The sequence below is a fragment of the Diadema setosum genome, chromosome 1, assembly GCF_964275005.1.
Source record: "Diadema setosum chromosome 1, eeDiaSeto1, whole genome shotgun sequence".
NCBI lineage: Eukaryota > Metazoa > Echinodermata > Echinoidea > Diadematoida > Diadematidae > Diadema > Diadema setosum.
In genome coordinates, this window is record NC_092685.1 from 22,665,598 (window position 1) to 22,727,380 (window position 61,783).

Consider the following 61,783-nt stretch of genomic DNA (forward strand, 5'->3'; position numbering starts at 1 on the left):
TTGCCTCCAGTCAGCCTTCCTTTGCAGAGGCAACGTGCATCCCATGTCATAGGGATTTAGTTTATCATCATGTATGTTTCAAATGTATTGCTCCCATAGACTGGAACAAAATGATTTAGAATATATTTATATAATTATATATTGATGGTACATTTCACTGCTCGCGCTTACACTGCGTCATTGATTATCCATCGATATTGTTCATATTGTATGATGATAATGTGTGCTGGATTCATTTGGGTAGACTTCTTATCGAAATTGGGCAGGTGTTATGATATTTTGAAAGTAGTGACAACATTGAGCTCATGTTACCTTTTGGCAGCACCATACGATCCCGCAGTCTGCCCCCAGTTCACTCAAGCCTCATGTCCTTCAGTGCTGTCTGATGATGGCGCCGTTATTCAGTACATACCTAAACCCGTAAAGCCAGACGCATACACGTTACCTCAGCTGCCACCAGGAGTAAAATTCCCTGAAAACCTGAAGAGATACATCTGCACAAAGCCAGGTACGTCCTTACATCTCTACTTGAATAAACTTAAAGGATAAGTCCACATTCATATACATGTGGATTGAGTGAATGCAGCAATTTTAGTAGAACACATCAGTAAAAGTTTGGGAAAAATCGGACAATTCGTTCAAAAGTTATGAAATTATTTCAAATTTACCGCGCAGTCACTGCTGGATAAGAAGATTATTACAGTGTATGATGTCACATGCGTGACAACTGAATATGCTTTTGATTCCTCTAGTTAATTGTAGTTGGTAAAGTGAAATGGCGAAAAAAACCAGAAAATCCAGTAGGTCTATACATTAAGTTGAAAAAAAAACGTAACCCTTGAAAATGAAAGGAATAACATAATGTTTACACATTTTTATCTACTGCACTCGCGTATCTCATGTGGAAACAGCTTGTCTGTCTGACCCGTGTCTTCACCAGTCACCGTGTACGGAAACCGACGATGGTTTCAATTGCACGTGTCTCGATGGTTGGCAAGGTACACGGTGTGAAAAAGGTGAGAAACAGAATTCATGTACAATACAGGGTATCTTTGTTTGTATCTATTACATATCTTCTAGTTGCCTTTTCGTTCTCAAAATGATATCAATAATGAGGTAGATTCCATGCACTGATAGATAAATTTCACTAGCATGGATTTCATCAAATCATCCCGAAGCGTGAATGATAAAGATGGGTAATGTAATCTACGCTTCATTATTTTAATTGTTATCAGACTGTGTTCATTCGCGTGGGTAACCAACATGGTTGGGGATGTCGCTTTTCTTTTTATGTCTGTGTCAAGTTACTGTAACTTCAGTTTAAAGGATTTTGTTGGGCTTCTTGATCATCCAATATTAGCGGCTTTCATCGAAACTGTCAGAATCCTTGGAGGAAACAGCAGCGAAGGGAGAATCGCCTTTGCCCCTCGTTTCAGCCCAGACACATTTAGATTTATGCACCACAATGGGTGGACAGCAAATGCATCTCGTCTGGTCTGCCAGTACCTCGGATTCCAGGGAGCTTACAGAGCAGTTAATGGAAACTTCTATGGCGAGTCGCCACAGGATTCGTACACCAAAGTGGGTGTGGTCAGTTGCCCAACGAATGCCACCAATATCACTGACTGCTGGATGGAAGAAGAGACAGATGATGGCGTAGATGCCACTATTGGTATAGTGTGTTGCTCAGGTGAGATAGTTCACCACCTGCATTATAATGTTAGCGTGTATGTATGCATGTATGTATGCATGTTCATTTACTTCTGGGTGTAATGTTTTTGAGGAAAGACTAAGTAAACAACAACCATACCCACACCAACACACACATAAACACGCACGCACACACACACACACATACACAAACAAACAAACAATCATAAAAACACATTAATATAGAACCTATGTATAAATGAATATTATAATAAATGCATGTATGTGTGTGTACATACATTTATATTAATACAATTTTATACATATATATTTTGGACATGTATATTCTTTGATGAACTGAATTAAGTGCACGCAATGTTATTTCTGTCATTTGATCCATTTTTTTCTCTTAGCGAGTCCCAGCATGTCTCCAGGAAGTCCTCTTGGTCTCGAAAGCGGCGCCATTCAAGACTCCAGCATCACCGCGTCATCCTGTTACGATGGCGGCCTTTGCACCCAACACGCTCGTCTCAACGGACCCACCTCGTGGAGTACTAGCGTCCTAAACACAAATCAGTGGTTACAGGTTCAGCTGGATTCGAACTACCTGGTGTCAGGTATCATCACGCAGGGCAGAGCGACAGCAAACCAATATGTGACGTCATATAAAGTGTCGTCCAGCGTAGACAACGCAGATTGGACAGAATATATGGATCCTTTCACAGGCGGCGCCAAGGTGAGTTTGATGCCTTTGGAACCATGCAGCGTGTTCATGGCGGCGATGGTAGGAATGTGACACAAATTAGAAAGTAAATGTAACCAGACAATGCCAGACGTTCAATGTGTAAGAAAGAATCATCAAAAAGGGAAATTTATTTTGAATGAAATAAAGTCCATAAGCATGAACAAATTTCTTCCGATCCCATTATGTGGAAATTGGACTCTTTTATTCTGAAAAATTATCATAAAAATGTTCTACTGATATTGTGATCCATGGAGATAAAGTTAAGTCTTGTACAATATTCAAAGCTTAAATGAGAAGGGATGATGAAGTTATTTCAACAAACCAGAACGGTCTCTATGGTGTTATCATTAAATTACCCTATCTTTCTAAACTGTTGATTTTGTTTTCAGTGCTTTTGAAGAGTAATAATGACAGGACTTTGGTTATGATGATGATGATGATTATTGAGTATACCATAATAACAACAATAATAATAATAATAAGAAGAAGAAGTTTGATAATTACAAATTCATATTGCGCAGTTTCTACAGACATACTTCAAAGGCATGAATAGTATACTGTAGTCGAACCAAGAGAAAGAGAAAGAGAGAGAGAGAGAGAGAGAGAAAACCTAATTATAGCGTATGTATTGAAAATATGAACTGGAAATCTGGCAATTATGTGGAAATAAAGCATTGAAAGACCTGGTGTAAAACAGAAATTAAATTGCAACTAACAAGAGAAATCTGAAAAGCCGACACAAAATGAGTTACAACAAATGTGGATATGGAAAGCTTTCCTCGAACAGTCCAACTGCGAGTATTTCTATCTACTGTTCTACTGGAGGTCCTGAAATGTCATTCAGACAATATTTGAAGAACTTGCTTCCAAAAGGCGCTAAATCCATCATTTTTTAATGGATTTGGCGCCTTTTGGGAGCAAGCTCTTCATTTATCATGTTCGTAGTCATGGTAGTTGGATAAGTTCACTCTTCACTTTCCCATTGAAACATTGACATGTATTGGTGCAAAGTTAAATGGTTAAGCGGATAATCACAATATATTCATGCACTGTGTAGGAAAACCTGAAACATTAGCAATGGTTTGGAGAAACTGCTAAAACAAATTTCTCAGCCATCGCTTTTAGGTAATGATCAAACGACAAAGACGGAATATTGTATGTGCGCAAAACAAAAGCAATCGAAGGAAACAGTTTTGAAACTGAATTTATTGTAATACAGAGTACCTATCGTTAACGAGAAATTATCATTGCTGTGAGATGATGATGATAATGTTTCTGAAAGTGTTGTTATTTCCGTTCCTGTGAATAGCTAGTTTTATGGTTTTGCCTCAATATATTCAGATGAGAGAAGACTTATTTTAAAATAGTAGGTTTGTGATTTCAGTTCGTTTTTGCCAGTGGTCTTCATAATATTCTTGCCTTCGAAGGTATTCCCGGCTAATTACGATATGACCAGTCAAGTGAGACACTACTTCAGGAGAGCCATGACAGCGCGATATATTCGACTCCATCCAAATACTTATTTCGGTCACATGAGTCTCAGACTGGAGCTGATTGGCTATGGACCTTTGCAAGATAATATCGGTATATACAATATGCTCGCTTTTAAGACACACACACACACACACACAAACCAACACACACACATATTAATATATTTCAGGGCTCGACACTAACTTTTTCCCTTGGTGGGCCGGAAAGAAAATGTTTTGTACGAAATAAAGGGAAATATTACATCAGAATTTGAATCCAAGTTGCCCGATCGGGCCACCAAAACATAACCGTTTTGGAAATCTGATGGCCAAACAAGGATTCTTCGTTGCCCTAGGCCACCGCTAATGTCGAGCCTTCTATGTATATATAATTATATACTGTGTACATGATTCCAACAAAACCACTTTCTTGAGTTAGGCAGTCCCTATATGCATGTGCAGTGAAATTAGTCCACTTAACTGCACATGCAAACAATCTCTGTATAACTACTCAATGAGGATAGAGTATCAATTTGAAATACAATTTACTCCGTCTTCTACGTACTCGGGAACACACTATATACACGTCCAGTCATTTATTCACACAATGTATTACTTTCGCGATACGCGAGTTTCTGTCATGTTCCGGTCTATCTGCGGTATGTAGGGCCTACATTTTATTTTGTATGTATGTACTGCATTCTAAACGGTAAACGTATGTTCGATTTTGTATTGGCCATTCGCAAAATAAAGATATGATATACTGTCAGCATCTAAAGCACATATTAGTCTTATAAACGAACATTCGTCACTGTGGTTTTTAATTTTAGCCGCCATCGATCGCGATAGCGAGCTCTGTCCACTCGATCGAGGTGTCCCTCTTGGGGTCGAAGATGGCCGGATTCCCGATTCCAGCATGTCGTCCTCGTCCTCGTATGCTAACGATGACTATCACCGGGCGTGGTTTGCCAGGCTAGACCAACAGCCTAATTCGAGAGGTACCTCCGCAGCATGGACACCATATGTTAACGATCAAGACAAGTGGTTGAAAGTGAGGGTTGATTCCGCATACTCTTTACGAGAAGTGAAAGTGGCTTCTCTTTCGTGCATTACAATATGACTCTCCAACATACTGGACCGACAGCTTTAAGTCGCATTTGTTATATATATATATATATATATATATATATATATATATAAGATAAAAAACAAAACTAGAACAAAGTTCATGCTGTATTCACCAACGGTTTATTTCTGCACACAAATTTTCGAGCGACTCGCTCTTTCTCAACACGTGGACAACCTACTCAACACACACATAATTATATATAACGCTGTTTCAAGCCATTAGGGGAAATGCGGAAGGAATTATATACGTTTGGGGATTTTTTTATATAAAAAACATGAAAATGTTCAGAAAAAATGCGAATATTGCCCTTTTTGAGAAATTATGCGTTAATATGGGCTCAAGGCAGCAATAAACTTACAAAAGCAAAATATGCATCTTATATCACTAAATTCTGTACGTTAACGATAAAAAAAGCCGATATACCTAAATTCCCCCAATGACCCGTTTCCTATGGACATCCAATATATACACCCATTTTTTTTTCATCGCTGGCAATCTCCCCATAAATTTTATTAATGGTATACAGTCCTGAAACTACACACACTATGCCATCTGTGCCTGCTGTGGAGTAGTCCTGTGGCCCCAAATCAATGATAAAGCTTTGAAAAACATTGTCAAAACCTTAAGGGGAATCAAAAATTTCCCCTTTGGAACGAATTCCCCTTTCAGACGTATATTCCCCCTATGGACGCTTTTGTACTAATATATATATATATATATGTATATATATATATATATATATATATATATATATATATATATATATAATCATTCAGTCATTCACTTCCTATTCATCCTGTGTCCGAGGCATAAAACATGATTTCAATATTATGCTAATTTGACATTTGAGTCAATCAAAAATCATTTCGATATCATGAATAAGGGGATTGGTAATGAGTGAGACCTATTATCTGCTTTCAGTCAACACCTGGTCAATAACAAATTCCTCTTTCATCATTGTTTACTAGAGTTGTACTCTCTTCTGTTTGTATCGTTCTCTTTCCTTTTTCTTTAATAATGGTATTCTAGATTGATCTCGGGGGAGTGTTCATGGTCACAGGCGTTATTACCCAAGGCAGAACAAATTATGAACAATGGGCGACGTCTATGCGCATATCCACTTCCCTCAATGATACCGACTGGGCTTTTGCAATCGACCCGTTATCCAACGATCCCAAGGTAAAGTTAATGTTTTCGACTTGCACATTGCTGCTCCACTCCTTGCTCATGGATAGAATCAATTGAAAGATGATTAACTATGATACGGCGTCAGCTATACAGAGCACCGACGATATTTGGGTTGAGTTTTCTTCAATTTGACTTTTACTTCATTGAATGCACGTTTACTTCATTGAGAATGATATGAATTATAATGATGATGATGATGATCCACAGCATTCGTATAGCGCCATATATCTGTTATAGAAACATTCAAAGGCGCAGGCCTTTGAATACATATGCCTTTACTGAAGTGAAAATAAGTTCCATAACTGACTTTGTAAAACATGGTATACCACTAAGATTTCTTCGAAAAACCGGTGACAACGATTTTTATATCAGATGTCCAAGTTCAGCAATTCAATATCATTCAGTTCAAACTTTATTTTCACTTTTTTTTTTCAACAGAATGTGCAACAAATACGTAAAATTTGACATGCATTTTATGGAATGATACACAAGTAGCAAAGAATAACATGTAAATGTCTATAGTCATTACAAGATGAGACATAGTTTATTCAAACATATTTGTACATCATGTACATTCTGTGGGGAAAAAAAAGAGGTACCCACTCATAAGACTATGCTTGCAGGCCTACTATGGTGGGTACCTCATTTATTAGGGCAGACATGTAGCAAAAAATGGTCGAGATGCTCACATCCGGTGGGAAGAATGAAATTTTGCATATAGGGGTATCCTGGAGCGCTGATTTCAGAAATTGCCAGATCCAAGAGATCTGACCACGGGATCGGCCGCCATTTTGAATTTCAATATGGCTGCTGTCACGATACAATAATTTTAAAAGATCCCTTTCTTCAGTTCTAATGACCTGTGGCACCAAAATTTGGTACACAAGAGCGTCTTGACATGTTGACACCTTGATGACAGATTAATTTGAAGTGTCTGACAAACATCGAATGGCTGCCATTTTAAATTCCAATATGGCCGCCTCAACGAAATGTTCAAAATCCCTATCTCGAGTTCTAAGCGACGAGTGACGCTGAAATTAGGTGCAAACAGGTATTTTAACATGCTGAGATAAAAAGAATGGAATAATGTGATGTGTCTGACAAACGCATTTTCCGCTGTTTTGAATTCCAATATGGCTGTCAAGACAAACATCATGACTAACATTCGCGGGTATGCCAAAAAGTGCAGAAAAAATAAAACATAAAGCCCCTTTCACTGACGTCACAATATAAACACAACAGCGCGCACTCAATCAGTTACAAGCGCGCGCTCAATCAGGTAGCCTAATTTACAAACCCGAGACAGATTTTCAACACTCCAACGTGACAACTATGTAGGAAAATTCAAGCTGGCTGCCGTGCAGCTTGTCAGACATACCAAATAAGTCTGTTACTGAAGTCATCATAACTATCACCATGCTTTTATGTATCAAATTTCAGTGGCCTATGGTATTTAGAACTGAAGATTGGGATCTTTAAATGTTTTGTGATGGCGGCCATATTGGAATTCAAAATGGCGGCCGACCCAGTGGTCAGATCTCTTGAGTCCGGCAATTTTTGAAATCAGCGCCCCAAAATACCTCTGTGTGCAAAATTTCATACGGATGTGAGCATCTTTTTTACATATCTGTCCCAATAATTACAGGGAAAGGGACAGAGGGGGTGAAGAGTTTAAAACTGCAAAGAGTGCGGGAAATGACGAAAGAAGGAATAAAAAAAAAGTGGGAAAAAGAAAAAAAATAAGCAAAATTTTGTCTTTTTATGTGTAACTTTGATATCATCCCAGGTGTACCCAGCAAATTATGACAGAGATACTCAAGTGACTTCGTTACTACCTAACCCAGTGAGGGCGCGTTTCGTCAGGTTCCACCCAGTCACGTTCATGAGTCATGCATCGATGAGGGTTGAAATTCTCGGCCACGTTATTTGAGGGTTTCTTAAATATCACTCACGTATGTGTTTGATATAGTCGTCTGCATTGTTTCGTTCGTTCGTTTGTCTGTTTCTTAAACTAAATATGCCGGTATAACGACTGCAATCACCTTGAATCTAGTTACAGCGTTGACAAAGACAATGATAATGATAAAGGATCATTGACTTAAAATATGTAATATATTGCGAAATAAGTTCATAATGATGGTTGCCATAGGTAAAGAGTTCTCTAAACACATTTAAAAGTTGTATTTACCTGTGACGGTTTCGACGACGGGCTGTCATCTTTCTCAAACGATGGCTAATTGGCAACTGATGATTTGACGCCAATCAGCAATCACCCAGGTGTGACATCCGACTGAGAGCGCCATCGTAACTGTCTGACATTTTCTGACTTCTTCTTTACTTTAGATAATTAAAACATGATTTTTTATGTATATAAAATTTTACTTTGTATCATAAATATGTATGATATAGGATATCAGTTTCACTTCTGGTATTTCGCAATTAACGTTATACCCTATTTCTATTTGTATCGTTTCTTTTCATTATACTGCTTTGATACATAATTATTTCTTTCTAATTTACGCATTTTCACATTCTTGGTGAGATCATGTGTATAGTCTCTTTCCGGAGTTCTCCCAAACCCTCCCCATTACTCGAAAACAACAACAAAAATACATACTGTAGTTTACGTAATTAATACAGCTTAAAGTTTGCACTTAATTTTGTCTATCATTTCCTCTTTCCACCCTCTCCCTCCCCAAAAAAGAAAAAAAAAATTGCCTTGATAACTTCCATGCAGACCTTAACGAGATAAAATGGAGGAGGCGTGATTATGCGCGCTTTCCGCATGCACAAGCTATTTTGTGTTTTACCTTCTTATTGTCTACCGTTAAGATTAAGTATACCATCACTGTTTGTGCTTAACTATTTTTTTTTCAAGAATATGTTGAACAAATAACTGTGTAGTGCTTAGACCAGATAGCGTGTTTACAGATAATCTTCAAAGTATACTCATATAATATCAAAACGTGAGTGACGTCACAAGCCATATAATGTGACGCCGCAATATAACGTTCGCATTTTTCAGGTGACACTTTTGTTGATCTTGTTGATCACCGTGCTTAGAGGACTTACTACAGTATACCTTAGTATCTTGGCAATGCAAGCATTGATATTGCATCATGAAATAATGATGATCATTTCGATCATGGCCATGAGACGTGCTTATTATGAGGATGTGTGCTTGTGTGTGCCCATTTGCCATGTGGTTTTAACGAAAATTTCCGCCAAGATTTTGGTTTGCCACAAACACTAATTGTACTTTGCCACCTCTGATCACTAGTCATGTCATTTGGCTGTATCACTACTTGTGTGGTCTGCCACGCTTTAGTCGGGGAGCTTTTGGACTTGATTCGATTTCTTATAAAAAATACCTTTTTTAAGCCCACGTTGTCACTATGGGGCTGTCATCTTTTTATAGTAAAACCATTACCGTCAGCTGAGCAATATTGGTCAAATGTAGTTTCAAAACAAAAGGCGGTAGAAAAATAAGAAGCTTTATATAATATTCATATGAGACTACACTGTACTTAAAGAACAGAATATTCTAATAATGATTATACAAAGTTTACTTTAAGTTTAATTGTACACATCATTGTGTGAACTTTTGGTATTTTGCCAGTTAAGTGCATTTCCTCGTCATGTTCCAGTTGGCTTTACTAAATAGAGTAAAATTAGACGAACAGACTTAAAATAGGATCTGGAAAAAAGAGGAAATTATGTCAAATGTCAAGGTTGCCCAAGCATCCATAAATCGGAGATGTTAGTCGAAACCTCACCATGCTCACAGTCATTTATTTTAGCAGACTGACAGAGCTCATGGTGGCGTTACCTCACAAGTCTCAACTGACACAAACCTTCACTCTAAAAAGAAATGAAATGGTAAATCGACATTTTTAGAGTGTTGTCACTCCTCCAGCTTTTTGTTTAATGTTAAATTTAACACTTTTTTATATGAAGTCAATAAGAATGAGCTGTATGTGTACCTCACATCAGACTATAATTGTACTTTTGCAGTAGCTTGTATAGCAATGGTGACTTTTTAGGGGCAAAGAGGTTGCATTTGATAAATCATCGACCAAAACCATTATCTTAATCATTTTCTTTGTGTATAAAATCTATTGGGATGAAATCATGCAGTTTGCATGCGCGACACGTACGGATAGCGGCGTGTTTGGATAAATTGTCATGTGAAATTCATAACATTCTTATTCTATGTCTAGTTTTAATGGAATTTTTGTCATTCTTTTCGTCTGATTCAAGTCAATGAAGTAAAGTCACCTTTAGCATGGTATAGGTCAGATTAGGCTGTTTGTATAGCTTTAGAGGAGCATATTGAGGGAAACGCTATCTTGAAAAAAAAAAGATGATTTCTTCTCTGTCTTTAAACTTGCTGTCAGGCATGTCATATCAATGTAAACATAAAGCCCCCATTCCACTATCAGTGTGCTTACACGCTATAACATGGTATTCACGAGATGCAATTCCATATCTATCAATTTGTGTGCAGTGAATGAGTAATGAAGATTTTACGAGCATTTATTACTTGTGCTTGGTACGTGACAACATGCCATTTGAGCAACAACGTTGCATATAGTAAATGTTGTAAAATTGTGTACAAAGTGATCAAATTTCGTGTAATAAAACAGTGTTAGATGGTATCACGTGCATGTTAGAAATTCTGGAGGTATTCTTCGAGTTTGTAGTAGGCGGCAGAATAGCTATTTTCAAAATATTCTTTTTATTCATAGTGCATCTAACTAACATTCCGGTATTAACAAACAGAAGAGGTATAGGCGTTGATATTGTGCAATTTTATCAAATTAAAAGATTTTATTATCAACCTAGAACAATACTTACAAAATAATAACTTCGTAATTATGGAAAAGTTTATAAATACAATTAAAGGTTCGTAAACTGAAAATAACCCTAAACAGATAGTGTTGTTCTCAGTGTGCCGTATAAGTTTCGTATGTTTCCCTGCATCATAATTGATTTAGGTTTATTTATCTATATTGTAAAAGTTGGAGAAGCAAAGACAAATTGCATGACTCGACACTATAGCGCAAACTGTGACCCAAGATTCAAGATAACCAAAGATAACTATCTTGAAGTAGTATAACTGAAGGCCTTTCAGGGTGAGATACGAGAAGTGATGATTTTAATGCATTTTCTTATATTCTATAACTTATATCTAGTTTTTGGAAAGTAAGAATATGAAAAATGAGAAAATTAAAAGAAAAAAATATCGTGGAGCCATCAATACAGGTATAGTGTTCTGATATACGATACTATGGTTGAAGATGGTATATCAGCGGGGTGGATGATGCCACCCCCCCCCCCCCGTGATTCGCCCCGCAAGTGACTACAAACCAGGCACACTGTGCCACACGAATACCGTACAAGGGAGAAGACGACGATGATGGAGAGGAGGAACTGGAGAAAAAGAGGAAGAAGCGGATTTTACGATATATTCATTCAACAAAATAATATTCACAGCTTAGGAAGTCAAAATAAACGTTTGTTTTCAGAGGAGGAACTACAAGGATGGTAGGTATATATTGATATATTGCTGAAGCTTGTAGACGTCGAATTTGGCGCACGAAATAATTATTGGATAGTTCTGAAAATAAAGGAGATTATTAAGATATAGCATCAAGTATCGTTAGTTTTGTCTTACATGCATTGTGTTTGCCTTTATTATCATCTTTGCCAGGAATTATCCAGCCCTTTCTCAGCTTATAATATGATATGATATGATATGATATGATATACTGTATACATATGATATATACATATATATAAATATATCATAATATGAATAATATATGATATATGCATATATTGATACATACATATCATTTCATTTTCATTTCATTTAAGTTTCCACACAAATCATACAGTGTTGTGTTTACAACATCCATCCATGGCAATGTAAAGTAACATATAGATTATAAGTTATAAGTTCAGTATTTACAAAATTTATAGCATTTTCATAACACAAAATCAATTGAAATCATTCTCAAGGGTACATTCATGACGGATGAATAAAATTGTGTGTGGAGGGAACCTACATGGAAGCAGATGATTGTGGGAGTAGGTTCCCCGAAAGAAAATCAAACACCTGGACAAGCGTGAGTGCACACACACACACACACACACACACGCACAACAAGGAGAAGAGAATGAGAAAGAAGAAGAGGAGAAATCATCAACAGGACCGTCAAAGGGAAAGTATTAATGACGGTACCTGCAGCTGCAAGAGGATCGAAATATGAAAGAAAATAATTGAAAATAAAGCCATGTAGACCTGTTCCACAATCATGTCGAATAATCTATACCAGTATTAATAATTTCAAATCATCTGCTACATTGTAAATTATATTATTTCATATTATCATCAGAGTATTGCAAAAGAAGTCTATTTTTTAAGCTTACGTTTGAATGAATACCAACCGGGAGTTCGTCGTAATTCACAATCTAAAGAATTCCCAAATTTGGGGCCATTGCAAATAAAAATATTCTGTAATATTCGTAATCTAGTTTTCGGTATATGAAACATATCACTCTGTTGCGTTGGATATCTAAGTATTTCTTTATTTTTCTTAAATAAAAACTCCAAAACTTCAGACAAAACACAATTATTCAAATATTACATCAAAATTCCTAAATTCAATGAATACAAATCATACATTTTTAACATTTTACTATCTAAGAAAAGTGGTTCAGTATGTGCGTATAAATTACATCCATAAATGCATCTTAAAACTCTTCTTTTGAGTAACCAATAACTTATCAATATTATCCTAACTGAGCTTCCCCACGCTAATATTCCATAATTTAGATATGACAAAATCATAGTTGAATATACCATGTATACCATCAAAAGTGTTTTACTTGAAAAAAAGAATGCTTTACTTTATGAATAACATCTGCATTTTCTTAAAATCAGTTTATTCAAATAAACAAGATGAGTGTTCCAATTCAAATGATCGTCAATAAAAAGCCCCATTTATAAGGAATCCATATATAAGGAATAACACGACAGTGAAATGCATTAAATTCCATTTGGTGTTTATCAAAATCCCAAATTTTCGAAAATGTGGAATTTCGATAAATACCAATCAGCCAATTGGCAATTAATGCATTTCTCAATAGTGTCAATTCTTCTACTACTATTACCGCTTATACTTGGGTCAAATAAAATGTATATATATATATATATATATATATATATATATATATATGGGGGGGGGGTATACAGGGCGAAATGAAACTCCACTCAGTAAAACTCAGTATAAGCCTCATGTAATAATACATTCGGACGTAAAAATAAGAATTTGTGACAATCAAAAAATAGAATTTTCTCACGTTATTTCAAAGTGACAGCGGCTGCGGGCAAAAGAGCAATCAAGACGAAGATGTGGCCTCAAAACTCGACCATTATATAGTTTGTGTAAGAAAATGTGAACACTCTGGGAACAAATCCCCTGTAGGAACGTATAATACTGGTCTTTGAAAGCCTCGATGCTGAAACCATCACCTCAATCGGCAGAAGGGATTATAACTTATGATTATGACCGTTTTATGTAATTTGTTTAATATAAAAACAAGATGACGACTGGACATGCTGTAAACTCACTGAAACTCACTGAAAGATGCAGGTTATCTATACATAATTATCCCCTCTACTGATGTGTACTTAAGCCATCATGACTTAAAGGACAAGTTCCCTTTGTAGAATGTGGATTGAGTGAATGCAGCCATATTAGTAAGCACATCAGTGAGAGTTTGAGGAAAATCAGACAATTTGTTCAAAAGCAACGAATTTTTCAAGTTTTAATTCTGCGATCGCTGGATGTGAAGACTTCTACAGCTCGTGATGTCATAATGTATAGAACGATGTAAATAAAATATTGAAAAAATCAACATACATGTATTTTCACTTTTCTCTCATGATAAAAGAGCACATGACCTGCCTCTTTTAGAAGGAAGGGGGAGTAATATTATCCTTATCTTTATTATGTCAGTTGCAAGTCGAAGGAATGTGTCCTTTTTCCAAAAAAAACGAAGAAATTTCGTGAATTCTCTTTATATTTACCTTATATCTTTCTACGCATATGACATCATCAACTGCAGTAGTCTTCTCATTCAGCAGCGACTGTACAGAAACTTCCCAAAAAATTCATAACATTTGAAAGTCTTGTCCAATTTTCCTCAAACTTTCACTGATGTATTCCACTTATATCGCTGCATTATCTCAATCCACATGTATATTAAGGTGAACTTGTCCTTTAAAGATCAGTTTACCAAGCAGTAATCGTATCCTCTCTATATACTATTACAGAAAAGGTGGAACAGAATATGATGTTTACTTGGTTGTCAACCATCACAGATAGAACAAAAAGGACGAAATACTAAACGGCGGAAGATGAATATAACTCTGCAATTCTCATCGTATACTAGTCAATGCTAGTGCTATAAAAATGGTGATAAATGCAAACAATAAGTCGATCTACCTTTTAAGACAAGACGATCAAATAAATTAATCGTCGTTGTTCTCCCACCCTCCCCCCCCCCCTTTCCACACACACACACATCACCATCGGTACCATCAGCATAGCCATGCACGTTCATACATTCACAGCAAGCCAGTTAGGAGTTAGCTCATGCACACATTGGTACGAATGACCTTTCTTTCTTTTTTTTTTCTCACTCGGTTTGTGCACTTCACTCGTATTCAGAGCGACATAATGCATATAAGTCTTACGTTACAACGATGTTTATGGATTCATCAATCCTGTTCAAACAAAGAATGGACTTGTGTAGACTAGGTGACCAAAATGATCCGTCAATTAAGACATGGGAAAGCATCCATTCATTATTTTGCATTGAATGTATTCACAATCTCTTTGTACATTGATATTGCCAAATACAACTTTTGCTGTCAAGTGGACGTGTTGGCAAGCAAGCTGCCAGGCAGTATAAGGATTACATGGGTAATCATTACATCACAGATACTTGTCACAGTAAATTTAAAGACCAACATGCCTGTGTTGCGACATAAATTGTCGCCCCCTGCTCGGGGCGACAATTTGCGACGGAGTTGGCGGCATAAATTGTCGCCCCGTCACAAATTGTCGTTTGGCGACAATTTTCGATGCTTGTGCAGTCCCCAATTTTTGACCTCGATGGCGACAATTTGTGATGGCAAAAAAAAATTGTTGGGACATAAATTGTCGCCCCGGCTCGGGGCGACAATTTGTGACGGAGTTGGTGGCACAAATTGTCGCCCCGTCACAAATTGTCGTCTTGCGACAATTTGTGATGCTTGTGCAGTTCCCAATTTTTGACCTCGATGGCGGCAATTTGTGATGGCAAAATGAAACGTAGCTGCACAAATTGTCGCCGACCATGCACTGTGAATTGTGTGGTTGGGGTGGTTGCTCCGGTGTGATGCTTTAATTGGTGGGGTAGGTATGACTGGTAAGTAGTTATGCGTATGTGTGTGTGTGTGTGGGGGGGGGGTGTTGCGACATAAATTGTCGCCCCGTCAAAAATTGTCGTCTGGCGACGATTTGTGATGATTGTGCAGTTCCCAATTTTTGACCTCGATGGCGACAATTTGTAATGGCAAAATGAAACGCAGCTGCACAAATTGTCGCCGGTCATGCACTTTGAATTGTGTGGTTGGGTGATTGCTCCAGTGTTATGCTTTGGTGGGGTGGGTATGACTGGTAAGTTATGCGTATGTGTGTGTGGGGGGGGGGGGGAGGGGAGGGGGCTGCATGGTATGTGCTGTGTATGATTTGTAGATGCATATTATGTGACTTGTGTATGCGTTTGCGCATAACTGTGTGTGTGTGTGTGTGTTTTTGTATGTGTTTGGAGTATAATAATACAATATGTGGAAAATGTGCATGTGAGGTGGTTGTATAGTGGTAGTGGTTTATTTGTATGTGTGTATACGGTTGTTACGGCACATTTTGGTAAATTGCACATTTTGTAAACTACCAAAATGTGCAGTTACCAAAATGTGCAGGACATTGACGGCACATTTTGGTAACTTTCTGCTCCTCTACGATCATCACAAAAACAAATTGTAAGTGCAGTTGGTTTTTGTCCCCACCGAATGAGTTCGGCAGCCTTAAGGCCGTGTCACACCTTTCCGGGCAAGCTACGCGGGCTTGTTGCGAGTAAGGTTTTCCCAGCACGCAGGAAAATTATCTCGCCCGTAGTTGCCCGGAGCTGCGCACGCAAGTCCGATTTACCCGCAGCCAAATTTTGAGCAGCACCTCGCAGGCAACTCCAACGCAGGTACTTCGCAGTCCCCGAATGCGGTCAGCGCGGCCAAGATAATGACATTCTGTCATTTCTGTTGGACTTTTGCCATTCCTTCAGATGAATTTCTGAGTTGTCAGCCCCAACGCGCCTGGCACGCAGGTCACACAGAATACCCGCGAGTCCCGCGAGAAGAACATAAGTAGCACGCATCCAGCAAGTAAGACACAATGTCATATGCACAACTCGCGCAAATCATTGTCCGCCCTCAGTAATTGTCCGGTATGCTGGAAAATCCTCACACGCAACAAGCCCGCGTAGCTTGCCCGGAGAGGTGTGACAAGGCCTTAACATGGTTACGGGTAAAAAGGATTTACGTGCGCACCTCCGGGCGACTATATACGGGTGAGATACGTGCTGTTACGTGCAGGTCATCTGCGGGGACCTCTGGGTAGTAAAAATTGTTCTTCGCAAGTCGCACGCAAGGCTTGCCCGGAAAGATGTGACACGGCCTGTCACACCTTTCCGGGCAAGCTACGCGGGTTTGTTGCGAGTAGAGATTTTTTTTTTTTTTTCAGCACGCAGGAAAATTTTCTGCGGGCGGACAAGAATGTCTACGAGTTCCGCACTTGTGTCTTATTTGCTAGACGCGTGCTACTTACCTTCTACTTGCATGTATTCCGTTTGACCTGCGTGAGAACTTTGAAACCGATCCGTTTTCTGTTACGAGCGTCTTACGGGTACTGCGAAATACCTGCATTGAAGTTGTCTGCAAGGTGCTGCCGGTAAGGGTCTCCTACTGGTGTTCTGCGTGCACCCCCGCAACTCACTCGGAACATATTTTGAACATGCTCAAGGCCTTGTCATACCGTATCTGGGGAAGTTTGACTTGCGGGGAAGCAAATTTGCTACCCGGAGCTCTCCGCAGTTGGTCCGCACCTGACAGTACCTAGCGCGTATCTCGCCTGTATTTGACCAGAGGTGCGCACGCAAGTCCGATTTACCCGCAGCTAAGTTTACAGCATGACCAAAACTTTTTACGGGTGAGTCGTGGGAATTGCCCGCAGAGGTACACGCAGAACGCCAGTAGGAGGCCCTTAGCGGCAGCACCTCGCAGGCAACTCCCACGAATATATTTCGCAGTCCCCGTATGCGGCCAAATTAATGACATTCTGTGGTACTTAATTCTGCCATTCCTTCAGAGGAATTCCTTCACTGAGTTGTCAACCCCACGCACCTGGCACGCAGGTCACACAGCATACCCGCACGAAAAGCAATCGCAATAGCTTACTCGAGCCTTCAGCTCGGGTGAGCTAAATAAGTGTCTTGCCTGTCTTTACTGCTGCAGCAGGACCATAATCCTTAACTCCTTGACCGTCATATAAACCTCAAGCCCATCCATGGGTTTTTAGTTCAGTTAACAAAATGTGCAGATTGTCCAAAATGTGCAGGCAAATCCACTGTTAACTGCACATTTTGGTAACAGGTGATCCCGTCAGGTATAGGTGCACTATAGGCACATTTTGGTAACTTGCACATTTTGGTAATTTACCAAAATGTGCCTCAGCTTCGCTTCGGGCATAGTTACGGTTTTCACATCACCTTGGGCCCATAATTTTAACTGTGCCCCTCATAGCAGTCATTATTTGTATACTGATGCATGGCTGGCGGTGCGTCCAGTAAAAACTGATGCATGGTTTGTGTATGCCAAGCCAAAAGGAAATGCATCCAGTAATTTTGTCATCGGGTAACACGATAGAAAAATGCGTTTTTTGGCAAGAAAATTACCCATTCTATAAATCAGATGACGTGTTACAAATCATTCCTCCCCCGATTTTCTTGCTGCTATTGTTACGCCCTACTCAAGAATCTGGGCTACTACCGACAGACAAAAGGGAGTTATCACCACCTGGACAGAACATTCCTGTGTATAGAAATCTGGCCTAGCAACAACACATTGCTGAAATACTACAGTGTCTGGCTGCCAGTGAGGAGCAGCACTGTGCTGGGGAAGCTACAGGTGTTTGCACAGAACAATGCTAGTTGATTTAATACATAGGGGCAATACAATCACTTATCATACTGACTTCATAGAAGCAACCTCAGTGGCTATGCAGCAGTGGCAGGGGCAGCAGTTAGACTGCAAGGTCTCCTGGAAAGGGCTTGAACCGACGATATGAGGCCGGATACCGCTAGTCAAACTGTGTTAATAGTTTTATTACGATATCCCCTTTTTATGCCTCCGCCACGAAGTGGTGCCGGAGGCATTATTTTTTCGGGTTGTCCGTCCGTCCGTCCGTCCGTCCGTACGTCCGTCCGCTGTCGTTTACGCGATAACTTGAGTAACATTTAATGGAATTTTACCAAACTTGGTCCAAGTATGAAGTATGATGGGGCAATGATTTGATTAGATTTTGGGTGAAATCGGCTAAAGGTCCCTCCGTTTTTTTTCACACAATGCATATATTGAAAACCATTTCACTTTCGTTATCTTAGCACCTATTGCAATGTATCGCTACTGTTAAAAATTTTTTTCCTATTATTGTTGCCTTCTCTGTACAATTGTATGCATTGTTTTTGTTACTTAAGAAAGTGAGATTTATGTTTGTATATTGTGGAAAACGAATAAAATATAAATATGAAAAAATATGAATATGAAAAAGGTCAAAGGTCAAGGTCAAATCATGAAATTGTATCCGTTTACGCGATAACTCAAGACTTGATGGAGCAAATTTCCCCAAACTTTCTTGGAGGATGATGTATGATGGGACAATTACTTGATTAGTTTTTCAGTGAAATCGGACAGAGGTCAAAGGTCAAAGATCAAGGTCAAATCCTAAAATTTATCTGTTTACGTGATAACTCAAAACTGGATGAAGCAGCTTTCACCAAACTTGGTCCAAGGATGATGTATGATGGGACAATTAGTTGAGTAGATTTTAGTGACATTGGCAAGAGGTCAAAGGTCAAAAGGTCAAGGTCAAATGTTAAAAATGTTGCTATTTCCCCCATATCTGTGCAATGCCCGCAGTTATTTTCTTGAAACTCTGTGTAGACATGTACTACTGCGTAAAGATTATCCAGAGAGAGTTTCATGTCATAACGTCAAAGGTCAAAAGGTCAAAGGTTAGGTGAAGATGTTGCAATATCACTTTTCTCGCAAATAGTTCAATGTATCTTCATGGAACTTGGTACATATGCATGTACTGACTGGCAGGGATTATCTAGGGAATTTAGGGGTCATGGGTCAATAATCAGGGGTCAAAGGTCAAGTTCAACCCCTCAAAATGTTACTATTTTCCTCATATACTAGTATATGCAATGATTGCATTATTAGTTTTAAAATTTAATATAAATGCACATGTATTTTTTAATGGAGATTCTCTTAAAAATTTCTAGCCAGAAGGTCAAAGGTAAAATGTTAAGGGTCAAAGGTCGGGTTTAAATGCAAAAAAAAAAGAAGATATATTTTGTACTGTAATTACACTCTTTCTTCATACCTTGAAAATTATACTCAATGCATAAACTTATAATAAGATCGGTCAGAAGTCAAGTAAAAATTTTCAATTCCCCAAATATGCGTACCTGCACTCTTTAATAGACAATTATAGCAAACCCAGTTCGTGGAAAGTGAACATTCCAGATATTTCTGCCAGTTATGTGAAACTGTCATTACACATTGTGAAGACATTGTACTATACACCTATTGGGAGAATAATGCATTATGGCGGAGGCATCAGTCGCCATAGCCACATTTCTAGTTCCAAATGTCACAGCCGGTGAAAGCGTGTGATTGCTTGTTGGTCCAGTGCTGACTACTTAAATACGGTACTCAGACAAAGTATCACAAAACACCATGATTCCGGAAATTATAAGTTTTATTTCCGGTCTTTCAATTCAGATACAAATAAGGTGGTGGTACAAGAAACAAAACAACACACAGACACGTCATATACGCCCATGCACACAGTTCAGTCAATGCTTATCATGGCACCTCAAATCTCACTCTAACGACGTAGTGTCTAATGCTTAAATGCCGGCTTCATCTCAATCTCCTAACTATTCATAGCATAGAGAAAACTTAACAAATGCTTCACAATATGACCATAAATATTGCATAAACTTTACTCCGATTACTGATATGGTTTTACATATAAATGCTTCTTTGATTAAACCCAACACTCGCGATGACTCATCAGTTTTATACTATCTGTGCGCACCGTTTACAATTGGGGTTTGATTATTTATTAACAGTCCAAAGTGTTTCTTCGGGATAAACAAAACCTGATATTGTCATGTTGAAGTTGTCTCCGTGATCGTCGAAGTCGAATGCGAAACAGTTCGCTGCGAAGACGGAGTGTAAGACCTCGTCGAAGGGACGGTTTCCAACTGGACTGGCGGGTTCCTTCCTTGTCCCGAAGTGGCCCGAGATTACATTGTCACGAGCTGGGGTTATCTTTACACGGCGTGCACGGGTTGTTTATACGTGCACCCGCAGCTGACCCAAGTTAACGCCGTCTACAGAGTACAGTAACGAAATTACCACAACATAAAAACTACTTACTCTCTGTACTATACCATTTCATATCAGTAAACACCTATCCACAGTGATTTAACACCGCAGCTATCACTTCGGTGCCTACAGAAAAGAGTTAAACATTTTCTCATGTCTATAATCTATGTACACAACCATTCTGACTTCGGTGGAGCATTTATATTGCTTAATAATGCTCGCTTCCGTATATCAAATATCAACATAAAAGCACTTCAGCACTCTGCTTGAAAGTAATCATTACGCCAGTACCCACCATGTATAATCTTATCCTCTTACACATGCAACGGTCTTATTAAACGGGGGGGGGGGGGGGGGTTGAGAATAACTTCTCTACATTACACATTATCACAGACGGTATATTATTCAACCTGCTTTCAACTAGCTTGCGCTAGAGACTACAAAAAAACTGTGCACATCTACACGTCGTCAGTGTACCAAAACCACTCTTCTTTAGTAGAATACAGCTTCAAATAATAACCATGATAACTGTGATATTTGGAAAAAGGGGATATCGTAATAATACTATTAACACAGTTTGACTGGCGGTATCCGACCTCATATCGTCGGTTCAAGCCCTTTCCAGGAGACCTTGCAGTCTAGGACCCCGTTTACAGTGCGGGGCCGGGCTCGGCCGCGGCCGAGCCGCGGCCGAACCGCGGCCGAGCCCGGCCTCAATTGCGCGGCCGAGCCTCGCAATTTTGTCCATTTACACTGCCGGGCTCGGCCGCGCTTTTGATTCAAACCTTTCAATATTTTGTCGTAGTGGCGCTCTGCTTGTAAACAAATGCAATTTGGTATTGTCTGGTTTTCAGACCCTTTGCCAAATGAATTCCGTGGCGACGAAGTCGCCGTTCGGGCAAAGGCCTTTGCCGAAGGAAAGAATCCTTTGCAGGACAAAACCACCTTAAAATATATTAGTTTTCGACGTTGAGGGGGTTAATATCCTGAATAGCGAAAGATACAGGCAGAGGGTTTGGAAGCCAGACTAAAATTGGCCGCGCAATTGGCCGCGCATTTGGCCCAGTTTGCGTTTACACCAAGAAAAGGCCGGGCTCGGCCGCGGCTCGGCCGCGGCCGAGACCACCTCCAGAGCGAGGCCAAATGCGAGGCCAATTTTGGCCTCGCATTTGGCCTTTTGCGCGTTTACACTGAAGCGGGGCTGGGCACGGCCGCGGCCGAGCCCGGCCTCAATTGCGCGGCCGAGCCTCGCAATTTTGTCCGTTTACACTGCTGGGCTCGGCCGCGCTTTCGATTCAAACCTTTCATTATTTGGTCGTAGTGGCGCTCTGCTTGTAAACTAACGCAATTTGGTATTGTCTGGTTTTCAGACCCTTTGCCAACTGAATTCCGTTGTGACGAAGTCGCCGTTCGGGCAAAGGCCTTTGCCGAAGGAAAAAATCCTTTGCAGGACAAAACCACCTTAAACTATAATAGTTTTCGACGTTGAGGGGGTTAATATCCTGAACAGCGAAAGATACAGGCAGAGGGTTTGGAAGCCAGACTAAAATTGGCCGCGCAATTGGCCGCGCATTTGGCCCAGTTTGCGTTTACACCAAGAAAAGGCCGGGCTCGGCCGCGGCTCGGCCGCGGCCGAGACCACCTCCAGAGCGAGGCCAAATGCGAGGCCAATTTTGGCCTCGCATTTGGCCTTTTGCGCGTTTACACTGAAGCTGGGCTTCAGTGTAAACGCGCAAAAGGCCAAATGCGAGGCCTTTTGCGCCCAGTTTGCGAGGCGTAAAAGGCCAAATGCGAAGCTGAGGCTGGGCACGGCCGCGGCCGAGCCCGGCCTCAATTGCGCGGCTCGGCCGAGTGCGAGGCTCGGCCGAGCCGCGGCCGAGCCTCGCACTGTAAACGGGGTCTAACTGCTGCCCCTGCCACTGCTGCATAGCCACTGAGGTTGCTTCTATGAAGTCAGTATGATAAGTGGTTGTATTGCTCCTATGTATTAAATCAGCTAGCATTGTTATGTGCAAACACCTGTAGCTTTCCCAGCACAGTGCTGCTCCTCACTGGCAGCCAGACACTGTAGTATTTCAGCAATGTGTTGTTGCTAGGCCAGATTTCTATACACAGGAATGTTCTGTCCAGGTGTTGATAACTCCCTTTTGTCTGTCTGTAGTAGCCCAGATTCTTGAGTAGGGCGTAACAATAGCAGTAAGAAAATCGGGGGAGGAATGACTTGTAACATGACCCTCCCCCCACCCCATTTCTAGAAAATATTTCATATTTTCTCACAAAATTACAAGCATTTATCCTACCAACAGCCTCTATAAACTCAGACTGATGGCAAAATGTAAACATCAACATCAATGAACCTCAACACATACATTAAGTTGCCATGGTTACGTTTCGATCCTATTTCAACTTTTCACCGATCGTGTCTTCTTTGGACAGAATCAAATTGCATCCTATCTGGGTACATGGGTAAATAATTTTAAAACAAAATCCACTTCATCCTTATAGCCTACTGGCTACTCTACTGAGAAAATCAGCTCCGACATTCTCTGAGCCAGGAATTGCTTCAATTTTGAACCGAAATGGTTGAAGGGACAACGCCCACCTCATCACTCGGCTATTCGTACACTTGGCCTGATTGATGTAGGCAAGTGGGCGGTGGTCAGTCTCAATTGTGAACTCGTTACCTTCTAGGTACACTTGGAATTTGCTAATTCCCCATACTAGAGCTAGGCATTCCCTCTCTATGGTAGAATAAGCTTGTTCACGGGGCAGTAGCTTCCTACTAGTATAGGCTAAGGGGAACTTCTCATCGTTGTGTTCTTGCAGTAAAACTGCGCCTATTCCCGTCGAAGATTCATCAGTACGCAGAATGAACGGTTTGGCTAGGTCTGGGAGACTAAGGATAGGGGCGGTACTAAGGCATGCCTTAAGCTTCTGGAAGGCTTCTTCCTCTTGCTCACCCCATGTAAGCTGCCTTGGTTTGCGGTTCTTAGTCAAATCGGTCAACGGGGCTGCAATGGACGCAAAGGCAGGGATAAACTTGCGATAGTAACTCGCAAGCCCAATGAAGGAGCGCATCTCCTTCTTGGTCTCAGGCGTAGGGGCGGTGAGAATTTTCTCTACCATGTCCTGTTGGGGCTTCAACTTGGCCTCCTGTACTACATGGCCTAGAAATTCTACCTGTGTGCATCCTACTTGGCATTTGCTTGGCCTAGCCGTTAGTCCTGCTGACCTAAGTCGTACGAAGAGTTCATGTAGAACTCGCATGTGCTCTTCCCAGGTTGTAGTTGTGAACATGAGGCAGTCCACTCGCAACAGTGTCCTCATAACCCTACTGAACGTAGCGGCCGCATTAACGAGCCCAAAGGGCATGACACGAAACTGAGAGAGCCTGCTAGGACTCCGGAATGCAGTCTTCTCTTTAGCGTCTTGGGACAGTGGTATCTGCCAATACCCTTTAGACAGATCTAGTTTAGAGAAGAACATAGAACCTGACAGATTAGCGAAAATCTCATCTGGGCTGGGTAATGGTTCAGCGTCAAACACAGTAATGCGGTTTAGTTGACGAAAGTCAATACAAAACCGATTGCTTCCGTCAGACTTTCTCACTATGACTATGGGGGATGAATAGGGGGAATCTGACGGTTCTATTACCCCCATTTTACCATCTTTTGAGTCTCTTCTTCGATTACACTCTTCATCGTATGGGGCACGGGGTACGGTCTCTGCCGTATTGGGTCAGAAGATGTGAGTTTGATCGAGTGCTCTCCTAATGTGGTCCTACCTGGGACATCGGTCAAAACATCCTGAAAGTTAGTCAAGAGAGACTTTACTTGTTCTTCTTGTGCCTTACTCAAGTCATAACTTATCGAGACATCTTCGCATGTCTCTTTTCCCTCAAAGACTGGTAGCTCTAAGCTCATTTTGCGGGATGTTCCATCACATCCTGCAGTGTGAGACATCTCTAGTTCAGTTTCTCCTACACATTCATTCTCATCTACAATGGTGGCTTGTGCACCAACCTCTACCTTTGACTCAGTGTTTCCTGAGGCCTTTTCTGACCTGCATCTACTTCTACCTCTCTTTCTCTTTCGATGTACCTCTTCAGCATATTTGCATGAAAGGTTTTCATCGTTCCATTCACATCTAGCCTATAGTCTTGATCACTTAGCTTGTGAAGTACGGTGAACAGTCCTTTCCACTGAAGGAGCATCCTGTTATGGTCTGTATAAGGCAAGAGAAGCAGTACCTTTTCACCTGGCCTAAATTGTCTGTCTCTACTCTTCCTATTGAACTACTTCTTGCTCCTAGCCATGGACTTTCTGAGTTCCTGCCGAGCTACATCTAGAGTTGTCTCTCGGCGTTCCCTAAGATCTACTTTGTACTGATACTCTGTCTGTACTTCATCATTTGGCGACTGGCCTGACCAAAGTTCTTTCAAGATTGAGAGGGGGCCTCTCACACAACGTCCATATATCAGCTCAAATGGGGAAAATCCCATTGACGATTGTGGAGCTTCACGGTATGCGGGGAGCTGAAACGAGGCCACGCAAGTTCGACGGCGATATTTTTGCACTGAAACGTCGAATCGAAAAGGGAACAACGGCATTTGATAGTGCTGGATTTTCTCAATCACGTAGGTCAAGTTTTTTACGTGAATTTTAGTGTTAAATATTCTTATCAAGCAAATAAACATTAGGCGGTCGATGAGTAGTAGGTCCAACCATACAACAGTGGGTGATTTCAAGTTCGGTGCTAGTGCTAGTGCTAGTGCTATCTCAGCAATAGCACCGACGATAAAACCGAACTTGAAATCACGTCGGTGTTGGAAGTTGACCTCAAAATCATGACGTATTTCCGGTAGTTGGTGCTGGGATCGGTGTTGAATGTCGTCTGCTGAACCGAGCTCCGCCGTTTGTGTTAGCGATTTACGTGCTTTTTCCCCATTGACTAACACTAGCCCCTAGGGATTATCATTTTCTTCATTTCAAGTTCGGTGCTGGTGTTAGCGTTGCCGTGCGAGACCCGTATTCACTTCCATAATAGATGCACGTTTTACGTGAAAAGTCTATGATAATGCAGTGGTTGCCCACGTAACGTACACGAACACTCCAGACATGGCTATATAAATCTGAGCCTGGGAGCAAAATTAAGATAGTTGTATTTTGGGGAATGGATGCAATCTATATTGTGGCATTTTAATCCGTCTTCCTTACTATATATGTCTTAAACTAAGCAGTTTTGGCTACATATTTTAATATTTGACTGTAATCACGCGCCATCACTTTTTTCGTCGCGCAATACCCCCGGCATTCCAACATCTAGTGCTGGTGATCGATAATTTTGATCGGTATCGCCTCGTTAATCTGACCGTCAGTGGTGGAGCTCGATTTAACGCTGTTATTTGGCGGCTAGCACTAGCACTAGCACTAGCACCGAACTTGAAATCACCCAGTGTACAATCCAGAGGGACAACCAATACAACTCAGCCCGCAGTCAAAGCGAGGCCGAGTTATCCCCGAGTCCGAGTTTAGCCTGACCCCGTTCGGATAAGATCTGAGACTGAACCTTTTTGGTTAATATTTCGCATTTTCGTCGTTACCCATCGAATATCTTGTTGTTACAGCGTTATTCCGCACATTTCCTAGGCATACAGTGAATGTTATTACGTTCACATTTGGGAGCGAAATTTGACAACTTTTGCAGGCGTACCAGAACTATGTATTGGCTTTAACTCGGACCAGGAGCGAGCCAAAAATGCATGAGTTACTGAAAGCGGTATAAGAGTGAATCGCGTATTTATCTCCATGTCACAAAGATAGACCTATACTGATCTTGCTGCTCCGGTAAATTAAGAGTATTAATCGAGAGAGACGGTTGTCTCGACAACGCCATGTATTAGGTTATTGTCCCACGTTTTTATGGCGATCTTTTCCCATCCGAGAGGTCGTGCATGGCGCAACACTATGCGTTATACGAATCATCTAGAAAGTCATCTGTAAGGTTAGGATGGCATGAATTATAGTCGCCTCTGGGGCATGCTGCATTTCTAACATGATTGATAGCAAGTGAAGGACATAATTTGCGACATAAGCGGTGCTTTCAGGTCATCTATTATGTGCATGGCCGCAGTTCCACTTTGCGCATGAATAGAAAAAAAAAGGTAATTCGGTACCAACAGGCATGTTGGTTTTTAAATTCACTGGGATAAGCATCTGTGATGTAATGCTTACTTATGTAATTCTTTTAAGGCTGCTTGCCAGCATATCCACCTGACAGCAAAAGTGGTATTTGACAATATCAATGAAAGAGATTGTTACTACATTCAATCAAAATAATGAAATGGATGCTTTCCTGGGTGTTAATTGACGAATCATTCTGATCATCTGGTCATTCACGTTCATTCTTCGTTTGAACAGGATTGATGAATCCCATACTGTTGAGTTAAGCTAAATGCATTATGTCGCTCTGAATATACGAGTACCAATGTGCCCATGAGCTAACTCCGAACTGGCATAATGATTATATACGAACGTGCATGTTACTGTGCTGATGGTAACGATGGTGAATGACTGTGTGCGTGTTTGTGGATACAACGACCACCGAGTCTCATTTGTTGATCATCTCCCCCGGAAAGATAGATCGGCTTTTTTTTTTCTTTTTTTTTTCTTTTTTTTTTTGCCAGTATGCGCCCTTATGGTTTATCGACATCATTTATTTATTGCATAGGCAAATGTTTTTGTTTATGATGTAATACCTGATTTATCTTGTGTTATGTCTTGTTGGGAAAAAAAAGAAAAATGAAAATAAATGAATTGAATTGAATTGAATTTATGATTTACAAGCACAACGAACTATGAGATAAGTGCAATGTTTCCTACACAGAAATTATACAAATTTAGAGTATATCTAGAGTATTTTTCAAGTCCTCGGTCTGTTGTTGGTATAAATCGTTTAAGGCCGTCACTATGTATCTTGATTAGAATTGTAAGATTTAATAACCAAAAAATGACAAGAATTCCATGTTTTGTAAGCTGAAATGCAAAAATTTATCAAAATTGATTACATTTAAATCATCCTCAAAAGACCCCTTTTAAGTGCTTGAAAAGCATATCATGTGGACTTTTTGTGAAGTCCCTACCGGGATGGAGTTGGGGTTAAACACTTTTTCAGAGATTAGGGGAGCAATTTTCGCGCTTGCCCCGGGCGCCGTTTTCCCTAGATACGCATAGTAAGAACAATTCAATACATGTATATAGACACGAAGATGATCAGAGACTTTTCTTCATGGCTGATGCATGTGTCAAACCGAACTATTAAAGGTGAAGGATTGATTGTTTTTACGTTTGAAAATATACCCCTCCCAGAGTGAGACCCTATCCCGCTTGGTTGCTTAACTCCCTCAGAAAGGTCCACTATTTCCAATTTTGAATCCCCCCCCCCTAAAAATCCTAGTTACGGGCCTGTCTACGAAATCTAGCGCGTAATACCGAATGTCATTAGTATACGCAAAAATGTGCGTGTCCGGAATTACCATGGTGTCCGGTAATACCATACCTGTTGATGACGAGGCTTCGGCCGAAACAGACTGTCCAGCTAAGTCACTAATAAAGCAACGCCTTCCATTCTACTATATATTGTACTATATATATATATATATATATATATATATATATATATATATATATAGCAATAATAAAGTCACAACAGAGGAATGCAGGGAATGCATTAATAGCCAATCTTGATTTAATGAATAATCCGAATTTTCGAGGATCCTTCCTCTTCTTCAGGGATGACAGTGCGAATATTCACGATGATTATTAAGAGTGAGGTGTTACTATCGTGAATATCGTGAATATCGTGAATATTCATCGTGAATATTCATTCATCGTGAATATTCGCACTGTCATCCCTGAAGAAGAGGAAGGATCCTCGAAAATTCGGATTATTCATTAAATCAAGATTGGCTATTAATGCATTCCCTGCATTCCTCTGTTGTGACTTTATTATTGCTATTTCTAGTACTGCCAATACGCGGAACAACTACAATATATATATATATATATATATATATATATATATATATATATATATATATGACATGAAAAAGGAAGGACTAAACGGTGCGTAGCTTTCACATTGTTATTCCTCCCACTGTTCCTCTTTTCCGGAAAAGTGCAAAAGTTGAGAAGTTGGTTTTTGCCGGGAATCGAACCCGGGTCTTTGGCATGTATATATATTTATATCATAGTAGTGAAAGAAATTAGTCTTTAATATCTCGCACTATATATATATATATATATATATATATATATATATATATATATATATAAATGCATTGTATGCTGAGAAAGAGCTTGGATTAAATGGCAGAGATGATAATAAAGGTAAACATGATGCATGTAAGACAAAACTAATGATACTTAATGCTATATCTCATTAATTTCCTTTATTTTCAGAACTATTCAATAATCATTCCGTCTGCCAAATTCGACGTTTACAAGCTTCAGGAATATAAACCATCCTTGCAGTTCCTCCTCCGATAACAAACTTTTATTTTGACAAGAAAGCGCAAAATAATGAAACGTCTCATTGATACTTTTATGCACAATTATTTTCGAACTTCGAATTGAAATAATTTTTTATGAAATATTTCGTGAAATCCGCTTCTTTCTCTTCTTCTCATCCTCCTCCTCTTCATCCTCGTCTTTTTCTTCTTCTCCTTCTCGTGTGCACAGTGTGCCTAGTTCAATCTGTAGTTTATATTGTAACGGCGACTTATATTTTGTCGAAGATGGGCAGAATATAATTCCGATTCTGTAAATGTCCCAAAATAAAGTCCCGCTATATGTTGAAGAGTATTGTCGAAGGATGCCGAGGGTCACGGAGAAATTACAGTCATCAGGCAAAAATCATGGTTAAAGAAGTTTATTATGAAGAATCACTCGAACACATTTACAGGGATGGATTTTGAGAATGTCCCGCCAGGCATGAGAGGTGCGATGCGGTGAAGGACTTAGACTAACTAATACAAAAAGCTAACATGACGGCAGACCGTTTCTGGACTGGTTGACTCTTTATCTCTTTCGTTGGTTACTCTCTCGCTGTTCAAACACGGGTTTCACTCTAGCTGACACACTCTTCACTCCATCTCCCAAGCAAGTGAACTTTGAGATAAGCATAGAGTCTGGCTTATATACCGCTTTCAAACAAGCTCCTCTTGTTCGAGAGAGATAGAGAAGACCAGTCATGAAGGTCACGAGAAAGACGTTTATCGCGCTGCGGAGTATATAGGAGAAGGACGTCTTTGAGCACTGGAGCTCAAAGTCATATCAAGGAGAGGATACAATGACAGGAGAAAGTCAAGATAAGAAGCAAGCACAAAGGGCTGAAGGACAGTGAAAGTCAGGAGGAAAGGGAGCAAGCTGAAAAGGCTGAAGGACAGTGAAGGGTAAGGGCAAGGACTCTGAAAGTCAGGACAAGGTTGAACTGAGGAGAGCAAGGCAAGAGTTCTGAAAGGCAAGGCAAAGTCAAAGTGAGAAGGGACAAAGCGAAATTACTGAAGTGAGAGCAAGGTCAAAGCGAGGGAAGGACAGAATGACATGTGAAGGTCAGAAGAACAAGGTTAGTGAGCACAAGGTCAAAGTGATGAGAGTATAGAATAGACTTGTGAAGGTCAGAAGAACAAAGAAGATGGGCAAAGAGAGAATTCCGCTGTATGCAAAGCAATTGAGATTGAGCTAGCTAAACTAGTAATTTGCAATAGCGTTGGCGAGACATCCTTTACATAAATTTGTACAATAATCATGAAAGCAATGAAAATCATGTAATGCTGTATACATAATGTTACATCAAACATCTTAACCAAAATGCGTGACAATATCTATAGCCACTTACTGGGCGAAACACGGGGAAGGGGGAGGGAGTATCGGCATCTTTTGCCCGTTGATACCATCTTCAACCATAGTATCGTAAACAGTATCAGAACACTATACATACGTGTATGAATGGCTCCATACTATCTTTTTTTTTTTTTAATTGGGCTTATTTTTAGTTTTTCATTCTCCATATTTCTACTTTCCCGAAACTAGATATAAGTTATAGAATATAAGAAAATGCATTAAAATGATCGCTTCTCTCTTTATGTAGTATTTCAAGACAGTTATCTTGAATCTTTAATGGGTCACAATTTGCGTTATAGTGTCGAGTCATGCAATATGTCTTTCCTTCTCCAACTTTCGCGAAAGTTACAATATAAAAACGTAAATAAACTTAAATCAATTATTCAGGAAAACATACAAAGCTTACAGCTCATTGATAACAACTTTATCTGTTTAGGGTTGTATTTTCGGTTTAGGAACATTTAATTGTATTGACAAATTTTACCATGTACTTAGTATAGTTACAAAGTTATTTCTTGTAAGATTTGTTCTTAGGTTGATATAGGTTTTCCCGCCCAATTTCATCAGATTTGCATTTGATTTAATGATGCAAGCATTCATTTTCAAGCGAATTCGAATGATCATCGAGATCAACATTCAAAAAGCTAAGTAGTTTATTCAATTTAATTTCATCAGCATTCGAATTCATGATTTTGTCACATAAACGTGTAAACAGCGCGTTCAAATTAAAAATGCACGTGAAACGCATTCAAATTCGCACCAGCACAGATGCGATGAACATTAAGGAATTCAAATTAACGAATAGGCAAACATTTGCAGCATCTGGGCAGTGTTTTTCGTTGCTGCTCATGTTCTTTGTATTTTCTCCATCTGTTTGAATAATGGTACAACCACTTTCCGACGTAGACATGCCAACGCGTCAACAGATCGACGGCTGAAGATACTGAGAGACTGAACATCGAAATTATGAGTAAATATGAAAAAGAAAGAATATTTAGGGCAATGTATCTCACGCACAATTCACACCTTTAACGTGATTGCAAACAAAATCTGTAAAACGACTATAATCACACTTGACATATCGAGGTTCTCATGGTGATCTCTCGTTATGTTAGCAAAGTCGGAGTTCAACCATTCTGTAAAATAATGTGATATCCATTTTGATGTGGAAATAAAGTGAAACTAGAGTGAATCCAGCTGGCGCGAAATTGAATGCCAACTTTGAGCCGTTAAATTGAATGAATTTCTCTCTGAATTGAATGAAATAAAATCTAAAAGGAATGATATGAAATGAAATTGAATACTCAAAGAATTAAAATGAACAGTGAAAGTAGAGCAGTGACAAAAATCCCTTGAATTTGAACGCCTTGTCATTACTTCGAATGCAAATCTGATGAAATTGGGCGGGAAACCTATAACAAAATCTTTCATTTGATTGAATTGCACAATATTAATGCCTACAGTTCTTCTGTTTCTTTAACACCGGAATGTTATTTATATGCGCTGTAAAAGGAATAACAGGAAAATTTGAAAAATAGCTATTATGCAGCCTACTATTACACCCGAAGAATATCTTCAGAATTTCTAACGTGCACCTGTTACCATCTAACACTGTTGAATTACACGGAATTCAATTAATTTTTGCACAATTTTACAACATTTACTTATTGCAACGTTGTTGCTCAAATAGCATGTTGTCACATATAGCAAGCACATAATAACACAGTATAATACTAAACGCTTGTAAAAATTTGCATTACTCATTTACTGCACAAAATTTGATAGATAAGGAATTTGCATTGCCCATTGCAAAACGTTATGTTTACTGTTCATGATATGCCTGACCGCAAGTTCAATTCAATCTAACTCAATTCATTCATTATTCAGTAATAAAAATCGTTTGGATATACAGTATAAAACGTTTACAAAATCTATCAGGTACTTAGCAAAAGCCACAGAGGCTTGTTGAAATAGAATGTTACCCTAAAATATCATACACATATTGCAATTTAAACATCAAAATACTAAATAATAAAACTTACAGACAATATTAAAAAAAAAGCACAAAGAGAATGATACACATACTGAAACAGGCACGAAACTGAAATTGATGAAAGTTACCGATTATATCCGTAGTTTAAAGATAGAAAAGAAATTATTTTTTTGTGTGCGTCCGAAAGTGTGTCCCTGATATATACTCCTCTGTAGCTATAAACAGCTCAATCTGGCCTATACCATGATAAAGGGGACTTCTTCAGACGAATAGAATGACAGAAATTCCATTCAAAATAGACATAGAATAAGAATGTTACGAATTTCACATGACAATATTTCCCAAACATGCCGCTATCAATACCGCACAAGCAAACTGCAAGATTTCATCTGACAGTTCTCCCGTTGGATTTTATACACAAAGACATGAGATAATGCTTTTGGTCGATGATTTATCAAATGCGACCTCTTTCCCTCAAAAAAAAAAAAATAAAGCTATTGCAAAATTGCAATAATCTGATTTGAGGGACACAATAACTGATCTACTACCATGATTCATTTTCATTCTTTGAGGATTCAATTTCGTCTCATGTGACTCCTTTTAGATTCTATTTCATTCAATTTAGAGAGAAGTTAATTCAATTTAACAACTCACAGTTGCCATTCAAGTTTGTTTCAGCTGGATAGACGTCCAATTTCTTCCCAAGTACCAATTTCTATTTCATTGATAGAAACATAATTTCGCACTTTGAACGTTTTACTTCAATTCAAATAGACAAATTCAAGCGCGTTTCTAAGGATCCCTTTCCCTATGATATATTGCATTATATAATTTCATTCTCACTTCAAAGGTTTAATTCATTGAATCAGTTAATTTGATTGTACTGTATATATTTCTTTCCTGTCTACCTTTATTCCACTTTCAGTCTACCCCCTAACAATGCCTAACAGTAGGCCTATGGACAGAATGGATGTAACATTTAGGGAATGGCCATATCTTTTGATATTACATGAGTATACTTTGAAGAAACACGCTATCTGATCTAAATAGTATATGGCTATTTATTCCACATTTTCTTTTAAAAAATAGTTAAACACAAACAGTGATGGTATACTTAATGTTAATGGTCAACGATAAGAAGGTAAAACACAAAATAGCTTAGCAAGTGCACATAATAATCACGTTTCCTTCATTTATCTCGTTAAGGTCTACATGAAAATCATTAAGGATTTTTTTTCTTTCTTTTTGGGGGAGGAGGAGGGTGGGAAGAGATAATGATAAACAAAAGTAAGTAGAAACTTTAAGCTATATCAATTATGTGAACTATGTATTTTTTGTTGTTGTTTTCGAGTGATGCGGAGTGGCTGGGAGAAAGAAAAGAGATTATATACATGATATAACCAAGAATGTAAAAATACGTAAATAAAAAAAATAGTTATGTATCAAATCAATTATGTATAAAGTCAAGATAACAATAGAAACAGGCTAAATGACGTTAACTGCGAAATGCCAGAAGTGAAATTGATATCCTGTATATCATAGTAAAATAGTAAAATTTTATATTCATAAAAATTATGCTCTAATTATCTAAAACAAAGAAGAAGACCGCTGTGTGCATACTAAAGAGTCCACATTCCCCCGGAGAGCAAAGTTATTCCAACTCTGGTAAAAATGTGTACAGCCACGGTGGCTAAGTCAATGATTCGTTTATCATTTTGTCTTTGTCAATGCTGTTAACTAGATTAAAAGCGATTACATATATCGGTCTATTTAGTTAAAAAACAAAAACAAAAACGAACGTATCGAAACGAATGAATTAAACACAAGTAATTAAGTGAGTGATATCTAAGAATCCCTCAAATAACGTGGCCCAGAATTTCAACCCTCATCGCTGCATGATTCATGAACGTGAGTGGGTGGAACCTGACGTAACGCGCCCTCACTGGGTTAGGTAGTAACGAAGTCACTTGAGTATCTCTGTCATAATTAGCTGGGTACACCTAAATGGGATGATATCAATGTCACACGCAAAAAAAACCCAGAATTTTGCTGAACGTGAACATTTGATATTGAAAAATTGTTGTCATCGGTGTTTGAGGAAATCACAATGATACAACATGTTTACAAAGTCAGCTATGAAACTTATTTTCACTTCAGTAAAGGCTTACTTATAAATCATTTCATATTCAATTAAGTAAAAGTGAATTAAATGAAGTAAAAAGCAAATTTGAGAAAACTCGTCGTATCATAGTTAATTATCTTTCACGTAATTCACGCATGATAGGTGTAAAACAGCAATATGCATCAATAATGTGCAAGTCGGAAACATTAAAGGCATAATTGACCATTTGCAGATGAAACAAAAACCCAGCATTGGTGCTTCAAAATAATTCTAAACTGTGAGTTAGGGATAGAAACAGCCAATGTAAAAATCCGAATCAGTATACTAGATAGTCGATTTTAAGTATTGTTAAGTATACAAAATGTGAACAATAGTTATAATAAAAAATGTTTCCAGTCTAAACCGTCTACAGTAATTTGTTGTGGTTTAATGAGAAAAATAGTGATATCTCCTTATATTTTAGGTTTTACTGCAAAAAAAAAAAATATATATATATATATTTATATATGGTAGGATGTTTTGTGATACAACTGACCTGCACATGTGCATCAAAAGTGATATCTTAAACATTTTAAAAATCACTGCTCCCAAAGGTAAACAAGACCTTTGACTTTACCTTGGGGTCGTCGGATAGTGGGTCGATTGCAAAAACCCAGTCGGTATCATCGAGGGAAGTGGAGATGTGCATAGACCTCGCCCATTGGTCACCGTTTTTTCTGCCTTGGGTAATAACACCTGTGACCATGAACACTGCCCCGAGATCAATCTACAATACCATCATTTGCAATAACAACAACAACAAGAAAAATACAAACACATGAGAGTATAACTCTGGTGAACAATGATGAGAAAGGACTTTGGTATTGACTAAAAGTTTCGTTCTTTACCAAACCCCTTTTCCATGATATCGGAAGGATTTTTCATTGATTCAAATTTCAAATTTGCACAATTTTGAAATCGTGTTTTTTGTCTTGGACACAGAAATAGAAAGTGAATGGCATAATGAATAGGAAAAAATGCATCAGCATATATAATACACATATAAACTTACACATAATGACACTAAAAGCCATCGGCCCCGTGAATAGGCAACGATAACAGAGTCATATAAACTTGTAAACCCTATACACGAAAGAGAACTCATTTTCACTTCTCGTAAAGAGTATAGGAATGAACCAATCCTTACTTTCAACCACTTGTTTTGATCACTAAGTTGTGGTAACCATGCTGCGGAGTTGCCTCCCGAATTAGGCTGTTGGTCTAGCCTGGCAAACCACGCCCGGTGATAGTCATCGTTAGCATACGAGGACGAGGACGACATGCTGGAATCGGGAATGCGGCCATCTTCGACCCCAAGAGGGACACCTCGATCGAGTGGACAGAGATCGCTAGCGTGATCAATGTCGGCTAATATATCAAAATCATAGTGACAAAATAATGCTTGTTTATCACTTCTACAAGATATGTGTTTCAAATGCCGACAGTATTATATCTTTATTTTGCGAATGGCCTATACAAAATTGAACATACGCTTTCAGTTTAGAATGCATACCCACACTTACACACATACCACAGATAGACCGACACACAGAAACTCACTTTGACAAGCACATCTATACATACTATGTGAATATGGATGTGTTTGAACTATCGTGTGTGTTCCGCAGTATAGAAATGCTGTACAAAATCAAATGAAGATGAAGTCAACTGTATTTCAAATCTTCTCTCCTCATATAAGGCAGTTGCTGTATGATTGTTTGCAAGTGCAGTAGATTATGTGTATGATGTGTGTGTGTGTGTGTGTGTCCGGCTATCTCTTTCTGTTTACCCCCATTTTCTATACAAATGAGATTACGCCCTATATGATAAGCGAACCATCTCTCGTACCTTTCAGGATATTTACATCATGTAGTTATGTCATAAATTAATATCATTACTACATGTATTTGTGCCTTCTCATTACATTTAGTATAAAGGGGACGGATTTAATTGCATATGCACAGGCAAATCACCGCAGGGACTGCCAAACTCGAAGAAGTGTGTGTGTGTGTGTGTGTGTGTGTGTGTGTGTGTGTGTTGTTTTTTTTTATCCATACGCACAGTCCTTGCAATATATAAACATAATTATCATACATGTACATACATACATACATACATATACACAGATATATGCTACTTTGTGTGTATGTGTGTGTGTGTGTGTGTGTGTGTGTGTCTTAAAAGTATATTTATATCTACCAATATTATCTTGCAAAGGTCCATAGCCAATCAGCTCCAGTCTGAGACTCATGTAACCGCGGTAAGTATTTGGATGGAGTCGAATATATCGCGCTGTCATGGCCCTCCTGAAGTAGTGTCTCACTTGACTCGTCCAGTCATAATTAGCCGGGAATACCTTCGAAGCAAAGAATATTATGGAGACCACTGTTAAAAACAAACTAAATACTCCAGCATGTAAGTATTGTGTATGTTCCTCTGTCGACTGCATACATTGAGGCAAATTTATAAAATTCAGCAGTTCACACGAACGTAAATAGTGATACACTCAGAAACATCAGTATCATCATCTCACATTCGTGATAACTTCCCATTTTCGACAGGTACACCGAATTACAATAAATTTGGTTTCAAAGTCATTTCCTTTCATTGCTTTTAAGGGGGCACATGTAATGACATGCCTTTGTCGTGAATTTGATCGTTAACTGAAAGCGATGAATTACATATTTGTCTAGCAGTTTCTCCAAACCATCCTAATGGTTGAGGTTTTCCTAGTATTTTTTATAAAAAAAAAAAGCATTGTGATTATCAGAATGGGCATTCAACTATGCACCAGTACTTGGCAATGTTCCAGTGAGGAAGTGCCAACAAAAAACTTTGTAAATATGAGATGTGCTTGCTTTGCATTGCGAGATTATTCCATTAGAACACAAGAACCCCTCGCAGATATACCGTTCCTCTGTTCCAGGAAAATTTTCCATGGCCATATTGGTTGTAACACGTTTTTGTGGTAACAATTTTTTTTTTTCAATAAGCTATGCTTTAATTTATGTTATCACAAGTTCTTTTAATTCTATATTTCCATATTTTCGGATGTCCAGTTCAGATTTTCAATATAATGCGTTATAGTCCCCTTCCCCCCCCCCCCCCCCAGTTTGACTATATTGTTACGCGCAGTTAAGTATGTCTATAGAAACTACGCAATATAGATTTACAATTTTCATTATTACTTCTATTTAAAGCACTGAAAACGAAAGCTTCCGTTTGGTGAAAATTTTCAGGGTAAATCGATGATCACAGCCTAACGTTGTTTCCTGATACCTGTGGTATATTAAAATGGCCATTGACTACGATAAAGGTAGAACATTCTTTTCATCATATTTTTTCAGAGTAATGGTAAAACAGGACAATATCTATAATACATGAGATATGAATTTACATGCTCATGGATTTTTTTTCTTTCTTTTTTACTCTAAATAAGTTTTTCTTCGTGATGATATTCTTCTGGACACATTGAGCCTCTGGTTATATTACTTTCTATTTTATGTCACATGCCTATAACCATCGCCGCCATGAACACGCTGCATGGTTCAAAGGCATCAAACTCACCTTGACGCCGCCTGTGAAAGGATCCATATATTCTGTCCAATCTACGTTGTCCACGCTGGACGACACTTTATATGACGTCACATATTGGTTTCCTGTCGCTCTGCCCTGCGTGATGATACCTGACACCAGGTAGTTCGAATCCAGCTGAACCTGTAACCACTGATTTGTGTTTAGGACTCCGGTACTCCACGAGGTGGGTCCGTTGAGACGAGCGTGTTCGGTGCAAAGGCCGACATCGTAACAGGATGAAGCGGTGATGCTGGAGTCTGGAATGGCGCCACTTTCGAGACCAAGAGGGCTTCCTGGAGACATGCTTGGACTCGCTAAGAAAAAAGAAATGGATCAACTAACAAATTACATTGCGTGTACTTAATTCTGTTCATCAAAGAATATAACGGTCCAAAAATATGTATGTATGGATAGATTAGTATAAATGTATGTACACACATATACACATCATTATGTTCTTAATAAATAGGCCCTAAGTATGTGTTTGTATGTTTGTTTGTTCATGTGTGTGTGTGGGGGGGGGGTATGGTTGTCCTTTACTTAGTCTTTCCTCAAAACCATTACACCCAAAAGTATACATCGTAAATGCAGGTGGTGAACTATCTCACCTGAACAACACACGATGCCAATAGAGGCATCTACGCCATCATCTGTCTCTTCGTCCATCCAACAATCAGTGATATTGGTGGCATTCGTGGGGCAGCTGACCACACCCACTTTTGTGTACGAATCCTGTGGCGACTCGCCGTAGAAGTTCCCATTAACTGCTCCGTAAGCTCCCTGGAATCCGAGGTACTGGCAGACCAGACGAGATGCATTTGCTGTCCACCCATTGTGGTGTATAAATCTAAATGTGTTGGCACTGAAACGAGGGGCAAAGACGATTCTCCCTTCGCTGCTGTTTCCTCCAAGGATTCTGACAGTTTCGATGAAAGCCGCTAAAATTGGATGATCAAGAAGCCCAACAAAATCCTTCAAATTGAAGTAGTAACTTAACAAAGAAATAAAAACAGAAGCAACATCACCAACCCTGTCGGTTACCGATGCGAATGAACAATGTCAATGCCATGTCAACAATAAAGTAATGAAGCGTAGAATACATTACCCATCTCTTTGCAACACACTTTTAGGATGATTTAAAACAAAACTCATTCTAGTAAATTGTTCTATCAATGAAATCTACCTCAGTTAACGTCATTTTGAAAAAAAAAAAGGAAAGGCAACAAGAAAACAATTGTAACAAATACAAAGACTCCCTGTATCAAACATAAATTCTGTTTCTCACCTTTTTCACACCGTGTGCCTTGCCAACCATCGAGACACGTGCAATTGAAACCATCGTCGGTTTCCGTACACGGTGACTGGTGAAGACACGGGTCAGACAGACAAGCTGTTTCCAGAAGAGATACGCGGGTGCAGTGGATAAAATGTGTAAACATTATGTTAGTCCTTTGATTTGCGAGGGTTACTTAAATTTTCTCAACTTTATGTACTGGATATTGTCATTGAGATTTTTTATATATATTTTCCTGCCATTTCACTTTACCAACAACAATTGATTAGAGTAATCAAAATGCATGTTAGTCTTCTTCCATCGATAATGACATTGAATGATAACATTATCCTAAAACCCCTTTCTGCTGTGTGCGCGTTCAACTCAACCAGTTTGTCATGATATCATAGAGTTGTTTGTTGAGAAAAATAAAACCTGGGATTTTGGATTCATTTATTATGTTGTGCATACATTATCTTCAATATATATATATATATATATATATATATATATATATATGTGTGTGTGTGTGTGTGTGTGTGTGTGTGTGTGTGTGTGTGTGTGTGTGTGTTGTATACTGATTATGTCTATGTTTATGTCATTTGAAAGATATCATTTATCTTTCTTGTGAAATTAAGTTATTCTAGTAATCTTTTCCACATTAGCAACTTCTGGAATAGTACAAGCAGACGTATAATTACGACTTCATATTGATCATCATGTCATTTGACTATAATTGGGGATAAAAATGTACAGATAACAGTTTGGCAATCAAGATTGTACCAAACCACAAAATCTAGCATTGTATCAGACTCTTATAGTTATCTTATGATGTATTTATTCTATTTGAGATGTAAGGACGTACCTGGTTTTGTGCAGATGTATCTCTTCAGGTTTTCAGGGAATTTTACTCCTGGTGGCAGCTGTGGTAATGTGTATGCGTCTGACTTTACGGGTTTAGGTATGTATTGAATAACGGCGCCATCATCAGACAGCACTGAAGGACATGATGCTTGAGTGAACTGGGGGCAGACTTCGGGATCGTATGGTGCTGCAAAAAGTAATATAAGCGAGACATTTTCACCACTTTTCAAAATACCATAAAGGCAATTAAAATCAATCCATATAAAGGTCATTACCAAACTGTCTTTTGTTTAGCTTTAAACCTTGACAAACAATATTCTATAAGCACCAGTCCTGATTAGTACTACCTAATAAAGTGCCACAAAGAGTCGTATCGAAGACTTTCACCATAACAGGAATTATGAACAAGATTTATCGGTTATTATTTGTAGCGAAAGTCCATTAAAGCTGTGATATTTTTTTTTTCTAATTACAGCAGCAACCGCTGAATGTTTGACTGAAGATGATGTGTTTAGTGAAGGTGGAAATGATGGGATGGACTGTAACAGCAGAGGATCGGAACTGCGGTAAGCCAAAAGCACAAAACTAAAAATTATAAGAGAAAAAAAAAATGTGAAAGGCGTTTCAATATGTCATTTTACAGAAAGTGGTTCCCCGCAAAAGAAGGCAAAGGAAAGGCACACAGCAGAAAGTTAAACACGGTGCGGCTTAATTTCAGCATAGATCACAGACAAGAACATCCACTCAAAACCCAAAATTAATGATTTTGATACATGCCAAGGAGTTCACTGTTCATACTGATCCTTTAAATTGCAGACTAGAGACGGACTAGAGAACACCTACGTTATAACAGTCACCTGGCTTTCACGATATATTCAAGTATTTATCATGATGCCATTACTTTCCGGTGCTCCCTATCAATGGTGTGTTGTCAACTAATTGTAGCTGTCCCTTTTATGTTCTTCGCCACAATGCATTACTTAGTAGTCTTTTCCTATGGAAGGTTCCCTGCGCACACACACGCACACAGAGAGAGAGAGAGAGAGAGAGAGAGAAGACTATACCTTATGCTTGCAGGACTAGTGGATGAAGATTAAGTACCGGTATGTATAGTGTTCTGCATGGCCCTCAGCAGCCTAGCTTTTTTAGCTAGCCTACGGTTATAGCTCGTTATTCCGATGGTCTTCCTCATGTCCAAAGTTCGTTAATCCGAAAATGATATAAATTTCGTTATACTGAAGGTTCCTAGATCCGAAAAACGTAATTCAGAAGGTTAGTTAATCCGAAAACGGAATAAGCTTGCTTACATTGTTTAGATTGATAACCTTATTTCATTTTCGGATTAACTAACCTTCGAAATAATGAAACTTATTTCATTTTCGGAAAAAGGCACCTTCGGAATAACGCCACAATCAATGTTCGGATTAGCGAATCGTATTTCCTCTTCGGATAAGCGAACAGCATAGGGAAATTGTGTGTTTCGAAGTGACGAACCTTCGGCATAACGAGCTCTATTTCACCTTCGGATTAACGAACCTTGATCAGAATAGCAAACATCACCGTGGCCTAAGGCACGTGGCCGACCCTGAAGCCAGCGTGAGAATAATGCTACAGTCACACACGGCCGGGTCACAAAACGGATTTGATCCGGGTGAAAATGAGCCTGATTAGTCCCCGCGGAATGGCGGGTAATTTATGCTACAGTTACACACGGCCGGATTTCGAACCGGGTCCGTAGGAAATTAAAACCGTATCGACCCGGTTCTAGCCGCATTGACCCGTGACGAACCGTATAAAAATCCGCTTTTAATCCTTCACTGAATCTTTACGACCCCTATCGACCCGTGTCAACCCGCTTCGACCCGTACCGACCCAGATGTAAACCTTGTCATCATTCGTTGCATGAAGGCAATGCGGTATACGGCAAGGGTCCATACGGTTTTACGCTGCGGGTTGCAGCGGGTCGATGCGACTCAATGCGGTTCAAACCTGGTCAATTCGGATATCAATACGGAATTGAGATCCATGAGTAAATTTTGAACATGACCAAAAATTTTCACCGTCGCGACCGTATCGTAGCCTCCGGAATACATCAGGAACTGACACGGGTTACAATGCGGGTCAATGCGGGTCTCTACGGCTAGAACCGGGTCGATACGGTTTAAATTCCTTACGGACCCGGTTCGAAATGCGGTCGTGACTGTGTGACTGTAACGTCCAGAAGTAAACCAACAGATATTAACCAGGATGAGACCGACTCTAGTTAATTGGATTGCCAATGGCCCTGGAACAGACCTTGGGAGAGGCCTTGTGCGTGTAACTGGGGTCTCGACGGGAGTACTGCTGAATTTTAGAGAGAAAACATCTTTAGATATGGAATATGAATATGGAGAAAGATAACATAGGCGTTCAATCACTTTCCTTGAACCTTTTCGACCTCTTCGCCTTGTTTCGCCCATAGGCATGATGGGGGCCATCTGAACCAACAGATATTAACCAGGATGAGACCGACTCTAGTTAATAGGATTGCCAATGGCCTTGGGACAGGCCTTGTGTGTGTAACTGGGGTCTCGATGGGAGAACTGCTGAATTTAGGGAGAAAACATCTTTAGATACGGAATATGAATACTGAGAAAGATAACATTGGCGTTCAGTCACTTCAGAACCTTTTCGACCTTTTCTCCTTGTTTCACCCATGGGCATGATGGGGGCCGTCTGAACCGTTAATTGAACAACGTTGCGTCAACTACATGTATTAGTCCTCCGAATTCTCCTGCCAACCTTGATGACATATCTGTTCGTGCATTCTAAGTGAAATTATTTTCATGACAAAATGTAATGTAAAGCTTGGGCTCTAATAATATCGTCGAAGCGGGCACAGTGTTTTTTGTTAGAATTGTTAGAAACTTAGTTATGTTAATACAGTAATAGAAATAAACTTATTCCTGAGTCTGTATGGCTTTCAAATCACTTCTGGTATACGATTTGCCTTCAGCACATGCTTCACAAATTCATAAGATTCATATTTCTAGAATTAAGGAAAAGTGCAATACAGTTGAATACTCGCATTAAAATTCCTCCTGCATTAGGTGCTAATTTTCATAGTTCATGCTAATTACGGTTTATATTTTGATAGATTTGGTTCCCGAATAGAATGGCCCCAATACTGTACCCCAAAACTGCCAAAACTGTACACAACCGATGTGAAACAACCTATATCTGGATAAGGATATATATAAGGATGAGATTGATACAGAAACTTCATTCGATTTTTTTTTTCTTGTTTTCATTTCCCCGTGGACTAAGGAAGATTTCCTTCACTTCAATAGGAGGTTTAGATTCAAATTCAGACAAAACGTCTACTCTGAAAGGCCAATTTTCATAAAACCTGCAAATTCTTTTATATAGACACAGACTGTCAGTTTGGATAAAAATGCCCGCTTGCCAATAGAAATCTCTTTTGAGCTAAGCTACATGTTGGTAACCCCTCCCTTCAATTCAACAAGTGAACCATGGGTCGTTTTCAGGCGGCGCTGCTTATCTCAGATTCCTTCCCCTTTTTTGGCAGTCTGAAGCGATTTTAATCATCTGATAGATGCTGTGAAAAATAACAAGTAATCTGTTTTAGCATTGCTGTTAAAATTGCAATAATAATAGATGACAGGAAAAAATGGTGACGCAGATACTGGTGTTATAAGGTTCATGTTTTCTCGACAAATGATAAAGGCGACCATCAGAGCAATATCGAGATCACTTTACTCATCGAGACCGTGTGTAACGAGAGCAATGGTCATGTCCCAGTGATTATGATGAATTGGTCTTATGTACAATAATTATGTCGGCATGTCGGTGTGCGCACTTTGTACACCAATATTAGCAGTTTCCATTCTTGCACACAAAGGAATGATAGATGTCTGGTGCTGAATAGGCTGCACGCACTCCACAATAACACCTAAACAAAAGGAACAAATTTCCGTATCTCGCTCGTGTAATACTGTTATGCGTCACTTCTTTTGTAGGAGTACATTCACGTACTATTTCGAATTATTTAGTCGGTTTTCTGGTCATCAAGGCTGTGGACGAGCTGGCCTGTATAGTTTTATGACAAGACTCGGCTTGCATATGGCAAGTTGACCAATTCGGTTTGTTTGTTTGTTTGTTGTTGTTGTTGTTGTTTTATGATATATAGCAATGAATTACGTCATGCTGTAATGGGATCAGAACTGATTTCTTTCTATCTCTTTTACATGAATTTATCTTCTTTCGTTATCTAGAAAAGAAAACATAACTTAATGAAAGAAAAGAACAAAACAATATAAAGGCACACAAATTATACGTACCTGAAGGCTGCCAGAGAAGAAACAAGAACCAAGTGGCGACTAAAATTCCCTGGAATGAATAATGAAAACAGAGAAATCGAAATTTACTACAACAAATGCGACAAAAATTAAGACCATAGCAAAGGCGGATCTAGGAATTCTGTAAAGAGGGGTCGCCTTCACAAAATTAAAGCGGGGGCGCACGCACCCCTCCCCCATATTTATTTCCATTTATTTCTTTTGTTTTAACATAAATAAAGGGGGAAGCGCGCCCGGTGCGCTTCCCCTTGGATCCGCCACTGCATAAGATATTTTCGATCTATTTATTCCTTACAAGTAAAATATGAACGACAAGGTAGTGGTTTGTCTGAGAATATGCTGCTTGTCATCATCATGTCTTTAAGTTGGTGTCTGTGAATGTGTCCCGAGCATTTCGGGTCAATGGGCCGTATGCATAAGAGGTAGCAATTGCTTGCAAGCAATTGCTTCAAGCACAAGCACGAGCTTGTCAAGCAAAAGATAATTATAGCTCAAGCAATAATTGCTTAAATCCATATACAAAATCTTTTGTTTGTACCATGGAGCTACTTTGGTAGCTCCATGCTTGTACTTAAACCTTTGATTGTTTGCCCTGCACAAGCAATAAAATGCTTGCGATTTTAACAAGAGGGACGTCACGCCTGTGCGAGCACAAGAACAAAGGTGGGTGTGACAGCGTGTCGGCCCTATTTGAAAGGGCATGTGTGTGCGGAAAAATTTCCTGACATAGCAAAAGAGCTATAAAATGGCATTCGTAAATGCATACAGACACAGACACAGACACGCTTGCAACTGTTTACGGAAAAATAAATACGCAAAGAAATTTTGGACATGTTCGGAAAAATTGTTTGAGTTAAAGGGGCATTCCAGACGATTTTCATAATTTCACATCATGTAGTACATAAATCGACAGCTACATGTATAGATTTGTGGAATTTATTGTGGTCCTTGAGCAGAGAAACCAATAAACTGAAAATCTTAAACAAATTACACTGAACAGTGTTGATGACATCAGAGCCTCACATATTTCAGAAATGTAGCAGTATAATTCCATTACAATGCTGCTTGCTCGACAAGTTCACCTGTGAAGACTCTATGCATGCCTTCTTCTTTTGTTCTGCTTCCTTGAGCTTCAACTCGTACATTCTTATGGTGAGGCTGGCATGTCATCATCCTTGTTCATTGCAATTTGTTATAAATTTTGAAAACATTCTCATTCCTCATCCCAATCACTCTAAATTCTGAAACTCTGTATTCAGTTTAACTAATTTATAGTTGTTCAAATGTAAAAGTTTGAAAATCATCCGGAGGTCCCCTTTAAGGAAAACTGTTTGCGAATTTTCATGCAACCTTCAAGGGGCCCTGCCACACCTTTTCGGGCAAGCCTTGAGTGTGATTTACAAAGAGCAATTTTTGCTACCGGAGATCCCCGCAGATGGCCCGCACATGACAGTACCTAGAACGTATCTCGCCCGTAGACGCCCGGAGGTGCGCACGCAAATCCTATTTACCGGCAGCCATGTTTAGGCCCTGTCACACCTTTCCTGGAGATTTGCAGAATAAAAAGACAATTTCTGAGGGCGAACAAGGATTTGGGCGAGTTTTGCATGCGTCTTTCTCGCTGGACGCGTGCTACTTAAGTTCTACTTGCGGGTATTCTGTGTGACCTGCGTGTCAACCGTGTGGGGAGCTGACAACTCAGTGAAGGAATTCCTTTGAAGGAATATTTATTTGGCAGAGGTCCCAGAGAATGTCATAATCCTGGCCGCAGCCGACTCTCAACTAACCAGCAGAAAGACAGGAACTGACCCTCAGCATGCACGCGGGTTAACTGCCGCCTGCTGTGACTTGCGGCATCTACGGGTTTCTTACTGGTGTTCTGCGTGGACCTCTGCCTTTTTCCTGCACCCGTTCACTTATCCACATTTAGGAGTAACATAAACACACGTGTACCCCACCTTCCACCCACAAAACACACACCACACACATACATGCAAACACATCTTAATCAGAGTACACACGGAGACAGACATAATTATACAGTCACACAAACGAAAACAGTCATCCACGATTTCCAGGCACATGATTGAAGTCAATTCTTTCATGTAAAGTGTGTGTGTGTATGGGGGGGGGGGGTAGAGTTAAAACCCGTTTTAACGTTAAAAAATAAAAGGCATTAAGTTCCTTGCCGTTTTAATTTTGTGTGTTTGTATGTGTGCGCACGTGTGTGTGTGTGTGTGTGCCGTTGTGTGTGCATGTGTGTATCTGCTTTTTGTGTATGGAGATGGGGTACACGTGAGTTTATGTTACTCCTAAATGTGGATTAGTGTACGGGTGCAGGAAAAAGGAAATAACCAAGAAATCACAACAGAAAAACATGAAACGAATTTGAATATAAATTTGACGAAAATGATCGCTAAAAGACGAAATTGCTTTTGCTGTTGAGTATGCAGCGAGTGTGACGTACGAATTTGAATTGTAAATGACGAAAATGTGTGACAAATGATTTTGTTCGAAAATGATCGACAAAAGACGAATTTGAAAATAAGATTGGCCTATTCCAGATTTCTCTGCCACGAAATTGAACTACAAATTTATCAAACTGAATGAAAAAATTTTGAAAATGAACGGGAAAACTTATACTAAAAACATGCATATGACACGGGATCCTCATGGGTAGCATAAAAGTACAAGAACATTACAAATCAAAGTGTCAAATGGTTTGATAAACTAGTAAAAAAAAAAGAGTACAAAAAATAAACCAACGGAAAGCTGTTTTTAACGGATGAAATGTATACATATACAGTTTATATGCAAGCATGTAAACGCCTGTAGGTATAGGAGATATTGTCTCGTGCAGTGTTTCATATTCGCTATAGAGAAATCATTTCTGGATCTTTAAAAGTAAGCATTTAAGTTCAGTACTCCATTGTTATTAAGCAAGGATAGTTGATTGTATTTGGCCTAAGATGCGTTTCCTAATTGGTAATCGCTGTCAAGTCGTTTGTCATCTATACCATGCATACACAAACACCAGTTGAAAATATGTAATCTGTTATTTCGAATTGACATAAACATAGGAAACAGACGTTGGGATTAGTTTTCAACACCTTCGCCTGTCAGCGTGAACTGTTTTTTTGATGATAACAAATCGTTAACAAGCATTCTGAGACCGGTTTTAAGACCCATTGACAATCCTGAAAAATCATTATTTGTGGAAGTAAAAACCCATTGACAATCTTGATGTTATTTGTGAAACTACATCCATCGGTTCAAAATAATATCTGACGCATTTTACAGAGGCTACTGTATCACTGAATATAACGACAAAATATAACGTTTCGTAGAAATTTCACTCTTGTGTTGCTCTTAGAATCTTTGGTTCATCATCGATTGTCTATTACATGGAAGCCTATTCATAATTTTTAGATTCCCCCATTAGACTATGTTACTTTGAACAGAGATATGAACGATTCCTATCCCAGTATGGAAGGAATCGAAGAAAATCAACACGTTAACAGGTTGAATTTTAACTGATTCCCTTGATTCAACTATCCAAAATGTTACGCAGGTCAACGGGTGCTCCTTCCAACGTTATCCGATCGTGCACAGCTGTAACTCGTCACAATTTGTTTCAAAACAATTTCGTTAGCCGTTTATGGTGCAAACTTACCCTGTGGTCATAGGGATTCCTCAGTCCGTTCATCTTGTTGTTCTCAGAAGGGGTAATGAAAAACGCTGTTCCTCAACCATGCAGTTATTCCCATAACATGTCACTTTCTATGCTTTATGCACAAGATTTCCCGTGTGGACATTATCTAGCAACTCAGTTAATATTGTTTTGATAAAGCCTGTCAGTATTCTCTTTTGTACGGCGGCGCGTGCTGTCGTGCGTCCGCCAATTTATACGGCGTGTGCGGAATTCGATGTGATTAAAATTCAGTTGAAAAAAGGAATGTGTTGCGAAACAAATTGTCGCCCCGGCACAAATTGTCGCCCCCTAAAACAGGCGACAAATTATTGTGCATAGAGCTGAGGGCACAAATTGTCGCCCCTGCACAATTTGTAGTCTGGCACAAATTTGGGGGGGGGGGGGTAATATCATTCTCAAAGTCACTGAAATACTAACACATAACTTACATGGCTACATCCATGCAAACAAGCCATGTAAAAAGACACGGTTTGGTTTCAAGGAAGTGTGTATGTGGGCGCGCACATGATAATTAAGTGTCCGTTCGTGTGTGTGTGTGTGTGTGTGTTAATGGAAGAATGTGTGTTGAGGTGGCTTATTATGCATTATGAGGATTCGTTTGAGTGTTTGTTGGTGCTTGTTTATAAATACGTATGTATTTGGAGTGTGCATATGCAATTCGTTTGTGCTAAAATCAACTAACGATTGAGAAATTATTTACGGCGTGTCGAAATTATTCGCTCATGCATACGCAGACAGATGAATTGATCAAAAGTTATGTGCCATAATACAAACGTGCCATAAAAGCTTAACATTCCTAAAAGTTCGTTGACCCCTGCCTGTGGTCTCTGACCTTGTGGTGACTTTCAACTCCCCAAGGGATATCTATTATCCAAGTTTACATCTATTATCCAAGTTTGGTCACAAACGGACCAATCGATCAAAAGTTACGGGTCATAATAGAAACGCGCCGTAAAAAAAGTTAACATTGGGCCCAAAAAGTTCGTTGACCCATACCTGTGACCTTTAGCCTGCCTTCAGATCCCTTCAACTCTCCAAGGGACATCTACCATCCAAGTTTGATCTTAAACAGACCTATGGATCAAAAGTTATGAAACAGACGTATTGATCAAAAGTTAACAATGAGCCATAATTAATAGAAACGCGCCGTAAAAACTTACTGTTTGGCCCAAAAAGGTCGTTCGCACAAACATCAAAACACAAACACAAACAGACACACGTACGTACACAGACACACAGACCAGGGAGGTGAGATTTTGTCTTACCTCCCTGCACAGACAAACGAACCACTACCACTTTACAACCACCAAACATGCACACAGTTTCCACATATTATATTATTATACTCCAAACACACACACACACACACACTCACACACACACACACACACACACACACACACACACACACACACACACACACAGCTAAGCGCAAACGCATACACAAGTAACGTAATACGCACCTACTAATCATACACGACACATACCATGCAGACCCCCCCCCCATACACATACGCATACGTCTTGCCAGTCATACCCACCCCACCCAAGCATAACACCGGAGCAACCACCCCAACCACACGATTCATAGTGCATGGTCGACGACAATTTGTGCAGCTGCGTTTCATTTTGCCTGCACAAATTGTCGCCATCGAGGTCAAAAATTGGGAACTGCATAAGCAGCACAATTTGTTGCCAGGCGACAGATTTTGCAAGGGCGACAACTTGTGCCGTCCACTCCTGCACAAATAAAGTCGCCTCGAGCCGGGGGCGACAGTTTGTACCGTAGCATACGTGCATTCAGCTACGTTTCCAAATTGATTAAAAAAAAACTGATGAATGATTTTAGGGGAAATCGAATTCTTTGAGCAGCTTGGTCAGTCAATACCAAAAAAAAAAAAAAAAAAAATCGTAAGGCTATATGGCGTATACATTGTTTTCGTGATGAATAGTTCTCCACCGCGTTGAAATTAGGCACACAATATCATCATTAGCATATGTGCTTGAGAGAGAATGCCGTTTAGAATAGAATATGCTTCATGAAGCATGTATAGGTGTAATAAAGTTAAATTTTATCTTTAAAAAATGTACTTTTTATGTTATATTCTACTTTGATACTCTAACTTGAATTATGGGATACTCGCATGGGGAAACACTTTTTCTACTTACATAGAAAGAATATTATTATTAAAGAAAAAAAAAAGCTCTCCTTATCATTTGTCATGAATCGTCGAGATTCGTATTTATAATATTGTTTCTTGTACATTCTGTTGAAAAAAAAGTGAAATTAAAGTTTGAATTTGAATATGAATTTGAATACTAATGATTTATTTCACGAAGATAATATTTTGAAAATGCACGACTTATATCCTTTACAATTAGGACAATTGATGTAAAAACTCACCAACCATTCTCTCCCCATTGTGTTCGATACCATGTTTTAAAAAACGAAACTCTTCATGCATATCCAACCCGTCAATCCCATGAATATCATTTGCCTTTGACGAGAACGGTCTTTGCAAAATCTTTATTCTCCTTCTCTGGACCAAAATTCTGGAATTTTCTTGATAACAATGTGAAAGAAGCATTAAGTTTTCTTACCTTTTCTTTAAAGTTAAAGAATTATTCAAAAAAAAAAAAACTCGTATGCAACATAGTACGTTACTCTTTTTTTTTTTCTTTACTTTTTTTTCAAAATTGTTGCTCCGGTTTAATTTTACTACTTTTTGTACCTCGGCGAGCCCGAGCTTCTGTGCCTCCAATGCCCTGGTTATGACCCCCCTCCCCATTTCCTTCTCCTCCCCCCTTTATTGTCCACCTCGGACTTACTATACCTTCCTCACTAATTATTCTATCCTCTTATCATTTCTTTATTTACAAGAGAGCCATCTTGTGTTTGTTAACATGGTTAATGTGCGTCCTCGTGTGTGCATGGATGTTTATTACTCTGTCTGTTTTGTATCACTAAATAGGCAAATTGTCTTCTTTTTTGCAATTTGATTTTTTCCCATTTTTTTTTCTCTTAAAGGGACTGCATACTACAAGCTCTGCTTTTTAGCAGTCCCCTCCATTTCCAACAATTTTGTTACTGCCTTTACCATAATGATATAACATTATATTTTATTTGTATCTTTGTTGACAATTTATCTGTGTATTTATCACACGTTATTATGTTCATCGCATTTTTGTACTGATATCCTGACATCTGTATATACGAACATTAATGTATTCCTAAATATTTGTTTGTTGGACATGAAACAAATCTACTTGAACTTGAACTATGTATATATATATATATATATATATATATATATATATATATATTGTGATATGAGAAAGGAAGGAGAAATCGGTGTGTAGCTTTGACATCATTATTACTCTCACTGTTCCTCCTTTATGTATATATGAAGGGCTTTCAACCAAAAGGCGCTAAATCCATTGAAAAATAATGGATTTAGCGCCTTTTGGAAGCTAGCTCTTCTTATATCATTTGTATATACGTTACGTAATCCTTTCTCGATACAAGATCGCATGACATCGTCCCTTCCTCCTAGAACTTTTTACGCTATTAAAACAGGGACGATAATTGCACGTTTAGGTTGGAACATTTTTCACTTTCTCTTTCTTATCAATTTCCTGTATACATGATTACCATCATGGCCATGTGGTGACAAAATTGGAAAAAGAATATCACAGAAAGGATTTTGCATAATATCTCCGGAAAATTAAAAAAAATTATTGACGTTGCTTTAGACATAAATAGGCCCTCATATTATATTATACAACCACTTATCCGACACACCCATTAGGTGAAAAGAAGGTAAAAACAATCAATGTAAAAATAGTAATCAATATACCCAATGTTAAGTACTGTTAAATGTACAAAATATGAACGATATTTTATCAAAATCGTTTCTATAAGAATAGTAAAACCGCCTACAGTTATTGTTTATTGAGAAAATTAGTGATATCTCCTTATATTTGTGGCTTTATTGTGACGAAATTTTTATATTATGGTATATAGTTTCGTGATACAACGGAACTATATACAGTACACATGCAACAAATGTGATTACTAAAAAAAAAAAAAAATCAACCACTGCTCCGCCTGGTCCACCTTTTGTTTTTATTTGATAGCTACTTTATTTTCTGCAAATCAGTATACATAAGTTACATAATCATGAAGATGCAGGAAATATACAAAGTAAATTCAACGCAGAGTCGTTTGACTTGCATAAACCACGATATATATAAGTTCATAATCATGAACATGTAGGAAATATATAGAATAAATTGAACACAGTCTTTTGACTTGCATAAACAACGATATGAAAGAGATATAACATACAGTATGCATGTCTATGCAGCAGTGATAAGAATAACATTTATAGTTAAGAAACGATTATGCAGAGGGCCGCCATTATAAGCATTGCTTGAAAAGATGGCCGGCCCGGCCCTGCTGGTAAACATTGGTTTTAATGTTTGTGTTCCGGGCCGTCAACAACCCAGCACTGTCTCTATATACGACTCCTCACCGCGCGGTGCGTTTGTTGCTTTCTGGAGTTGTTATCAATCATGCGATGTTGAAATTTAAAATTGTTTGACCATCATTTTACTACCATTATAATTTAACCAATTTCATGTGTTTACTTGCTCGACATTAAATTTTGTTTGCTCCGGGCAAGCGTTGGTGTCGAGCTCTGATACTATCAAACAAGACGATAGGAATTTGATATTCCCTTTGTTCATTCCCAAAAGTCACTATTATTTGATTAATGCCGGTCCGTTTGCTAGTTTGTTTGTTTAATTTTCCCGATAACAGTTTCACAAAATCTGTCTGATATTAGATAATGATACGAGAAATAACTTACTGATTTGATACTAACACTCTTTGGTAAGCTTTGCACACCTTCTGTTGTTACAAAATTTAGTAGCACGAAATGACCACTGGTATACTCAATGGCCGCGGACTGGTCTCGTTACTGACCAGACAGGAGTTACGAAACTGCTCCGAAAAGTGTTACATTTCATTTCATTAACCGGAAAGTTGTCCTGTGCTTATTATACAACATTGAGAGTGATATTCCAGCTGCTTTGTAGAGACTTCCTATATGTCAGACATGAACATTTATGTGAATATTTTGGACAATTTTGCTGTCATTCTCATCAACTAAACATCATGAACATGCCCATCGAATCTAAATGCAGAACACGTATACGACAACGGCCGATCTAAGAAAGAGCATTCATGATGAAATGCGGAAAACTCTGGACGTTCACTGCAAGTCATTGAAAATTCTCTTGTCGTATAGAAACAAAAGGCATTGGTTTATATTTGGACAGATATCATTGCGGTCAATAGTGTTAAGACCATGATAAGACAGTCATCGATTTTATACAGCGGTCTCAGATGAGCAGATTTTTTTCCCTTTCTTTAACCAGAGAAAGATCTCGACGACGTTGCACTACGGAGACGACGAAATGGAGCAATACAGATGAAAAAATTTTGATCTTCCATAGCCTTTGGAAAAGGAGTTAAAAAGAAACCTCGACAGAACTCATAGGTGTCAAGGACACTTTGCTCCTCATAGATACTATGAATTGTTTCATCGCGTTTTAGTATGTTCTACACTGTTACACATTAGGGAAACCAGAGACAATGAAAAGATGCTGAGACCACTTGAGCCCTAGCACACTCCAACTGGTATTATATATATATATATATATATATATATACAGTTGAGAATTCACGTATTGGCTCCACGAAGAAATGAAGAAATAAACTGGTAATGCAGGGGGCATTGTCAAGACTCCTGAAGAAGGCGGAGGCCGCTGAAAATTCGAGTCGAATAAACTCATTCTTCATTGGCAAAAAAAAAAAAAAATGCATTAGCAGTTTATTTCTTCATTTATATATATATGTATGTATGTATGTATATATATATATATATATATATATATATATATATATATATATATATATATATATATTTATATATATATGTACATATGTATATATATATATATATATATATATATATATATATATATATATATATGTACATATGTATATATATATATATATATATATATATATATATATATATATATATATATACATATAATATGCAACGATGGTATATGATACTATGACACTTGAAAAGTGTTAGTACCTCTTAAGCTTTGGCTCGTTCTCAAATCGTTCATTTTTTTTTTCGTCTTGATCTTGTTTCTATTCCATGAGCTAGTACAAATATAATGTTTGACATAAAAGTAGAGTTGAATATTGTTGAATCATTACTTTAACGTAATTCAACTCTCTACCGTAACTTCTTTTCTCCCTCAAATACTCTTATAACAACTCTAACAGATATCATTGCGGTCAATAGTGTTAAGACCATGATAAGACAGTCATTGATTTTATACAGCGGTCTCAGATGAGCAGATTTTTTTCCCTTTCTTTAACCAGAGAAAGATCTCGACGACGTTGCACTACGGAGACGACGAAATGGAGCAATACAGATGAAAAAATTTTGATCTTCCATAGCCTTTGGAAAAGGAGTTAAAAAGAAACCTCGACAGAACTCATAGGTGTCAAGGACACTTTGCTCCTCATAGATACTATGAATGCTCTTATAACAACTGGCAACAAATTTACTGAAACTGAGCAGATAAAATGGTTTGTTTTCAATGAGTTAGGGCAACCATGGCAACCGAAAGGACGAAGGATCTATCAAGATTACCCTAATATCGTGTACGAAATATATGATTGCAGCTAATGTTTCTCTTTGACAAAAGAATTGACTGCTTACAACAATATGATCAGCAGTTTTTGTAATTATTATGACAGGAACAGGGCAACATGAATTATATTTGTGTACATTTCGGTTGCCATGGTAGTTGTAAATACCGCAGCTTTTGTAATCAATATGAAAAGAAGATAAATGACGTTGAGTAACAGAGATGCACTTTTAGTCATCACTGCATGTGTATATACCGAGCGGCATTTGGTTGCAATCTTGTTACCAATTCAGGTGAAGGTGGGCTTCCATGGGGAGCGGTGCGTATATGATGGGACTGCCCGATGGTGCTATTAATTGAGTGATGATCGGTTTCAACTTGATTATGCCAATGAAATTGCATATTCAATGTTTGTCCTTCAGTGCAATTAATCAACAACATGGCGAGACTTGATCGAATAATCACCATACTGCATTGAGGCCACAAGATTGTAGAGCGTGCAGTTCAATCATTAGCATGATTAGATTGAATTCCAGCCTACGTATCTTTTTTATTTTTTTTTCTATTTTTACACGTGTGGCGTTATCAACCCTACCAAATGCAGGAACGTTCTGTTTATTTTACGAAAAACCAATGGATTGGAGAAGGCAGGTTATCTTGCTGCCCTGTCGGATCCCTGAGGTCATGAGGCAAGATAAACAAAAAACTTGGTATCAAATGATGAAATTAACGAGAGTTTTTTATCGAATATACGCAGTTTAGACACCTCTTGCCCTTTGATGTTGCAACAAGCATGACAAGAACTTTGAGCCATAACATATTTTATCTAATAGTGTTAGAAATGAAATATATTTTAGATGCCCAAATCATAATTATTTTGGACCTTCCCTTGTTTTGCACTTCGGCCAATGTTTTTTTCCGTGGTTTTACCCTATCTATTAACCATTCAATAGAGAGAGAGAGAGAGAGAGAGAGAGAGAGAAAGAGAAAAGAATTTCAGATATTGGCAACCCCTTATCTTGAATATGTCAAACCTTCAAGTTTGCAAGAGCTGCATCTTCCAGTTTAGTACCCTCGAAATACGGCAAAGCCACCAATTCATTTTTTTTTTTCATTTCCACTTTCAATTTCAATTTATTTTTGCAACTTTTTTTGGTTTCAAAAATACAATGTACAAAATGAAAATACACCAATTCCATTGGGATTTTAGTTTAATAAGATTTTCTGGGGAAAATCAAGTTTTACAAACAAATTCACTAAATCATTCAAATACAATGTACAGTAAATTCTTCCTTGACATGTTCCACGTCGCAGGGGCCGTCAAAATAATTCAGTTCAATTCTATTCTATTCTATTTTTATTGTTCATTTATTGGAATTTGTTTTGCTTGCATCCATACACATTACATCGTTAATATAGAATGCATACATACAGAGCAATAAATACATGACGTTCATATAATGGTAGACACTAGAAATATGCAGCAATATAACATCAATATTAGTATCAGACGATATGCATATCATTCATAGAAATTTAATCTGTATAAACATAAATCATAAGTCATGACGCTTGGTGAGATGATATCATTTTCTTTGTGAGAAAACGACTTATACATAAAGTTAAGGCTTCTCAAGGATTTGCTCACAGTTGATAAAGGGGAAAAGGTGAAAGTGTGTGGGGGGGGGGCGGGAGGAAGGATGATAATAAAATTGCAATGGGTATATGCCTCCCCCATTTCTTTCGTTTGTAAGACACCCTAACGATGTGACGGATATACCTTTTTCATAACGTTTTTATTGAACTTCGTACAGCATTCGGTTCTATACGATCAGTGTCTATGATCACTGCAAATTGGTAGCATAGTGTTCGTCTGTTCATCTGAAAATATCAGTCAAAAATTCATACGCAATTTGAATGTTCCTACATTAGTGTATTTTGTTTGACATAAGCTATAGATATTTGGAATGAATGATCACACCACATGCAGCCATTATATAAAGTTACTCGCTGGTTGTTGTCTTTTTTCTACATTCTACTATATCTTGCAGCGCACAACCAAAAGTGATGTCCACCACAAAACGCTTAAGCAGGTCAGAAAGAGCACATTCAAAATAATTCGATTTAGGGCCTACCAGTGATGAAAATGGGTGATGTTTGCTATAACGAAGATTCGTGAATCCGAAAATGTATCCGGAGGTTCGTTATTCCGAAGGTTTGTTCAATATTTCAAAACAAACAAATTTCCTATACCTAGAGGTTCGTTAATCCGGGAGTGAATTGGGGCTCGTTAATTCGAACATTAGTGGCGTTATTCCTAAGATTCGTAATTCCAAACAGGAAATAAGGTTTGTTATTCCGCAGGTTCGTTGATCCGAAAATAGAATAAGGTCCATTATTCCAAAGGTCCGTGCATCCGAAAATGGAATAAGGTTCGTTATTCTGAAGGTTCGTTAATCTGAAAATGAAAAGAAGGTACAACTCTGTTGCATGTAGGCCCCATGTATATATCTGACAAACCTCCGGTTGATTACGAACCTTATTTCGTTTTCTTTACACCCGAGGTTTGTCCAAATTATCAAGTCTGTTTATTATCTGCAAACTGCCTCACAAGCAGACAAACATATACGCGATGTTTAACAATGCAGCAGGCATTGGCAGGAATGATTTTTTTACGGGTCGGCTTCATTTCCTGCCCCCGAGAGGCCCACAGTTTTTTTCAACCTTTTTGGTCGCTCAACCGGATACTATGCAAAGATAATTGCAAACAGGAGCGTTGAAAGCAATAGGATTGATTAATTATGCTCTTTAAAAACATTGACTTCGCATATAGAGTGCGTATCAAAGAAAAAAATAATTTTGTTGAGCGCACATCTGTTCGTCACATGTACTGTACTTGATTCTATTCAAAATGAAAGCAGGTAACATTTCAAGGAAAAAAACATCTATACACCTGGGTTAGCGAGACAAAATAAGTTAAGTTTGTGTCCAGTGAGTGACGATTTTGGTTGACATAAAAAATAAAGAGATGAGTAGGATACAGTCATGTGGTTTTCTTCCAACAGCACTGCCAAATTGGAATGGCCTGCAATGCAAAGACAAATGGAATCCGTGACGATCAGAAATGACGTAGCATTGAACAGGGATGTTAACGTCCATGTAAATTCCTCAGACTAATTCCCTTGCTTTTTTTTAAAGCATCATGAGAATACTTCGCCTCAAATGATATATCGTCAACGCCATGAATTCGGATATTGACTATAACGTTGGTATAAAGTGATGGTGATCCACCGGAGATACCATGACGCATCAATAGAGCAACCTCAGATGTTTACCACTTTATGTTTTGCATTTTGGTTATTAACGTGATTAAATTATCTGAAATCTTCAACCCTGCATGCCTCATCATGCCGTTGTGCATGGCTGGATAATGTAAAGACGACTATAGGGTTCTTTTTCAAATGGTCTGCTGTCTCTGTCAGCTTCTCATCGTCGATAAGTACCGCTATCCATATTCCTGTGCTGATTATTATCGGTGTGGATAAACGTAAAAAGGATATAATGACTATGAAACTATGAAGATGTTATTGAGGAGTAACGAAAAACACGAGACCCGGAGGTGTCTGTACTGTTCACTCGAGTATCGCAAGTTCGCCTTCCACGTATTCTTGCGGACTATTACCTATTGGAGACAGCAAACGGGGTGGTGGGGGAGGGGGGGGGGGGACACACTTGGAATAGTGCCCGCCAAGTTTATAGACAATTTGACAATGCATTTCAAAGGGACTGTACAGTACTGGTTCAGGTGATGATTCAGTTTGTAACGTGTTGCATGTTTAGAAACCATTCTATGAAATGTTAAAGAGCATACAATACAATTTAGATATCTCAGTCATTTCAAGGCAAATTTTCATCAAATAAATGTTGAATCCTTCTTGAAATTATGTGTTCTTTCATATCTAAAAAGAGGTTTCTCATTATCTCACCAAAAAAAAAATGTTAAAAACCTGAATCCTCACCTCAACCAGTACTGTACAGTCCCTTTAAAAAGAGAATCTAAGTGTGAAAACGAGCACTCGATTCCGTTCAAGGTTCGAAATGGGTCACCCCGGTATCTGCCACACACAAACATAAAAGAACGACAACTATAATGTGTTTACTTAAGAGTATCCAATAGTCTCGTTTTATAGAAGGGTTTCGTGGTTTTTTCCTTTTTTTTTTTGGAATTGTCTCTGTTCTGTTTTAAGAGAGAAAGAGAGAGGGGAGAAAGAAAGGGGGAGAGTGAGAGAGAGAGATGGAGAAAGAGAGGGAAAGAGATCTAATTTGGGGGTTCTGGGGGTGAGGGCATGATTCCCATTAATACTAATAATTCTATCACCCTTTATAGCGATAATTACTGCAAATTTTGGTGACAATTTAATCTTACCATGTCTTTTCAAGAATGTTGAAAGTACGTACAATGTAGCGCCACCCCTTCCCCCCCCCCCCCCCAATCCCCTGCGGGTCTGCTATGAATACAGTTAAAACTATATATAATAGTCACCAGGCTTCTTACTCGTATAGCAATTAGTCATCTGTTCTGGTTTTAGAGAAGAAGATATGAACAGATTCCTTAATGTTGGGTTTTGCCAACCCCACCCCCCTCCCCCCTCCCCCCCCCCCCCACACACACACGACCCCAAGTGGGGAATGTTCCCCATTCGTACATATTCTGTGACCCTGGCCATGACCGTATATACCGTATACCCTCCTGTTCCGCAGCCCCTGGTATACCGTATGTTCCCCCCCCCCAAAAAAAAAAAAAAAATACAACGGGACCCTCCATGATGATAACTCTAAAAATAATGAATTAATCCAAATACAATTCAGGGTATTAAACTATAACTTAATGCCCACATCTTACAGAAAACCCCATCTGATTTGCTTCGGTGGTCAAAGAGAAATGAGGAGTTTAGTACAACATGTCAGGAATCCCTTCCATCCAAGTTCTGTCCATTGTGTTCACACATTATGCAGTTCCAAGAGCATCCAAGTGCCTAACTTGGCAGAATCAGACCCATGACATGCGTTACAATTATCCACATATCTCTATAACCACTAAACCAAATTGAATGGGGTTTTCTGCATGATGTAGCTAAGATGTTATATTTTAAGACCCTGAAGTAGCATTTAGACGGTGGAATCATATTGGAAGTTATCGATGCGAGAATCCGATTGGTGATTTTTTGGGGACATACTGTATAGTATGCTATACTTTTTAATTATCAACGCATACCTATGTACCCAGTGATATTTGGTTGATGATGATGATGGTGATGATCGACTTCAGCTCGATTATTAAAGTCAACAAAATGGCATAATCAATATTTGACCTTCAGCACAATCTATCAACCGTGAAAGCATAAGGAGACCTGAGTGAAAGGTCTATCTCTTGCATCATGGCCAATCAACCCTGGCAGGGCTCAAAGGTGTTATCAGATTGTCATTGTCTGTTAATTTTAGAGTATATAATTTGTTGTTATCCTATTTCCTTGAATTGTAGGCTACTAACTTTGCAGAAGCTTAGTAATACTTTCCCGTCATATACAACATATATCTTTGTACCCCTTAATGTTTATCATTTATTACAATTTCTCTTTACACTCCTTTATTTTGAGGGGCTTCCTCTTCCTTCTCCCTTTTTCTGATGTCCACTGTGAAGGTAGTCTCCCAGTCTCCTCCTGTCATTCATTACGCTTTATGCTTAATACCTTAAATTTCCTCTTTCCCTCATTACAAGAGAGCTGTCTCGTGTTTGTCAATGTGTTTGTTAATGTGTCTGTATGTGATGTGTACTTCGTCTCTGTCTTACTTTACTTTTTTGCCTTGTTTTATCAGTTTTGTAACTACAGTTGGGTTCTTTTTATGAGAAGACCGCTGACTACAAGCTCTGCTTTCTAGTAGTTCCTTCCATTTCCAACCATTTTTTTTTTCTGCAGGCCTACTTGTCGTGAAATTTACAAAATTGTATCATTGTTCAAACTAGTAGTTTTTCATTGCATATTGTTGTATCATTATCATGTGTATTCAAATGTTGTAATCATATGTGTTGGAAATGAAATAAAACGAAACAAAACGAAACATATTTATTGTTTCATTGAAATGTGATCCAAGTGTCCGTCTTATGGAACTGACAGTGCATGCTCAACAATCACTATGATACCGTAAGTACTTAATACCTGCAAGGGT

The 61,783-nt window shown here is 38.7% G+C and overlaps 2 protein-coding genes across 2 annotated transcripts; one reads left to right on the forward strand and one right to left on the reverse strand.

The window, feature by feature from the left end:
- Positions 1-4,783: 4,783 nt before the first annotated feature.
- LOC140232236 (lactadherin-like) lies at positions 4,784-8,114 on the forward strand. The gene is made up of 3 exons (XM_072312373.1): positions 4,784-4,918; positions 6,026-6,175; positions 7,971-8,114. Exons 1-3 carry the CDS (start codon positions 4,784-4,786, stop codon positions 8,112-8,114), a joined length of 429 nt encoding a protein of 142 aa, XP_072168474.1.
- Positions 8,115-34,726: 26,612 nt separating this feature from the next.
- On the reverse strand, positions 34,727-37,238 carry LOC140232226 (lactadherin-like). Its single transcript, XM_072312363.1, has 4 exons — positions 37,231-37,238; positions 36,179-36,399; positions 35,609-35,758; positions 34,727-34,870 (listed from the first exon to the last, which is right to left on the reverse strand). The coding sequence occupies exons 2-4, from the start codon at positions 36,311-36,313 to the stop codon at positions 34,727-34,729; spliced, it is 429 nt and encodes a 142-aa protein (XP_072168464.1). The 5' UTR covers positions 36,314-36,399; positions 37,231-37,238.
- Positions 37,239-61,783: the final 24,545 nt, after the last annotated feature.

Coding starts and splice junctions, on each gene's coding strand:
- LOC140232236 (XM_072312373.1), top strand. CDS start 4,784: ATGTCGTCCTCGTCCTCGTATGCTAACGATGACTATCACCGGGCGTGG. Junction 4,919..6,025: donor ATCAAGACAAGTGGTTGAAA/GTGAGGGTTGAT, acceptor ATGGTATTCTAG/ATTGATCTCGGGGGAGTGTT. Junction 6,176..7,970: donor CGTTATCCAACGATCCCAAG/GTAAAGTTAATG, acceptor ATATCATCCCAG/GTGTACCCAGCAAATTATGA.
- LOC140232226 (XM_072312363.1), bottom strand. CDS start 36,313: ATGTCGTCCTCGTCCTCGTATGCTAACGATGACTATCACCGGGCGTGG. Junction 35,759..36,178: donor ATCAAAACAAGTGGTTGAAA/GTAAGGATTGGT, acceptor ATGGTATTGTAG/ATTGATCTCGGGGCAGTGTT. Junction 34,871..35,608: donor CACTATCCGACGACCCCAAG/GTAAAGTCAAAG, acceptor CATCCCATTTAG/GTGTACCCAGCTAATTATGA.